The sequence below is a fragment of the Pinus tabuliformis genome, chromosome 4_1, assembly GCF_031772625.1.
Source record: "Pinus tabuliformis cultivar Carrire ecotype Pingquan chromosome 4_1, CPIR1, whole genome shotgun sequence".
In the NCBI taxonomy this organism is placed as follows: Eukaryota; Viridiplantae; Streptophyta; class Pinopsida; order Pinales; family Pinaceae; genus Pinus; species Pinus tabuliformis.
Window position 1 is genome coordinate 844,850,759 of NC_142303.1, and position 72,089 is coordinate 844,922,847.

Here is a 72,089-nt window from a genome sequence, read left to right on the forward strand (position 1 = left end):
TGGTTGCTCGTTCGTTGATGTCCTTCCTCCATCTCGCGTCCATAATATATATGGTGCTCATCGTGTCACTTGAGGGGCTTTGGCCTATTAAGCTGACCCATACAACTCGACCATGACACCCCATCATCATGTTAGCCCGCCAACATCGTGTTTCCCACCGCCCGCTATAAACTCTTCACGATCGCCCTCAACACTTACCCAAATTTTCCACTTGCCTTGTCACTTAGTTTTGTGTGTCCAAGTGTGCACTCCTCCTCGCACTTGCCAAATGCACCCGCTAAGTATTCCTCACTTGTCGTGTCGAATCACCCGGGAATGCACCCACTCAGTTTCCTACTACACGTGTCACCCAAGCACGTCTACCCGTTACGATTGTCCGTTGCACATTTTTGGGCATGCTCACCCATTTCTCCACCATTGCACATGGGCGCGCTCATCGCACTTTATTTAAGTTTGCCTGTGTTGGGTGCCCATCTCACCCGAGGACGGTGATGCCGACTCAGGTTCTTGAAAATGCCTATAACGGTAACATCACCTGGATAGCACTAACATATGTCGACCTTCATTTGTAATGCATAATGGGGGAGTTGGATGACTCACCATCAAGGTCGTTTGTATATATATGTAATATAATTGGAATTGAGTCGAGGAACTTCACATAGGAGGAATTACGAGGTATGAGGCACCAAAGTGCACCTCATGGTCAGATGATGAGGTAGGATAGTAATGTGCCATGTGGGCATCACGAAAAGGTGGCACTTTTAAACAAATAAACTTTGAAGGAGTATAATTTGTGACGAAGGAGTTTAAATTGGGAAAAACCTTATTTGTCGGAAGTGTCTCGTCGAGATGAGTACAATGGTGACATCCATTTTGAGTTTTAAAAACTTGGAGAAAGATATATATATATATATATATATATCCCCATTTCTCTAACTATCACTAGGAAGTTGGGTTTGTAAGTAACACTTCACCGAGAATAAGGTGGGGTGTTTTTACAAAGATCAACCTAACAACAACATATAATGTATGGGTTCAAAAGCATGATTATGAAAATGTTTCATTCTAATGTTGTGCATGTTATGAAACAAGGCATGTAAACAAGAATTATCCCAAGAGACTAAAGAATAATAGGGGTTGGAAAAGTAGCTAGAGGACAAATGGTGGGAAGGTGCTCAAGGAAAACATTATATTATACACAAGGAATAAGAGATCTAGGATCTGGAAGAAAAAGAAAATCAGGAAGAAGACAAAGAATATTTGTCAGAGGAAGAAAAGGACAACCAAGAAGAACACAAGTAAAGGATCCACTAAATTCAGAAACAGATGAGGAACAAGTTCCAAAAACCCCCATGAACTCTAGATCCCCCGCTGAGTTTACATGAAATAGGAATGAAAAAAAAATCTCCTGGGTTAATTGGGTATATGGACAAAGTGATAAAGACCACAAACAACACTCTTAGAAGAGAAATGCCACAAATCCACCAAAAGACACGGATTGAATCCAAGTTGGGAATAAAGGAAAAAATGTCTCGCCTAGGAAAATGAGAAGTTAAACAAGTTTATAGTACGCAGTAATGGAAATAAAATGCATTTGGATCTTGGGAGTTTTTTGGAAAAAAATTAGCTTGAAAGAAAACAAATTTGTTGTAAGACAAAGATCTCGCTTGAAGATTTCGATTGAGTCACCATGCTTAATTACAAACCCATAAGGGATATTGGTGATTCTAAAACATTGTAATAATTAAGAGCGAGATCTCAACTCTTTTTTTATAAAACACTTGCATTTGTTACATTTTTAAAAATGCATCCTGTTGAGTTGGGAATAATTGTTTGAAAAAACCAATTTGTTATTTTTTTTTATATCGATGATCCTTATCCAATGATTTTCTAAAAGAATAGTTATATTTTAATCCTATTTAATGTGTATATAAAACTTTTACTTATTTGTTATTTAGTTTCGATTTTTAATTTTAAAATTAAATTATTATTATTAGATATTTAAATATTATTTTTGTAATTATAATACATAAATTATAATTTTAAAATATTAAAAAATAATTTAAACGTAATAAATTTTATAATTATAATAATGTAAAAACAAAATATTTTAATTTCAAATAAGATACATTTTATTTCTTTTGTATTTCCTTGTGAATGCGCTAATCAAGCCTAGTTTATCACCATGGATCGAATTGTCAATTAAATTTGCATCAAGTTTATAGTGCGTTGAATTTTGACATCTTAAACAACATGAACGCATGAATGTTCTTGAATTCATCTTAAAGCAAATAGATTATGTTGCCACGCAAGAGGTGAGGGGATATATTCAATTGGAAAATTCATCAGCCTTATAAAATTGTATTAAATTTGAAAAAATATCGATGAATATAATAAAAGTCCAAAAAACATATTATATGTCAAATTTATTTTTTACACGGCTCTAACATGCTATGAAGATGTTTTATGTGTGGACATTACTTTTTTACATGCCTTTAACTTGCTAAGAAGAGGGGTGCAGAGTTGTTGCGAATAATATTTTTTTTATTTAATTATTGATGATGTAGTAAATTCGTAATTATGTAAAAAATTATATATATATTATGAAAAGAATTTTAAAATTGTTATTGTTTGGTTAAGTTTTTTTTTTATGGTCTAAGACTTCTAGACATTTGAAATGATCAAAAGCATGCCCCCTTACAGATCACCAAGAGGTCATTCTAGGTAGTGTGGATGTCTTTGAATAATAGTGATGAGTGATGAGTCAACCTGCATTCATGGATAGCAATTAGAGATAGTTGTCCTTACCAGTGGTTTGACAATTGAGTTATGATAGGTTTTTCCCATTGTTTGAATAAAAATATTATAAAAAGTAAAGTTTGATCATATTTTGAAGATTTACAATGAATAAGAGTAGTTGTACTTTTAAGAATCTCATCATCAAAGAATATTATAAGTATTTTTAAATGTGAAAGGAAAAATGTTATTTAATGGAATAAGCATGTGAGTCAAAGCATGGATTTGGGTTACACTTTTTTGAAGAAATAAGGGCACGTTTTGGTCAAAATGGATGCTTGATCGAGCAATTTTAATCGCTTGATCGAGCAATTAAGTGCTCAATTGAGTTGTTTAGGCGCTTAAAAATAAATTGATTGAGCATTTAAACAAACCCTTGATGGAGGCGTTTTCTAACCAAAGTTAAAGGCTTGATCGAAAAATATATCTCGATCCAGCGTTATTTCTGATTAAAAAACTACAACTGCAGCCTATGCAATTAATTTTTCTTAGACCGCAGGAGCAAAATTAGTTCGATAGAAGATTTATAAGTTTGACCAAAATGGTGGAACTCAATCCAACTAACCCTCAACCCCGCCAACAACCCAAAGGTTCAAACTGGGGTATGTTTCTTGTCCTTTCTGTCTCTTTTATATAATTGTTTTCTCCAAATAAAACAAATTAATTTCAAAAAAAACCTAGCAAACAAAAACTACAAAAAACAATCACGAAAACCACTAAGAAAATCCTTGAAACCCACAAAAAATAACCTAGAAAACCCCTAAAGACCAAAAACAACTTAGAAAATACCAAGAAAACCCTTGAAAAACACCAAAAAATCTATAATTTAAGTTTTAATTATTATTTTTTAATTTCATTATATACGTTATCTGCAATGGCAGTTTGTTTATTATAAATATTTTATAGGGTAAAAAATTTATTTTTAATTATTTTCCGTTTTATGGATGCAACTTGGGCAAATGACCATCTGGCATACAGAAGGGTGGGCGCGTGCAAACGAGTGAGGGTGTCCACCCGAAGACATAAGGGTCGACTTAAGGCAAGGTGAAGGGGCACACTCGAGAGCGTGCAGACATGTCGGCTGGATAACATACGTTCAGGCCAACCCAACTATGATTGAAGGAATGCGACTCTTGTAAATTCTGTGATTAACAAGGTCATATAAATAAAACAAGGGTGAAATTTGTTCAACCCATCATCCAAGTTGAGCAAGCAGTTCAAAGCAAGGGTGAACAAGGAGATTCACAAGGCAAATAAACTAAAGGCAAACTGGGTAGTGTGAGGCTTGTTCAAGCGAGACGTAGGGCTGTAAGATATCGCTGGGTGGATTTCAAATTTCTGCAATGTGGATGGGCACAAACCTCTACAGGTGGCGGCTAAAGTGTGGGCGTTGTATGAAAGGGCGCTATAGTGTAGGTGTTGCATGGTAGGCTGCTACATGAGGGAAAAGGGTGCTACAATGTGGGCGTTGCACGAAAAGCCACTATAGGCGGGCACTATAGTGCGGGTGATGCATGACAGGCCACTACAAGCAGGCAAAGGCTACTAGAGTGCAGAAATAGGCCACTATAGGCGGGTGGAGGTTGCTACAGTGTGGGTATTGCATGACAGGTCGCTATAGGCTGCACAAAGGGGGCATAGGAGTTCATAATTTGGGTAGAAGGTTGCACATACAGACAAAGGTCGGGAAGGCCTGCATGACAGGCTGCATGAACCAGTGAACTGGTGGGCAGATTGCTGCGCTACTATAAAAATAATTGTAACTTGTAAAATATTGTTGAAAGGATTTTATAAGTGATTTGGGTGAACTGTTGGGAGTTGTCCCTCCCTTTGTGTATGCTTTGTACATGTTTATTTCCATTGCACATTGAAGATGAATGAATGGAGTATAATTGTTAATAACACTACATTGTTAACACTTGAAGAAGAAAATTAACTAAGTGTTGGAGGTTAGGCATGGTTCATAAACTTGAGTAGTGAGCACTGTGATCATGTGTGGTTGGAAGTCACCACTATCGTGGCACAGTGACACAACATATCTGCAACCTTTCATTTCTCGAGTGCTTTATCAAGATTCCCCACTTAACCCCTATGACTGCTAAATGACCAGAGCCTGATAGTTGCTTCCTTCACATGACTGGTTGAGGGGGCTTTAGCCAGAATTACTTTGAAAAAGGCTACAATTATGATAGAGCTCCATGGGCCCCTTGACGAGAGCATTACTCCACCCGTCTAAAACTAAACAACAAAGAGAAATATTAGTAAGAAGTAAGACAACCATAAAATCTTCTAAGATGTTCCAAAACATATTACCTTCCCTAATGCTTGGATTTTCCTACCTTATACCCAATTCTAAACAACTAGCACAACCACATTAAAAGTATTAATGTGGTTGATATGAGCCAAAGGCTTCTTTTATATCTACCATTGATAAATATATTATTTGTATCTACCATTTCTATATACCAAGAAACACTACCATTTCTATCTACCCAAAAAACGTTATTGCATTAAAAATATTATTACTATAATTATAATTAATAATAATTATTTATTTATAATTATTATTATTTAATATTAAATGTTATTTATTATTATTTAATTTGAAATTATGTAATATAAATATGAAGCCTATGAATATGAACCCTTAGATTAATAAACTATAGGGATTGATATTATAAAGCCAAGAGAATAATAAACTGAAGGGGTTTATACTAAAACCACAAGGGATTATAAACCCAAGGGAATAACATTTAACATAAGGGATTATTACTAAAAACCATAGGGTTTATATTCTCTTAGGTTTATAGTATTAATCCCTTGGGTTTCTAATATCAATCCCTTCAGTTTACTAATGTAAGGGTTCATACTCCTAGAGTTTAATAGTAAAACCCCAAGGGATTATGAACCAAAGGCAATAATATTAAACCAAAAGATAATAAACCTAAGGGATTAATACTAAAAACCCAAGGAATTATTAATCCAAGGGAATAATATTATAAACCCAAGATATATAAACCCTAAGAGAAATATTATAAACCCTAAAATAAACATGGTTGACAATGATTGATTTTCATTTTGAGACATTGGGATTAATATTAAAACATGGTAGAGAATGGTTTACCATGGTTGAACATAGTTTACCATGGTTGATATTATAAATCGAAGAGAATAATAAACCCTAGGGATCAATACTAAAAACATAAGGGAATAAAATTAAACCCTAGGAATATGAACCCTTAGATCAATAAACCCAAGGGATTGGTATTATAAACCCAAGGGATAAAAATTATAAACCCAAGGTATATAAACCCTAAGATAAATATTGTAAACACTAAAATAAACATGGTTGAGCTTGCTTAATTTCCATATTGAGACCATCTTTGTTACAACACGGCGTTAGACTATGGTTAACCATGGCCCATTTCCATATTGAGACAATCTTTGTCACAGTGTGACATTCGACCATGGTTGGATATGGTTGACCATGATTAATATTATAAACCAAAGGGAATAATAAACCCAAGGGCTTGATATTATAAACCCAAGGGATTAATACTCAAACCCTAAGAAATTATGAACCCAACGGAATACTTTTAAACCCAAGGGACAAATATTATATACACTAAAATAAACATGCTTGAACATGGTTGATTTCCATTTTCGGACAATCCTTATCACAACGTGACATTGGACCATGGTTGACCATGGTTGATTTACATATCGAGACAATCTTTGTCACAATGTGATGTTGGTCCATGGTTGGTTTTCATATCGAGACAATCTTTGTCACAATGTGACATCCGATCATGGTTGACCATGATTTTCTATGATTTTCATATGGAGGAATTTTTTGTCACAAGGCGACATTTGACCATGGTTGACGATAACTGACCATGATTGACAATAATTGACCATGATTGACCATGGTTGGCTATGATTGACAATGATTAACCATGATTGATATTATAAACCCAGGGAATAATAAACATAAGGGATTGATATTATAAACCCAAGGTATTAATACTAAAACCCAAAGGGATTATGAACCAAAGGGAATAATACTAAACCCAAGGGATAAATTTTAAAAACTTGAGGCTATAAGCCCTAAGATAAATATTATAAACACGTGGTTTACCATGGTTTATTTTCATATTAACACAATTCTTATCACAATGTGACATTAGACCATGGTTGACCATGGTTGATTTACATATCGAGACATTCTTTGTCACAATGTGACGTTAGACCATGGTTGTCCATGGTTGATTTTCATAATGGGACGTTGGACCATAGTTGACCATGATTGATTTTCATATCGAGACAATCTTTGTCACAATGTTACATTTTAGCATCGCTGACCAAGATTGACTATGGTTGACCATGTTTCATTCTATAAAACATAGTTGACCATGGTCAACCATGGTTGACCATGATTGTCCATGATTTTCATATGGAGACAATTTTTGTCTTAATGCGATATTCGACCATGGTTGACCATTACTAACTATGATTGACCATGATTGATAATATAAACTCAAAAACCAAAGGTAATAATAAACCCTAGGGATTAATACTAAAAACCCAAGGGATTATGAACCCAACAGGATAATATTAAACCTAAGGGATAAATATTATAAACCCAATGTATATAAACCCTAAGATAAATATTATAAACATATGGTTGAGCATGTTTTATTTTCATATTGAGACAATTCTTATCACAATGCGATGTTAGACTATGATTGACCATGGTTGATTTACATATTGATCCAATCTTTGTCAGAATGCGACATAAGACCATGGTTGACCATGGTTGATTTTCATATCAAGAAAATATTTGTCACAATGCGACTTTAGACTATGGTTGACCATGGTTGATTTCCATATCAAGACAATATTTGTCACAATACCACATTGGAACTACCATGGTTGATTTTCACATCGAGATAATATTTGTCGCAATTCGACGTTCGACCATGGTTGACCATGATTGTCCATGATTTTCATATGGAGACAATTTTTATCACAATGCGACATTCGAACATGGTTGACCATAGTTGACTATGGTTGGCTATGATTGACCATGATTAACCATGATTGATATTATAAACCCAAAGGAATAATAAATCCAAGGGATCAATATTATAAACCCAAGGGATTAATACTAAAACCCAAGGGGATTATGAACTAAAGGGAATAATAATAAACCCAAGGGATTAATACTAAAAAACTAAGGGATTATAAACCCAAGGGATAAATATTATAAACCCAAGATATATAAACCCTAAGGTAAATATTACAAACCCTGAAAAAAATTGGTTGACCACAATTGGTTTTCATATTGAAAAAATCTTTGTCACAATGCAACATTGGACTATAGTTTACCATGATTGATTTTCATATTGAGATAACCTTTCTCACAATGTGACATTGGACAGTTTTTGATGATGGTTGACATATTGAGACAATGTTTGTCACAATGCAATGTTGGACCATGGTTGATGATGTTGTCACAATGTGACATTGGACCAAGAGACAATATTTTTCATAATGTGACCATGGTTGACCATGATTGACTATGGTTGACCATGGTTGATTTTCGTATTGAGACATTATTTGTTACAATGCAACGTTGGAATATGGCTGACCATTGATGACCAAGTTGTCACAATCTGACGTTTTTCCAAGAGATAATCTTTGTCACAATGTGACCATGGTTATAAAACATGGTTGATTTTTATATCGAGACAATATTTGTCACAATTCGACCTTGGAACACCGTTGACCATGTATGACCATGTTTTTCACAATCTAATGTTAGACCAAGAGATAATCTTTGTCACGATATGACCATGGTCATTGACCATGGTCATTGACCATGGTTGATTTTCATATTGAGACAATATTTATCACAATGAAACATTGGAACATGCTTAACCATGGTTAATTTTCATATTAAGACAATCCTTGTCACAATGTGACATTAGACCATGGTTTATTGTGGTTGACCATGATTGATTTTAATGTCGAGACAATCTTTGTCACAATGTGATGTTGGACCATGGTTGATTTTCATATTGAGGCAATCTTTCTCACAATGCAACATTGGACCATGGTTGACCATGGTTGACCATGATTGATTTTCATATTCAGAAAATCCAGTGATAAACCCTAGGATAAATATTATAAAACAAGGTATATAAACCCTATGATAACTATTATAAATGGTAAAAAAACATGGTTGACCATGTATGACCATGGTTGATTTTCATATTGATACAATATTTGTCACAATGTGACATTGGACTATGGTTGACCATGATTGATTTTCATATTGAGACAATCTTTGACATAATGTGATGTTGGACTATGGTTGACCATGGTAGATTTTCATATTGAGACAATATTTGTCACAATGTGACATTGGACCATGGTTGACCATGATTAAACCCTATGAATAATATTAAACCCTACTAATATGAACCCTTAGATTAATAAACCTAAGGGATCTATATTATAAACCCAAGCAATTAAGTCTAATATCCCAAGGGATTATAGACCCAATGGAAAAATATTAAACCCATGAGATTGATATTATAAACCCTAAGATAAATATTATAAATCCTAAAATAAACATTATTGACCATTTTTTATTTTCATATCAAGATAATCTTTGTCACAATCGAACATTCGACCATGGTTGACCCTGAATGATTTTCATATCAGGACAATCTTTGTCACAATGAGAAGTTGGACCATGGTTGATTTTCATATTGAGAAAATCTTTGTCATAATGTGACGTTGGACCATGGTTACAAACCAAAGGGATTTATATGAAACCTAATGATTAATATTATAAACCCTATGAATAATATTATACCCTAGGAATATGAACTCTTATATTAATAAACCCAAGGGAACAATGAACCCAAGGGATTAATACTAAAAACCCAAGGGATTAATACTAAAAACCCAAGGGATTATAAACCCAAGGGAATAATATTAAACCCAAGGGATTAATACTATAAAATCAAGGTATATAAACCCTAAGATAAATATTATAAACCCTAGAATAAACATGGTTGACCATGGTTGATTTTCATATTGATACAATATTTGTCACAATGCGACGTTGGACCATGGCTGACCATCATGGACGATGGTTGAAAATGGACGATGGTTGACCATATTGAGCCAATATTTGTCACAGTGTGACATTGAACCATATTTGACCATGATTGCCCATGGTTAATGATGGTTGACAATGGTTGATTTTCATATTAATAATTTGAAATAGTTTCCTCCCCTATGAATTCATAGATGTTAGTCACTTCTTTTTCGTTATGAAGGTCCACATCATTTGTGAATTCCAAAATCTCCACCAAAAGGTGATGTTCCTTAAAAACTTGGCAACAAGTGTATTTATAGTTTTTTTTTTTAAATATTCCCCCATGTAAGGTTTTTGGTATCCATAACAAAATCATAACAAATGTTTCAAATAAAAATTTGACAAGTGCCCATGGGAAAACATAATAGATCATATTGTATTTATTACTCCCATACTAAATTAGTCATTTTGAATTTGACTTCTTTAGGGAGAGCATTTGCAAAGTCAACTTCAACACACAACCCAATATATATTGTGTTATATATTTTAAGAGTTTTGTGAGAATAACAATCAAACTCCCTAATGTATTTAAAATGGAGGCTAGATATTCAAGTGCCTCAAACAATAAATGTGAGTTGAAAAGCTTAAGCAACATTGTTGTTGAATTTAAAGTGTTTTTAAAAGGTCCAATATTTCAATATTATATATATATGATTGATTGATTACTCAAATAAAAAAAATGAATGTGTATATAAATACACTTCTAAGAGTAATAATTTATGTCCTTTGCAATAACATGCAATCTCATTCTGATATTAACATTTTGAAATTAATATTATACATAATAAAGTATATAATATTAATGATTTATTTTTAATTATAAACATAATATATATATATGTATGGGGAAAACTTGTACATACCACAAGGGCACATTGTTCTATATAAGAGTTTGTTACATCCCTTGGATCCACTTTGATGAACCACATTGTATTATCTATATATTTAAAACATGATCACAATTGTGTTTTTTGTAAATATATTACATGGGGGATGTCACGATATGGATTGTGGCCATATACCAATCGCTCCAAAGTTGATTGGGCATATGCACCATGCTTAACTAAGAATTTGTCTTAAGTCCTTACACATTAGGAACTTTGCTTAATCTTTCTAGGTTTGCAATCTTTACCATTTCTTATATATATAATGCTTGTTAACAATTAAAAAATCTCAATCTCGTTGGGGCCGAGAAGTATTTGATAAGTAAAACAAAAGACGCTAATGTTACACAATATTTTTTCATACCTCCTGTTCACTTCTGTTTCATATCCCAAAGTGCCAAAACATTGACTACTGCATAGCATATCGATCATGATATACAGACAAAAACCTCCCTGAAGAATCAAAGGAAAACTGCCCTAAATCTAAAACCCTAAATTTTAGCATTAGCGTGTTTTTCTCCACTTCCTGCCCGTTCTCATGACAAGTTGCATCGTTATACACTAGCGTTTCCAATGTAGGTTTTCATAGGAAAACGCATGATGAACCTCTTCTAGCAGGTTTTCCTAAACTAGAGGAGAAACTTTGTACACTAGAACCTTCAAGAACATCGAGATGGATATTGGTTGTTGTTGATATGGTAGAGCTCTCCCATTTGGAACTCATCATCTTATCATCATGGGATTTCCCCTTGAGATGTGGACCTTCCTCCCTCTTTTTTGGATCCCTAAATCCCTCTCCCTTCCTATAAATTCACCCCTTTCCATCCCAAAATGGTTGGTCATTGATTGTTGCATCCCTATGTTGATATTATGCTTACATGCTACCCATTCTAGCGTGGAGAAGGAGTGCTTGAAGAGTATTTTCTTGGACTTGGACATCCACCAAAAGGAGGTCTCCAACATCAAGGAATAGGTTGTATGCTTCCCTTTTTAACGTATTAATATATACATATGATGTTCACTTTCCCTAATTTTTTAAATGTTTATGTTATTAGCTCAATACTCCTTGATTGATTAAGTAGTTTAAGTTTGATATATGCCATATATGCTCTTTTATATTGCATATTTCTTTGATCTTCCTTGCAAGTACTTGGACGTGAAGAAAAAGTAAGGAGTGAGGCCTGGAGTGAAAGATTCAAAGCCATGTCCAAGGATCGAGAGATTAGCATCAAAGCGATGTAGGTTTCTCCTTCTCTCTGCATTTGTTGAACATAAGCTAGGAAAGTGTATGTTAGTTTGTTTAGTTTGTTTCTAGACCCACTCATTGGGTTGGAGGGATCACCTGTATCTTAAAAGGGGATTTTACTTCACAACGAAATGGTGACTCTGCTAGGGAAGCTATAGCATTTTTGTCCTCCTTTCTCAACTGATCTCTTGATTAGTTTGACCATCCATCATGTTCTCAATTTGTTTGGGTTTGTATAGGTCTGCACAATCACTGGTTGCTACCTTAGAGTGCTCATTCTAGAAGTGTTGGTGAGATTTTTTTTTTTTTTTTTGCGTTATTCCTTGTTGAGTGTGCTTTTTTCTCTGATAGTCACGTTTCCAATGTGTTTTTTATTAAAACAGTCATGTTGATCCCCTATTTAATGCCACTTTGGCCATAACAACCAGACTGATCCCTGAGATTGGAAAAAAACCTAGGGTTTCTTTGTCAAAATCCAATGTGTCTAAGCCCCTCAGGTCTTGTTTTGTCTTGCATTACTAGATTTGTTTATGTTTTAATTAATTACCTCATTTTATTAGCAAATTCTTACTTCTTTGAACTGTCAAGTTTTTGAGTGCAATTGGATTGATTTTAGGGTTTATAAGTCTTTTTATTTTCACTTGCCGCTTGTGAGTGTCTTTGAGTCTTTGGTTTGTTGAATGATTAGGTCTATTCATCTGGTAAAATCACTTGAAACATTGATTTAAATTGGCTTCGGTTTGTCTTGTGCAAAGTTGTTTTTCATTTGTACTAGGTCACATTGCATTTGAAATCCATCTTTGTCATTTATGAGGAATATATTACATTGTTTGGTTTACAGGTTCTTCTGGTTTCTTTAGTTTCGAATGAACAAGAGGGAAATCCTCTAGTTCCCGAGGTGCATGAGAGCAGTTCTCTTGTTCCCATAGCGCAAGAGGGCAACTCTCACATTTCTACGACACCCCCTTCGAGTAGTTTAGTCACTTCTTTTGATTGGAGTCAACTAGCAAGATATTGTCTTCCATCTTATGTGCCTTTCCAGATTACAGTACATGCTTACACTATGGTTTTACCTAGCAAAGTCATAGACGAGGGCGTATCTCTTAGTATTCTCTCATCAACTGCTTGTGAAGAAATACTATATATATAAACATGATGGTTCTACAAGGTCTGTTGGATTTTAATCTACTCCTTCGTCATGACTATGTTTATGTCATGGGAGATCTTGTCTCTTCCCTCTTTTGAGTGATGTGTTTCCCGCATGAGGAAGCATTATGATCATCAACCATCTTACATTCATTGATCTTGAATCAACTCCCAATCAACCATCATCCCTAAATGGTTCTTATGTGCAAGAGTTATCTCCCCCACCACAGGTTAATTGCATGGCAACTTGTTACATGCCCTCATCTACTCATGATCTAGTAGACGATGTAGTACGCCATGTACTAGGGGTATTGGAGCTTGATTTTTCCATTGGATCCCTAGAAATGTATCCCTTCCAGAGTGTCGTTCTCTCGTCTGATGAGAACCTCTTGGAATCCATGGCCTATTTTGGTTTATGATCAAGATATTTGGAGTAGATTTCCTTGTCTTGTGTCAATCTCTTTAAAAAATGAAACAAGGTCCATGATGATAGTTCTTTTACTATGTCAACCTCATTAAAAAATGAAATAGGTTATGAGCATGGTTCCTTTCCTTGTGTCAAGCTCAGTAAAAAATGAAACAAGTTTTCATGAGCATGGTTCTTTTCATGTGTCAAGCTTGTTAAAAAATGAAACAAATCCCCTTCTAATACGAGTCTTTGATTAGATCTCGTAAAATCCCGGTCGAGTCTTTCACTTGATCTCATAAGTAAACCTTCATTCCATCCACCTGTTAGTAACCAGTAGTCTACTTAGGTGAATGAAATGAAGCTTGGGGGGTATGTACCTCGAATTGATTCATTATGTTGGGGGAATACAAACTTATCTCAAGGATAGTTTATCTTTGTTTCAAGCTTGTGTAAAAATGAAACTAAACCCAAGCATAGTTTGTTTCTATTTCAAGCTTATGTAAAAATGAAACCAAATCCAAGCATAGTTTTTTCTCATGTTTCAAGCTTGTGAAAAATGAAACCATATTCAAGTATCCTCACGCATAGTTTCCCATGTTTCCATATTGTGTAAAAATGAAACCATTCCTACTTTACCTTTTGTGATTTCCATCTTTAACAACTTGTTTTGTTGGATGAGCCTTGGTTTTTTCCTTCCCATAGTCACCATCTCTTTGGTCGATCATATGCTTTCACTTGGTTGTTTTACCCTTGCCTGAGGAACATCTACAATGAGTGGTCTTATTAGACAGCGTCTTGACCTTTACATGTTTTGAGCAGTTCCATCATCACCAGAACCAGTTGCTATCCTTTTATACCACTCGTTCCTCCAAGAGGAGTCCTCTTTCAGCTCTTTTCTAAATCTTGAAATATTAAAATATTGTTGATCACTTGTCTTTTCGAACTCGTAAAAGTAAATTAAAAGACGTCTACTCAACATAAGTTTAACCCTTTTCCGGACTTAAATAGACTATTGTATGAAAAAGGAATACCTTAGTTTAACATGGATAAAAGGTTCTCTTGGATATTGTTTTCTACCTTTACGGGTTCAAGAGACGATTTACGAAAAGGGACCTTTGGATTTTTCTTTTTTTGCTTATTTTTCAAACTTTCTAAACATGAAAAAGATGTCAAGTTTCACCTTTGTCGAACTCGTAAAACATAAACAACGTAAGAGTTGTCACCATGATGAACTGAGTTTCTCCTTACTAGGGTTTGTAAAAACCTACTAGGATGGATTCATCTGAAGGGTGAACTTAGATGGAAAGCATATGCTATCTCCTTCAAGATTGAGATAAAAAAGATATGGGGTACTGGCCAAAAATGGTGGAGGGGAACTGAAAGTAATAATCTCTTATATTCTGTAAAGGCATCATATTGCTCTTGAACATGATGCTCATATGTTTCTCGTGTCGGGTTTGGGACATCCTCACTTGGTCACTTGCCTTCCTGGGTTTGGGAAATCCATTTTGCCTCTCATCTGATTATAGAATTTCATCATCATGACCTTTGATCCTATGTTGAGTCAAATTTCATCAAACTCTAGAGTCGTGTCGTTGATATGTTCAAGAGAAGTCCTATTTGTAGTTCTTTACCACTTATACATTGTTTGCCTTTCTACCACAGTCTTGAATCACACTTATATACTCTACTACATCCTTTTGTTTCGTGTCAATGATGTGGGATTCATTATGGCCCTCCTTCGAGAGATAACTTCATGTTGACTTCATATCATTATCCAGGAAGATGATCTAGAAACTCCCTTCCATTACCTCAGCGCTTGCATGCCTTAATGGCAAGTTCTTTACATTCAGTGACAATTTTACACCATTGACCTTTAATCGAATGATTTCATGGGTGTTCAAATTTAGCTTCACTATTCATAGTCGTGGTTGTGCTGCTTGTACCTTGAGATCCATTATCATTATTGGTGGTTTCTCTTGCATCTGTTAATGGTTTACATAATTAACCGATAATCAGGTTGTTTTCTATCATGTTCTACTTTGACACATCTATTCGCCTGCTAGAATCCATACATAAATTGGATCGAGACGAAGCACAAGACCCTAGATTTTGTTTGATAACGTATAGGTTGCGTGGAGTTATGAGTTATTCATGATTGTATACATGTTTCCTCTAGACAGATGGTTGCGACCATACAGTGGGTCCATATTCATGATCCTTCCTATTCGGATGGTTGCGACCATAGCGAGGATCTTTGCACATGATCCCTACTTTTTGAATGGCTGCATCCATACTGTTGTTACAGGGAAAAGTGTCTATTTAGAACTGCTCTATCCCACTAAGGTGTGACAGCTACCTTAGAAACAAACAGAGAAAAGCTACTTTTGTATTTCCTTTATGAATTATAGATAGAGAGGAATAGAAAGAACCAACCTGTGTCTTGCATTAATCCTTTGATTCGATCCCTCTCTTCTTTGATAGTCTCCAGCTACCTACTCACTAGCACGCCCAGCTTCACAAAGTACCTGTAATATCACAAAAGCACAACACTATACAAAGACATGGATCTATATTCATAAACAACTTAGGATCAGATTTAAATTGACCATACAAATGTAACAAGCATCAATGATACAAAAGCATGGAGGAGAACTCAAATAGCTTTTATTGATAAACAAGAAAAGATCCAGGAGGAGTTACAACCAGCGGTTCCGACCTAGCATCAACCTCCCAGCAAATAAGCCCCTCTTCACCTCAAACAAAGCATAGATCACCCAACAATCTGATGTTTGTCTCTAGAAACCAACAACAATTCCTTACAATATGCAAAATTCCAGCCTCTGGATCTCTGGGATGAGGGATCCATATAGAGATATCAGTAAGGAGGATGAGTCAGCTTGTTATTTGATTAGTGTCTTCTCTCTGTCAGTTCTTGCTTCCACTTGGAGACTGAGGGCCTCTTACTCATCCTTGGTCGAATTCAGTGAGGCAAGTGTCACAGGAGAAGATTCTGGAAGCTTCCATTGCCTCTCCACCTCGCGGAATGACACTACCATTTGTCATTTCTCGCCCATCGCACCCCACAGAAGGGAGTTTTGAAATGCAACACACCCTCACAGTGCATTTGGGTGAGATGCAACGCACCTAGCCAGTGGAGCAGCTGCAATGATCCTGTTTTGACCAATTTTGAGTAGTTTTTCATGGAGAACTTCTGCGAGAAGCTGTAATCTGTTGACCTTGTTCCTTTAGGGGTTAGAAAAACACTTTTAGGGACTTAGGAGCCCTTGGTTTATGGACATTTCATGCTTGGAGTTGTAGGGCACAAAAATGTCTATAACAGTTGCCCCCTAAAGTATGAGGCCGTTAACCTTTTGGTGTTGGGTGAAATGCTTTATTATGAGGATCCGGAGTTCTTTCAATGCTGGGAGGAGACCTGTAATAAGATACAATACAATACATTATCTTCATAATATTTTCATGATCTAGCTGAGGCGGGCATTCCCATTCTCAGATTTATAAATTCATTTCCATGTATATAGGACAGACAACCGTCTGAGTGTAGACTGATGATTCTGATAGAGCCATCATCCTTTTGGTAGGATGATTATCTGTGCTGCAATGCTGTACATTTAATGTCTTTATTTCCCTAAATATATATCACAGCCTGGATGGATGAAACTAGATCTGGGGTCTTCAATCTCGTCCGATCTTCACTCGAAGTACAAGTCGATCCATGTGAGAAATGTTCTGAAGTCAAACATGGAAAGACATCGCTTGATTACCAGTCAATGGTGTAAACTGTTAACAAGCACGAGAGGAATCACCGATAATGATAATGAACCTCAAGGTACTACAGTACAATTCACGTGGTGTGAATAAAGGACTTGGTGTCGAACACCACGTAAAATCTTTCGGTCGAAGGCCATTGATGTAAACCTGTCGCCGGAAGTGAGAAACTTGCCCTTGAGGCATGCAAGCTTCAAAGTACTGAATGGGGTGTTCCTAGATCAACTTCTTGGATAATGAGCTGATGTCGACAAGAAGTGATCCGTCACGGGAGGGCCTTAATGAATCCCACATCAATGACATGGAACGGAGCAAATGATTTTGATGGAGGTGAAAACGATCTGGTGATATAAGGTTCAGGGTGGCGGTCATGAAAGAATGGAGTATAATGTATGGTAGTGGGTGAGACACAGGTGACTTCTCTGGATGACTTCTCTTGAACATATCGACGACACTGATGTGATGGATTGGTAGCATTAACCCCAAATGTGGATGGTATGGCGTGACCATGGTGATGTGACCGGTGAATGAAACAACCCAACCCGACTTGGACACGGAGTGGAAGTGTCATGTTCAAGAGCGACTTGCTACCAACAAAGTTTCTTTGAGTTTTCTTCCCAATTTTTCCCCAGTCATTGCTGACCAGTACCTCTTTATTTTTGTCAAGCTTGAAGAGGAAAACATATGCCTGTTCTATAATTTGCCCTTCGGGCAAACCCATCGCTATGTTTTAATGAGCCTAGCGATAGTGAAACTCGTTCTCGTCTAAAGACAAGTTTGTCGCTATTAATCTTTTTAATGAGTTTAACGACAAAGATAACTCGGTCCTTTTCAATTTTAGAGAGTCTGAGAAGGAACGTAAAGGTAACTCCAAAATTCCTTTTTTGTCATCTAATCCCTTAAGTCCGAAAAAGTATAAAACAATACAGAAGGGATGAATTTTCGATAGTTTTAACGAGCCGAACAAAAAAAGCGCTCGATCTTTTTGTGTAATAATCCCTCAGGTCCAAAAAGATTAAAATATAGAGGAGGGATAGCACTTCTTGTCCCTTTAACGAGCTGGAGAGGCCAATGGCTTGGCAATATTTTCTTATTTTACGAGTCAGTTGAAAAAAGCTTAAAGGAGACTCGTCTTTTGAGGAACGAGTGATAAAACGGGTAGCAGCTGATTCCAGGTAAGGTTTGGAATTTTCCAATCACGGCAGTGTCACAAGGATGTCTAGTGAAATCACTCTTCGCAGCTGTTCCTCAAAATGGGTAAACAATCAAATGGAGGTGAATGATCGGCCAATGAAAAAGTGGAGGTGACGGTGCAAACACGACCAAGGCTTTAATGGCTGAAGTACTACATTCACGATGGTTATTTACCGGGGAATAGTTCATTTTTTAATGAGCTTAAACGCGGGTGGAAACATTTGCTCATGTCTTATGTTTATTTTTTAACGAGCTTGAACTATGTGCTAAAACTGCTCGATGCGGTTTATTTTTTAACGAGCTTGAACCTTGCGGTAACACTGCTCAATTAATCCAGTCTTGTGATAAGAATGTCTCATATAAAAACGACAACTTTTAGAGATTTGTACCACATCCTTTCTTTATGCAAGTTAGGAAACGACCAATCCTACGAGTTTAAAGGGTTAGAGGTCCTAAAAATTTAAAAAATAAATAGTCGCTCTTCGCTTGCATTCCAAAAGGTTTGCATGCCCCCAGGTATAAAACAGATTTTCAAGGTTCCCATTCTTTAGTCCGTTAAAACATTTATTTTACCGAGAGAGGCCTATCTCTTACAGGTTACCCAAAGATTGTTCTATTCACAGTGCAAACAAAACACTTCTTCGGCGATGTCTACCGAGATAATCAAAGGTTAGCAGTGGTGCTCGCCAACTCACATAACTTTGACAAGAGAATCTTGTTCCAGTCCAACTCCCCCTTCCAATCACGGACGGGATTACAGAGGTCATATTCTCTCGCGGAAACCTACCCTATACCCGAAGTTTTCCTGCCGAAGCAGGCTAGGGTGCATGCCCCCTGGGTTTCAGTCATATCCCTCCGAATCACTTGCGCTCATCGGGAGGACGGACTGGAGATTGAGACATTTCTTGCGTGAAAAGACCATTCAGGGATGGTATATGACTATTTGCTCTGTATGATCTGGGAAATGAAAGCTGGTCCACGAGCTTGACCACTCTTCCTTCGTGCGGAAAACACATTACTCTAAAGAGTGAGGAGACAATTGCTCCCATGCAATAAATATAGTCTCGTCCAAGGAGTAGATTGTAATCCAGGGGTCCTTGAACTACCATTACGTTCATGTGAACGGTTTTCCCTCTCAATGTTATGGGCACATCGAGAAGGATCCCTAACGGTCGACTGGTTCCTTTATCAAAGCCTGTCAGATTTCTCATCTCAGGCAAAAGCGATGGCGAACCAAGCGCTTTCCAAGCAGTTGAGGAAAGGATACTCACAGAAGCCCCCTCATCTATGATGGTACCAGCCATAACCATTCTATATATTTGAACAATAATTCGGAATGGTACACTAGCTGGTAAACGGGGTCTGCCTAGTTGATTCCAGTCGAAGGAGACAACTAGGTTGCTTGGAGGTGGGATCGAATAGACGGCCGGGTACAACTCTGACGAACTTCCTTCCTGCGGTAAAGGAACGGGTAAATTGTCCCCATGTTCGTTGGAGTCTGTGCTTATGAAAATAATTTGGACAGTGTCATCCTTGTTCTCTTCAGTGATTGTATCATCTGAAGATGGAACCTCTGAAGGCAAGACCGGGTCAACTGCCGCCTCGACCTTTTGACTTTCGTCTGGTATGGATTCAGATGGTTCATCTTCAATGACAGATGCTTCGGCCGACCACCTGAGCGGGTCAGCCAGATTTTCAACTAGTGACGGACTTGGCAAGAGTTTTTTATATCCAGGAGGAAGTCGTAATGGTGAAACCGGACGATCATCCAAAACTATTTTAGCTTCATCTAAGAAGGGACAACGATGGACGACATGATCGCCTTCGCACAATTTACAAGGAAATCTATATTTTCCTTTTTGTCCTGGGGCTTCACTTTCACTAGTTGACGGTGTGTTTTCAACATGATCATCAGAGGTTGACGACACCGGGTTGTGCAAACGAGGAGACCAATCCCTTAAGATCCGAGGGATGCAAGGACAATCTCTGTGAAAGTGGTCTCCTTTGCAAATGACACATGGCGATTTAGGCCTGGTCGGTGCAGTGTGTGGATTTTCGTTAGACGACACTCGTTTGCCCCCATTCGCTTTCTGCTCCTTCTTCTTCTTCTTTTCCTTCTTCTCCTTAGGAACTTGACTTTTGGCTTTACGAGCCCCATCAAGCGAAGAGGAAGGAGGAGAGGAAGAATTAGAGGAAGTAGAAGGTTGGTGGGTAACTCTGGACTCGTCTAATTGCTGATTCGATTGTTCAGGAATAGTGGTGTTCTGAACGACAGAGGTTGAGAAGAGCCATACAGGCAAACCAATTGTCAGTCCTGGAAGCGACAATGTGGCCATATGGGGTGCACCAACATCTCCCCAAGAGGAGAAGGGACTAGGATTTCCTCCAAGGGGAATTCCTTGGTTGGTGGACTCCATTTTCTCAACCCAAGATCAACGTAGGAAAGGGGTAATGAATATTCCGTTTAAAATAAATTTTAGACGCTTTGACACAACTTGTTTTTTCAGTTTTCAAGAGTTGAGAAAAAACAAAAGATGACTCTAGTCGCCTTCGATTTTTAATGAGCCTGAAGTGACAAGTGCTCAGATGGACCTTTTCCGTTAAGGAGTCTGAAAAGGAACGAAAGGGACTGCTCTGGAGGTCTAGGTAGAGGGAGTACCAAACCAATTGCAAAACTGCAGAATACTTTTTACGGTACGGCAGTCAATCTTCCCGAATGTTATGTTCAGTGCAATGCGATCGATAGGGCGGCAGACACGGCTTCCTATGGATAAAGGATTTAAGCCTATAGGGGTCTCCCAAAATATACTCGACAGTACGTGGGAGCACAAGTCCGTACTGGCACTTATCGTCTCAAAGTGGAGGAATCACCCAACCATCAGTGAGGACAACAGTTACTAGGCTTTACGACGCCGGAATATGTCTCTAGCCTAGACCTCTAAATGTTGTGCATTAAGTTCCAAAGCATTGTTAGATTCATTGAATTTATTTTAAGTTGATCTTGTTTATGAAGTTTGCCTTTCGGGTTCACCACGAGATGTAGATGTAATTCCTAAAATGCAATCTAAAGATGATAACCAAACTTTTTATCTCTTTTGTGCAATGAAAATCCTAGCTACTAGGGAAAAGAAAGACAAAATCTTTTCATAAAGAGAAAAGAGCACACTGTAAATGCACTTTCCTAAATCAATCCAAACAGACTGTCTATATGAAAATGCACATGCATGTATTTTTTTTTTACTTTCTTAGTATTGATGCTAAAAAGAAAGTTGATGTACAAATCTGAATTTCTTTTCAAGCGACAAATATAAACAAGCTCTTTTTTGAAATCAAAAATAGAGATGATTACGACACCTTATGATTTTGAAATGAACACTCGTTCTTGACACTAGAAAATTACAAATTCAGACCAAAGGCAATAGTAACAGGATAATCGACCATCAACAACAATCAAACTTTCTCCTATGATCGAAATCGACACCTGCGACAGATTCAAATCAAAGGACGACAGTACGACTATGCTACTTTTGCAAAGGAAAACAGTAAATGACTCAACAAACACACAAAAACATCTACAGTTCTTTTGTACAAAGGAGGCGGAATAATAACAAGGAAAAGGGGTTTCAAACAGACATATACTGATCATAGGCAACAAAATTGAGGGATAGAACTGGAAAGAATGAAGCACATGAACCACAGCTACACAGAGGTAGTCTGATCAACGCACCTGTAACACAGAGAATCTGAAATGCAGCGCAGGTTGTCCCTTCGGGAAGTGCGTTGAAATTCAAAATCTCTGAACATTACCTACGCTGGGCCAGAAACGAGACTCTGTCCGGGTTCTGGGTCACAGTTTGTAGTTCAGTCCTTGGTTTTTGGCCAAGTAAAAAGCAATCAGTAATGCAACAATCAGGGGTAGATCTAAGGAGGATCTAAGAGCTATCACAAGGGCAATCAGATAGTTTGTGAATCAGCTGTTTAAATCATAAACAGATCCAGTGAATGGGTTGAAGCAGCAGTTATCTACTTTGAATTTGTTATGGCAAATGCAGTTCGAATGCTACTTATAAGTTTATGAAACAAACAACAAAGAATGATAAACAAACAAACTAATTATTTCCCTAGCGGAGTCGCCATTTTGTTACAGGGAAAAGTGTCTATTTAGAACTGCTCTATCCCACTAAGGTGTGACAGCTACCTTAGAAACAAACAGAGAAAAGCTACTTTTGTATTTCCTTTATGAATTATAGATAGAGAGGAATAGAAAGAACCAACATGTGTCTTGCGCTAATCCTTTGATTCGATCCCTCTCTTCTTTGATAGTCTCCAGCTACCTGCTCACTAGCACGCCCTGCTTCACAAAGTACCTGTAAGATCACAGAAGCACAACACTATACAAAGACATGGATCTATATTCATAAACAACTTAGGATCAGATTTAAATTGACCATACAAATGTAACAAGCATCAATGATACAAAAGCATGGAGGAGAACTCAAATAGCTTTTATTGATAAACAAGAAAAGATCCAGGAGGAGTTACAACCAGCGGTTCCGACCCAGCATCAACCTCCCAGCAAAGAAGCCCCTCTTTACCTCAAACAAAGCATAGATCACCCAACAATCTAATGTTTGTCTCTAGAAACCAACAACAATTCCTTACAATATGCAAAATTCCAGCCTCTGGATCTCTGGGATGAGGGATCCATATATAGATATCTGTAAGGAGGATGAGTCAGCTTGTGATTTGATTAGTGTCTTCTCTCTGTAAGTTCTTGCTTCCACTTGGAGACTGAGGGCCTCTTACTCATCCTTGGTCGAATTCAGTGAGGCAAGTGTCACATGAGAAGATTCTGGAAGCTTCCATTGCCTCTCCACCTCGCAGAATGACACTGCCATTTGTCATTTCTCACCCATCGCACCCCACAAAAGGGAGTTTTGAAATGCAACGCACCCTCACAGTGCATTTGGGTGAGATGCAACGCACCTAGCCAGTGGAGCAGCTGCAATGATCCTATTTTGACCAATTTTGAGTAGTTTTTCATGGAGAACTTCTGGTAGAAGCTGTAATCTGTTGACCTTGTTCCTTTAGGGGTTAGAACAACACTTTTAGGGACTTAGGAGCCCTTGGTTTATGGACATTTCATGCTTGGAGTTGTAGGGCACAAAAATGTCTATAACAACTATGGATTCATGTATTGTTAGATTCCTATTCATGTATCATTAGGCATGATCATAATAGATGTCAGATATGTATATGTATGTGTATATGCTTGATTTTCAGATCTCTTAACAGTTTTGTTCATGTCCTTATATTGACTTGTAAAGCATCTCAGCTACCACTCCATGTTCTGACTTCATGCTTTAGGGGGAATCATATACATAATATTTTTTCATACCTCATGTTCACTCCCTGTTACATATCCTGAAGTGCCAAAACATTGACAATTGTGGAGCATATCCATCATGATATACAGACCAAAACCTCCTTGAGTAATCAAAGGAAAACTGCCCTAAATAAATTTTGAAGAAGGTAATCTAAAACCCTAAATTTTAGAATCATCACGTTTTTCTCCACTAACTGTTCATGCTGATGGCAGGTTGCACAGTTATACACTAGCACTGTCAACATGGGTTTTCATAGAAAAACCCGCGTTGAAGCTCTTCTGGTAGGTTTTTCAAACTAGAGGAGAAGCTTCGTACACTAGACCCTTCGGGAACAACGAGCTGGATATTGGTTGTTGTTGATATGGTCAAGCTCTCCCATTTGGACCTCTTGATCTTATCATCATGGGCTTTCCCCTCGAGATGTGGACCTTCCTCCCTCTTTTATATATCCCTAAATCCCTCTCTCTTCCTATAAATTTACTCCCTTCCATCCCCAAATGGTTGGTCATTGATTGTTGCATTCCTAGGATGAGATTATGCTTACATGCTATCCATTCTAGCTTGGAGAAGGAGTGCTTGAATAATCATTGGTTGGACTTGGACATCCACCAAAAAGAGGTATCCAATATCAAGGCATTAGTTGTATGCTTCCCCTTTTAGCTTATTAATATATACATCTGATGTTCACTTTCCATAATTGTGTAAATGTTTATGCTATTAGCTCAATACTCCTTGATTTATTAAGTAGTTTATGTTTGATGTATGCCATATATGCTCTTGTATCTTGCATAGTTATTTGATCTTCCTTGCAGGTAATCGGACGTGAAGAACAAGGAGCGAGGCCTGGAGTGAAAGATTCAAATACATCTCCAAGGATCGAGCAATTAGCATTAGAGAGAGGTAGGTTTCTCCTTCTCTGCATTTGTTGAACATAAGCTAGGAGAGTGTACGTTAATTTGTTTAGTTTGTTGCCAGACCCACTCATTGGACTAGAGAGATCACCTTTGTTCGTAGAAGGGATTCGCCTTCACAAGAACTAACCAAAACTATGTAACACATTAAAAACAAACATTATGTAAAAATAATACTACAAAGGGTCCGCTAAAACATCAAACAATGAAATACAATGCTTCAATAATTTTGTTTGGATTGTTACTTAACAAGGGAGGCTGCATGGCATCTAGTCCCTTCCTTGAGCAGGAAGTGGGGCTTGAGCGTTGAACTAGTCATAAGCTGACTAGCTAGCTATAAAGAACGATAAGCAACCAGCCAACGAAGCAGCTTCTATACCTCGTACAACTCTCCTAGCTAGTACAAGTAGGTCCTATAGCTCAGACAAGTACGGGTGAGGGTCTCACAGCACAGAACCATAACGATCATGAGGAGTGGATCAAATTCCATGAGGAGTACAAGGCCTTAATCTAACAATAGAAGAACAACCAACTAAACCCTTCACGAATGGTCCCTTGCAAATACCATGCTTTAGTGGCAACCATGCACCTATGTAAAAACCAGTTGATCTAGCACCAGTCTGATATGATCCAATCAATTCAAGCAGAACCAGTAGATTAAGCGGTTGATTCAGTAGATTATTCAGTTGACTAAGCATCAGTAATCACCACCTATATCAGTTTACATAGTCGACTAAGCAGCTTAAGAGCCAGTTGGATAACCACCAGTAGTAGCATAAGTATGAGCAGCTCTATACCTAGATTCATATCCTGCACCAACAACAGTGGTTTAAATATACCCACCAGCATAAGCATATACATTAGCCGAACCAGTTGTTTACCTTGTTGAACCAGTTGACCCAGCAGTGGTTTAAGCAGGTGAACCAGCAGCGGCATAGGTAGCGTAGGCATAAGAAGCTAGGGCTAAGGCAATAGAGCCAGTTGTTTTTCCAGTAGCAGAGGTGGTTTAAGTCGATCCAGATGCAGGAGTAGCAGTGAGTGTAGGCAGTTCCTGTCCCTAAGATCCAGAGCTAGTTTACTTCGTTGCTCAACAAGCAAAAGCAGCATCATCAAAGGAAGAAGCAGATCCAGTAGCATATCCTGTTAGAAACCCAAAAGCATAGGTGGTTTATATATATATAAGCAGTGTACGATTTAGCGGTGTGGACGAGCAGCATGTGAATTGCTCTCCTCTGATGAGTAATAAATGACTCGGTGGTTAGTAGCATGAGAGTGAACCAACGGTGTAATGGGTGAATCCTGGTGATTGGGTAAGCAAGAGGATCCATTCTGACTCTACTAAAAATTTTATTGCAGTGGATTTTACACCCATCTGTACTATTGAGTTGGCAAAGATCGTTGACTACGCTGATGAATTTGAAAGGCGTGGGGTAAAACTTCTTGGGCTCTCATGTGATGATGTTGCAACACATCAAGCTTGGGTGAAAGACATCGAAGCCTTAGTGGTTAGTCAATTCTAACTCATGTATCTTTCTCTTCTATTCTGGTAATGATGATCTGGAATTGAAAATGATATATATGATAATGATGATCTGGAATTGAAAATGATGTATCTATATGGTGGTCATTTGTGATTTTGACAGAATGGGAAAAAAGTGAGGTATCCCATAGTGGGGGATCCAGAGAGGGAGATTCTCCTGCAGCTGAACATGTTGGATCCTAATGAGAAAGATGCCAAGGGGACTCCATTGCCCTCCAGAGCCCTTCATATTATTGGTCCAGATAAAAGGGTGTGTGAAAATTAACCTATTATCTATCTATTTCATATTCATATTCATGTTTTGAGTATTAATGTTTCAATGGCGGTGACATGTTTTGAAGCAGTTGAAGTTGAGTTTCCTGTACCCGGGCACAACAGGAAGAAATTTTGATGAAGTGCTATGTGTATTGGATTCTCTTCAATTGGCAGCTAAGCATCCTATGCCACCCCTGCAAATTGGAAAGTGGGTGAACATGTGATGATATCAGCCTCTGTCAAAAACGAGGTGGCAAAACAGAAGTTCCCACAGGGATATGAGACGATCAGCCTCCCATCTGGCAAAGATTATGTTCGGCTTGTACATGTTTGAAGTGGCAGTTTCCTTCGTTTTTTCTTTCACTAGTTTAGTGCTCTTACCAGATGTAATATCTCATCTTTTAGTAATATAAGCAGAGTGTAAATAGTTAATTTGATTATTTTTTTCCCATGGGTGTGAAACTTGTGAATCCGTGTTCATATTGTACATAAATTGAAGTTGAATGTCTATGTTGCAAAAGACACTATGGATTTTAATATTGCTTACAATCAATGTTTATATATGTTGTAATAGGAGATATATTATTATTATAATTTTGTATCTAATTCAATTATCGTTATAGCTCTAGCTTTGTAGATTTTATAATAGTCTAGTGGGCTTCTCACACTGAGAAAGGTATAAACTTATTCTACAAAGTCCAGGCCTGTAACTACACTGTCTTCACCGAACTTGTTGCAGTTAGCTATGCGTTCTTAGCGAAGGCGAAGAAACGAGCTTGGTAAATCGTCTCGTGGCTATATCTACGTAAAAGGGTTCATCGAGCAGAATACCCGACCTGTGTCCGCGAAAATTTTGTTCCATCACCTCTATAGTAGTGGCCACCTCAAATTATCATGTTTTTCCAGAGCATAACACCTGTGCACATAATTTATTCGCTGCATGTTTTTCTAGAGCATAACACTTGTGCACATAAATCATTGGTTGCATGCACGGATAGTGTAACATGTCAAATCCACTTTAACTCCATGATTGCTATGCCCAGGTATCGGCTTCAGCAAGACCAACGAGTTGTTCGTCGCATTTCCATTATCGCCTTCGTTGTAAGTTGTCCGTCGCATTGCCATTATCGCCTTCGTTGTAAGCAACCCAATCTGCTTATCTCCTTATGAACTAAGGAGAGCCGGAACAAAGCTTATTGTGGTGCTCTGAGTTCAATCAACATCATTATCATCGAATATGGAGGCCGAGGGCCACAACTCTGCCTTCAGGTTGCTCGCAGGTCTCAGCTTATCATGGAATATGCAGGCCGAGGGCACAACTCTGCCTTCAGGTTGCTCGTAGGTCTCAGCTGAAGAGAATTAACTTATTTATGATTCTCTCGGGTCTGAAATGAAGGGTCCTTCTCCCCTCGCTTCCGCAATATGTATGATGTTGCGGCTGTAACTGAATGCAGGGTTGCGGTGTCTCAGCGATCGACTTCAAGGGTGGGCTCTCCCTCTTCAAAGTGTGTTGGGGCGAACGCTTACTTCATATTAGGGAACACAGTAGAGCCAGTGATAAGAAGGTAAGGTGCCGCCAGGACCTGGTGGAGGTCTTTTGGTCTTTCACTAAATGGGAGGAGCTCCATCGTATGAAATAAGGAACTATGCTGGCAGTGTATGCGTATCCATAGCTCCATGAGGAACTATATTGTTTCGAAGACATCCAAGAAAAGGTAGCGCCAATACTTACTCGCTTAATTGGAACAATTTCTTTTAAACTTGAATTAGTTTTGTTTTAGGGTTGTCTCTCCTCTTATTCAGTTGCTAATTCAGGCCTAACACTGGCATTACCTGAACCTTGGGGCTTTCATATGCGAGTCTGCAAATTACCATTTTTCACCATTTGGAAGCTCATAAGGATCTCACCTCAAGAGCACTGGAGGAATCATGGCATAACGTAGACTGAAAATGTACAGAATTCAGAATTCACATTCATTAACTTCTAGGCAATGAATATAGTCTACTCACATTCACATTAGTTATCTTCTAGGCAATGAATATAGTGTACTCAAAGGTATTCAAATGTTATCCTGTATGTTGTATGTTTTCATTGTGATCCTGTATGTTTTCATGCATTGTAATTTCTTGTAACACAACAATCTTTGCAAGAAGAAATAGAAGCATTTTTTTCAAAATTGCAGAAATAGAAGCTTTCTTGCTTGAAAGCATAAATGAAATTCAAACCCTAAGCTTCCCTTTGAATTAACGCTTTGAACAAAACATTTGTGTTGGTTGAAGTTTGTGCTATATCTAATAGCTATAGCATATTGTGATCCAGGTGTCATGTTCACAGAGCGGACAGAATAGTCACCAAACAAATAGAATGAACAAAATGAACAAAATAGTGGTGTGCCTGTGTGTTGTCTGTCAACATATAGTGCCTGTCAGCGTATAGCTTATTCCAATTAAGTTGAACATAAACATAAATTGTTCCAAACCGGAGTATTCTTGAAAGAAGGAACAAAATGAACAAAAGATCAGGGGTCATGTTCACAGAGCGAACAAAATAGTTTTCGTAGAGGCATAGTTCGAACAAAAGAACCGTCATACGCCACTATAGAGAGGAGCGATAAGAGAGGCGTTCTAGAAGTCACAGACGCAGAGGCAGAGGAACTCGCAGAGGCAGAGGTCGAATAGGTTCTTGCTCATGTTCCACTCGCAGAGGCACAGGTTCTTTCATCATTCCAGAACTCGCAGAGGCAGAGGGCAGAGATGTTCTTGCTCATGTTCCACTTGCAGAGGCACAAGTTCTTTCATCATTTTTTCATCTTAACAGATGCTTTTGCTTTCATTTTAAGCCTAAGGCAGGCAAGTAAAGCCATTTTCTCTAGGGACAAATTTAAAGATAGAAAATTATCTTGAAGTTTAAAAACATTGGCGAATCTTACTAGTCCCTAATATGCAAACTATAAAATATTTATTGATATATTTGTAAAATTATTCAAATTTGTAATGATTTTATATAGCCTCTATATAATGCTGGTGATTTTTAAGGCAAAATAATTTTATATTGTAAAATTTGGGCGAATCATTTTTAGAAAAAAATGGAAGTTGGCGAATATTTTTTTTGGAAAAATCACAGAAAATTTGTCCACCTGCAAATATTAGCCACTAAATTTTTCCATGGTTGCTCTCATGCAAAGTGCAAACTACAATTTTGACACACAGGGAAATTTTGACACAACAGGGCAAGCATGGTTTGACACGACATGGATGACCTGTCTCAAAACTTATACTAATACCCAGTAGCGGTTGTTTATGAGCTAGCATTTACTGTTATCAACTAATGTAAGCATTAGTTCACCGGTTTCAAAATGCCAAGCAACCGGTTTTAAAATGCAGAGCAAACAAATAAATATATGATATGGTTTTGCCTCCCTGCGTCGAGAAGAAGCCAAATAAGACTGCAAAATAGAACGCAGTGTAAAATATGTAGTGTTGACCTAAAACCTTTGCCTAAAAACAATTGAACTAATACTAACTCCAAAATTTCGATTACTATAGTCCAATGCCATAACCAGATAGCATGGTAGTGAGTAATAAGATTTGTCACGTCATAAAATAAGTTATAAAATAAAACTTCTACCCATCTTAAAATTTCATAACATTCCGGTATGTTTTGGGCTTTTAAATCAAACTTGTAATAAAGCGTGGGCCCTACTTTCCCATCCACATATAAACCAATTATGATTTTGAGGAACAAATGACCGCTTCCGGGGGCATTCACAACAGTTTTTGGAAAGTACCACGATTTTTGGTTAATTGTCATGGAGCAAGGTGCCATCGGACACCACCGGATCTGGGCATGAGAGTTATGAATTGTTGATTGTTTCCTGCACCTATACGAAATATAAATTCCACTTTTGGAGATTATTATTATATTATTTCCACAAGAATCTTTAAACTCTTTGAGACATGCTTGGTGATAAAAGCAGCACATGTTTTAACCATATATTGGATGAATTATTAAAAGCCCCAATTTCATCTCAATAAATTAAATATATTTATACTTATTTAAAAGTGATTATGCCGAAAGAAAAAGTGAAGTACGACCGAGATGCAACACAAATTTTTTAATTATTTAAATGATAAAAGTTTTAACAAATTAAGTCAAATTTGATAGAAGCAACTGCATCATTGAAATCTTTCAAGAAGTTCTAAGCGGTCTTGTAATGAGTTATATATGCAACTACATACATAAGTCCTTTGTATTTAACCTGAAGTTGAAATAAAAAAGTCAATATTCACTCATCCCATGAAGTTGAAATACGGAAACCTTTGACTTCGACTAATGATATGTTGTGCAACCCTGCGAAGTATTTCCCTATCCTTCCTCCAACCAACCCAAGTCTTAGCATATCTATTCAACAAATTTCTCAAGAATCTAATGTATTAATTTCACATGAATCTAATCTCCAAATTTAACAAAGTGACGTGACAATTTGACTTTAAACCAAATATAATCATAGTCTAAAAAAAAATACATCTTTGTAATTACCATAAACATTACAAATATAAAAAAACGATAAAGGTTAAAATGATTTATTTAAAGAAGGTTTCTATAATAAAAACAATTAGTCATTTGATGCGGAGCCAATGAGAAATCCAAAAGGTAAAAAGACGCTGGAGTTTAGAGCGGCTTCAATATCCAGTTAAGGATAAGAAAGACTCAGCCGTCATATTAGACAAATAATTCCATATTTGATGCGAGGAAAATCCAATGGGAAGATCCTGAAAATGATGTCACATACTCATTCCTATAATTTTGTATTTATTAAATAAATGGATAAAAAAAATTCCTAGTAAAAATAAAAATATAAAATGTTATTTTTTATGGGCATAAAGTAGGTGGTGATAGGGCGTTTTGTTAAGCCATTACGTGGTGGAAATGTCACTAGTTTGGAACTCCTTACACAAAAGTCCAGCCACTCTAATGGTTGGTGTGGTCAAGGTCAGGTGTGATCCTCCAATGATTTTGACTACTTAGATACACATTAACCTATTTATTATGCTTTTTGTTTTTCCGTTCAAATCCAACAGGTTGTGGAGGTTTTTTTCTGTGAAAATACTACAAGATTTGTTGGAATCACAAGTTTAAGTTGTGAACTCTCCACAATCTAAATGCCCCAAGAGTTTTTTAGAGTGTTGAATCTATATGCACAGTGAAAAAATGATTTCAAACAACAAAGATCTAAATTTTACCTATAAAATCTCCCCTTTTAAAACACATAATGTTTAGACAACACCCTTAAATATTGTTGGGTGGCAATTAATCAAACCACAAGTCAATAGTACTAGTCATCTCAACACTCAGATAAACTAGAAAACTAAAAAATATAAAATCTCAACAATCATGTAAACTAGAAATTACTCAAACCACACCTTAATTATGCCTTTCATCTCAAACTCACTTAAATAGTGCACAAAAAACACAAAATGTATAAAATATCTTGTTGGCCGGATAAATCGTTCTTGCGAACAAGGCCGATCTCCCTAGTATCAAAAGATATCTAGCAACAAACAGGACAAGAAAATCTACCTTTCTCTAAACACATTGTGATTCATTAATAAAAACTAAAGAGGTGTTTTAGACCCTACCTTAAGTCCAACGCTAGTTTGCAGTAGTCATCCTTCAACTATCTGAAAGAGTTTCATTTTGAGAACCTACAATCACAAACAAGCACACATTAAAAACACCTACATAGCTAATATAATAAATCATATTCATCATGGTGATCAAGGAATCCATGAAATAAACCATAAAACACAGCTTATTGAGAAAAATAAACTTGATTGTATTAACTTTGAAAATAGAAGAACTTTACAACTTTTGGTGCCTTGATGTTGTACAAGCTCCTCCCAGGGTCCGAAACAGGAATCTCCTCTACTTTGACAAGCCTCACACTCTTCCAAATGAGATCAACAAGGTATGTAATCTTTCCTCACAAAATCTCAATTAGGAAGACTAAGTTCCAACATTATTTCACCTCAAAAATATTCAGCTTTCGACCTCCCAAGTAACCAGCGCAATGCTTCATTTTATAGTGCAAAGGAAGGAGGTTATAGGTCCACCTATGAAGGAATAGAGTCCTCCTTCAAAGGGATAAGCTCCTCACATCAAGGGGTTAGCTCCCTAAGGTATGGGATGCATGAACCTTAAAGGAGCGAACTTGCCACCTCAAGATTCCTTCTAGACGCTTCCAGAAATGACTCAAACTGAGTTTTTAAGAATGTAATTGCACCTTTTTTATTTTTACAGGGGTCCACACCCATTACACAGAGACAGAGTAGTTAGGTGTGTAGGGGACATGACCATTAGGTGCGGGACCGTAGGTAATGCTAAGAGAAAGTGCGGAACCAGAGTTTTAGAGACTTTTAAGGGCTTTCTCTTATTTTCAAGGCTTGACATGAAGAACTAAGGTTTAAAAATTGCAAAGGAGGAAAGTATGAGTGGTGATAGACTCACACAGATTGCAGAATGTCATGGTGACAATATTTTGTGCAACAGATTTCCCCCTAAAGTGCGAAGTCTGTAATAAATGAGGATAGCATTTGTCATCTAAGAAGAGTGAAGTACTTTATCATTTCAAGGACCATTTTGTGGACACCCCAGTTGGAACCTGTAAAAAAATTCAATGAAAAATATATATATGTGAACATATCATCACTGAGGTAGGCATTCCCATACTCAGATCAAAATTGACTAGAAAGCTAACTAAACTACTGTGATACAGGAATGATTTTGTAATATATCACGAGTATAGACATATGTAGACACAGTATGAACGCAACCATCTGTTTATGAATAGTCCACTTTATAATGAATAACAAAATTCCTCACAGCCTGGATGGTCGAAACTAGATCCAGGGTTTTGATTTCTACTTCCCGAACTAGTATGATTCTATCCATGTGAATGAATGTGTCGAAGTCGAACATGGTAGAAACCACTTGATTACCAGTCAATGATGTGAACTGTTAACAAGTGTGAGAGAAACCACCAATAATGTCAATGACTCTCAAAGTACTCAGTACAATCCATGAAATGTGAATAGATAAGCTGATGCCGAACATGTCATAGAATTCTTTGATCGAAGGTCAATGATGCAACCTGTTGTCGAAGGCGAGAAATCTTCCATTAGGGCATGCAGATTCCAAGGTACTGACGATTTCTAGATCATATTTCTGGATAATGAGTTGAAGTTGATAGAAAGCGATCTGTCGTAAGCAAGCCCACAACACGAAATCATAGATCAAGTTTTGAAGAAATATATTTGGCAAGGACTAACTCAGGGATGGTCAAAATGGATGACAGATATTTTGCAGATGAATGGTTTATTTGAACTGACCTCTTGAACACATAATGACACTACAGATGGTTTGGTGACAATTGACCCAAAGCTAATACTCTGAAACCCGTTGAAGACTTTCAATATGGTTTGCTTAACTGTTAGGTAAAGGATTTCCCAACCCAGGTGAACAAAAAGTGTCGTGTTCAAGAGTGGTTAAATGCTTTTCTAAAACACGAAGTATAACAAACAGGTTCATTTTTCTCTCTTTTCCCCCACCATTTCTGACAAGTACCTCTTTATTTTTGACAAGCTTGAGGAGGATAACATTTGCTTGGTTATAAGCTTATCCTTCGGATGAGTCCAATTTAGTTTAAAATTCGAACCCTAAGAAGGAGTGGTTTGTTCCTGTTTAAAATTGAACAGGTCCTTTACTGTTTAATTTTAACGAGTCCAGCATAGGAAAAACGCGGTTTTTTTCAATTTTAGGGAGTTAGAAGAAAAACTTAAGAAAACTCCATGGATGTCCTTTTTCGTAAATTTGTGTCTCCCAAGCCCAAAAAAGTATAAAATAATACTTGAGAGAACCGCTTGACCATTACGATCAATGAGTACTTTTCATAATTAGTGGCCCTAATCCGAAAAAGTAAAAAAATGATCAAAGACATGTCGTTTTATAACCAATATCGAACTTGAAATGACAAAAGTCCGGCAATCTTTTCATGTTTATATAGTCAGAAAAGAGTTGTAAGTGAATCGTCCTTTTAATTATGTTATACCACTCGTCCTAGAGGAACAAGTGGTATAAAGGGTAGCAATTGGTTCCGGCAATGGAGGAATCGCTCAAAACATGTAATGGTTATGAGGTTGGATAATAAAACCACTCATAGCTGCGGTCCCTTAGGAAGGGTAAACAACCAAGTGAAAGCATATGATCAGCCAAAGAGATGGGGGCGATGGAATGAAAACAACCAAGGCTCATCTAACATAATTTAGCGGATAAAAACGGCAATCACGAGATGTAAATTGGGTATAGGTTCATTTTTACACAAGCTTGAACCATAGAGAACTCTGCTTGAATTCGGTTTCATGTTTACGCAAGCTTGAAACAAAAAATTGTGCTTGTTATAAGTTCGCATGCCCCCAACATAATGATGCAAAACGAGGTACATGCCCCCCAAGCTTCATTGCATTCAACGAGGTGGATGGAATGAAGGTTCACTTTCGAGATCTTGGAGAGACTCGAGTTGGAAAGGGAGTTGTTTCATTTTTTAATGAGGTTGACACAGGAAATGAACTATACTCAAACCCTTGTTTCATTTTTTAACGAGCTTGACACAAGACAAGGAACTATGCTCATGACTCCTTGTTTCATTTTTTAAATGAGCTTGACACAAGACCAGGAACTATGCTCGAGACTTCTAGTTTCATTTTTTAACGAGGTTGATACAAGAAGAAACTATCCTCGTTGACTTCTTGTTTCATTTTTTAACGAGCTTGACACAAGACCGGGAACCATGCTCATGACTCCTTGTTTCATTTTTTAATGAGGTTGAGAAGGAACAAACTATCCTCACTAACTTCTTGTTTCATTTTTTAACGAGCTTGACACAAGACCAGGAACTATGCTCATGACTCCTTGTTTCATTTTTTAACGAGGTTGAGACAGGAACAAACTATCCTCACGATAGGTTAGGAATCAGAAAACAACTGTACTGCCTGATATGCAATTTCAAAGGGATTCAAAGGCATCGCGCCATCAAATGAATCCACCTTGGAATCGGAAGGTACGATCCAAGGATCATCAAAAGCAATTGTGTTCGATGAAATCATATGAATAGATGCAATAGAAGGCGATACGTTAGGAGGAGGGAAGGAAAAAGTTCCTAGTAAACCAGAATCTTTAATCAATCCTACCCCAACATCCTTGTAAGGGATAGTTGTTTTACTAACATGCTGAATGCTATCAGTAGAGGCTGGGTCAGATGAGAAATAACTCAGCTGGTCTATTGTAACGATCTTTCTGTTATGAGGAAACTTAACAAGCCGAAAGACCGATGAAACAATAGCAGTCATAGCATAAGACCAACTGTGACCCAAAAGAAGGTTGTAATCTAGAGGGGCATCAACCACTTCCACATCTAGATTTACAGTTTTTCCTTCTACCCCTATAAGTAAATCTTCCAAAATACCAAAACCCTCGGCCATCAAAAGCCTTTAGAATTGTCGGAGACTGATTGAGTGTAGGAAAACCAAGCGATTTCCAACACTGGATCAACATAATACACATAGAAGCTCCCTCATCAATCACAGTCCTAAAGCAAGGTTTGTTTTTGACTGAAACTGGAATCTGGAAAGCCATTTGATGAGGAAGGTGGGGTGTACTATTCTCTAAATCGAAGATTATTAGGTTCGAATCCTGAAGATCAACAACTCCTATAGCTGACAATAGTAATTTACGTTGTGCTGGGCATGATTGCAGCACTTCCAAAGCCGACATTGCTGAAGGGGCAATGGCTAAGTCTTCAACAATGTTATGATTCTGAGCAGATTTCGCATATGGATTGAAAGCTGATTTCCGAAATATACATTTAGCAGGCAGTTTGGTTACTAAGTCTGGGTTGGGCTTCTCAATTTATAGTGGAGCAGACCTAAGAGGAGGTGTAGTTGATGGGTTTAAATTAGAAGATTCTGTTTCTTTACCATCAATAGGATTTTTACTACTATAATCTTGCAATCGTGTCGCAATCCTGACATGAGACATCATCATAATGGGTTTTTCCAAGGTATTCGAGGAAGAAGCAACCGCTTTATTATCTTGAATAGGAGAGGGATCCTTCAAGACAACAGGCATTTGAGAACCTTTAACGAATTTTGAAAACTCCGCACGATATGGGCATTCTTTAGTAAAATGATCCTTGTTGCAGATGAAACAAGGATAGCGAGGTTTTCATTTTTCATCAATAGATTCATTTTTATTTGTTTTATCTTTTGAATTTTGATTGTTTTGGTTCTTCCCCTTCTCTTTACTACCAGATTTGGTCGTAGATGAATTTACGACATGGACGTCGGCAGAAACTTCAGCGAAAGAATCTCCTTTCGGGGAATCAGGTAAAGTTATTGTAGGAGAAGAATTCTTTGAAGATTTCTTCTTGCTTTTAATACTAACTGAACCAATCATACCATCAACAGCATGAGACCCTGAAGGAGTTGTAGTTTTCGGAAGATTAGGGATTTTTTCGTGTAAAGTACCTGACTGCGTATAGACGAGGTCAAGGTACTGAGCCTGAGCAATGACTTGCTCTTCAGTGACAACTCCTGCCTTAGCTACATCCTCAATGATTTTAGGTAACAATGATTTAACGAACCATTCTGCTAAAATTTGATCCGGAATGAAAACTTTCACTAAACGCCTTCTACGTCGCCATTCATGAATATGATCAGAAATATATGTGGACGTGGATTGTTTTAGTGAAGTTAACAATTCCGTGCCATTGTCGTATCTGACAGGAAACTGAAAATGAGTTAAGAAAGAAGTGGCTAACTGACTGAAATTATAAAAAGAGCCTCGTGGTAACTCAATGTACCATTTGGCGGCAAGACCAATCAGAGTTCGTTGAAAAAGATGTAATCGAATTGAATCATCAACAATTGAATTAGATGCACACCAGAGGTGATAAGTCATAACATGATTTGACGGATCCTCACCTGACTTACCCTCGAATTTTGGGATATCACTGGGCAACTTATTAGGCATTGGCAGCCAGTACAGAAGATAGTAAATCGGATCGTTTGTAAGGCGTGACAAATCAGGTAAATCCAAAGTTTCAATAAATGGTAACTGACGGTTAGGTTCACGAAAACCTTGTGTAATGAGACCAGCTTCAGGAGGAGGATATCTAGGATAACTTGGAATCAGATTTGCATTAGGAATGTTATAACCTTTCGGAAAACCAGGATTAACTGGATCAAACTGGGGTTGTTGCGGCTATTGATAAGTATAGCCAGGGTACGGTTGATACTGATAAGCTGGATTTTGTACAGTAGGACTGGATTGATACTGTCCCTGGTACGGTTGACTCATGGCAATTGTACTTGGACTAGCTTGTCCTGCAGGCATCTGGACCGAAGTCTGAACCGTAGGTCCTGGCTGGGGCACAAAAACTTGAGGAGTTGACATTGATGCAGGGATAGTAGAAATCGGAGCTACAGATACTCCAGAAACAGGTGTGGTAGATTGAACAGAAAATGCAGCAGTTCGAGGCGGAGTTTGTCGTGAGCTAGGCCCAAGCGACTAAACTAAACCAGGTGCAGAGGTTTGAACCATAGGTTGGACAGGTTGCTGGGTTGGACCAGAAACTAAAGGTTTTCCAGCTTGATAAGGTAACTTCGCATTAGGTTGCAAAATCTGTTGAGTTTGAGATGGATTCCACACCATATTCATTCTGGGACCCATAAAAGGTTGTACATATGGAGTACCATAACCTGGTTGAACGTAGAGCTGATAATTAAGTGGTACTTTTCCAGCTCCTTGTAAAAATCACTGACCAGAAGGCGGTTGGAAACCTTGAGTTGGGTACTGACCTTGAGGTTGATAACCCTGAGGCATGTAATGATTCTGGGGTTGATAAGCATCCTGAAGAATATGGGGTTGACCTTGGGGTATGTACTGTCTTGAAGGTTGAAAACCTTGAGGTAGCCCTCCAAGTGGAAACAGACTACCTTGGGTTGCCTCCCAGGCGATAACTGACTACCTTGAGGTTTCCCCCCAGGCCGTAACTGACTACCTTGCCCCCTAGGCGGTATCTGACTACCTTACCCCCCAGGAGGTAACTGACTACCTTGAGGTTGAGGGTTTGGAATACTACCAAACATCATAAAAATCTGTTCTACGTTCAACATTTTAGTTCCATTATTACGAGGTGATAATTGATGTTCAGTCAGTCGAGGAGTTGCTCCTGAAAAAATACCAGAAAGTGATTGGTACCCCAAAGGAACAGTAGGACCACCATATAAAAATGTTTCCGGTGATTGGGAAAACATGGATGACTGTCTTGACATGATTGATCAAGGATACTAATCTTTGGGTGTAGGATGAAAATAATCGCATGCAAACAAAGAAAATTTCAATAAAATCACCTAAAGTCTCTAAAGAAACAAACAAGTGAATCACACGCCTAAAAAATCTAAGAGTTAAAACCACACACAAACAGTAACTTTCCGTACTAAAAACCCTAGTTGGTGATGAAATCCAATGTTGTAGAATTTAATACAGAAAGAGTGGTTGGAACAGGTACCCCGACAACCTGCTTAATGAAACAGACTAGCACAAGTTTCTTCACATAACCATCTCGAGTGAAAAGAACCCCCTAGAAAGTCCAAGTGAGTCTAGTCGATGTTTGCTCTAGGTACAGTGAGACCCATCCTTCACCGTCACCTTAGGAAAGAATATTAAGATTATGGTCACTAAGGTTACCAACAGTAACAAATACAACTGGGGGAACAGTCTACGATCTGATCTATGTGCAAGGGCAGAGTAACAAAGATCAATCCACTTGAAGGCTCCTCGACATGATCAATCAGAGGTTTACCAACAAGTGACCCTAGGCTCCTTGACAATGGTTAATCTGAGGTTTACAATTTTTAATACACGCAAATCTTCTATCTTTCCCAATGAAACAGACCCGATTGTCTCAAAGGTTCGGGCATGATCTCGTGATTGACTCCTTTAAGAGGAGCTTCCCAGATTATATCAATTACAATTGGATTTATTGCCTACTGCAAGATATAGCTACTTATTTGTTTTAACTATCTTGGAGAGTTAATTACTCCCTACTCCAAGACACTAGCCTAAGCTATATTGGTGATAAGAGCCCTACAAATAATAAAAAATTGCTAGATCAATTTTAATTAAGAGTTACTTTTATGGGTTGTTTCTTAAGTCAATAGGTATGGAAATGAAACTTTGATGGTGTGAAGACTCGACTCCAAAAATACTAAAAATGCACCTAAAATGATAAACAATTCATTTTTTCCTTCAATGAATTTCTAGCTAAAAGAAAGGGTTGAGAATGCAATTCTTTTAAGAAACAAATCTTTCTTTCAACATAGAAATGAAAAGAAAATACTTTTGTCTTTTTCAGTAAGAACTCAAAACGAGACTACTCATTAAAGCTCACAAAAAATTCCTTTTCTTTCTCATCACTCAAAAACTACAAAAACAATTTTCTTTCAAAAGAGATTCTACAATTTCTAGAAAACACTCAAAACTATGAAAGACTAATCTTGAGATCTAAAAACTTGTAAAAATCTAATATATGAAAGCTTCAAATATTTTTGAGGACGTTTTACTTAGTTATTCAATAAACTAAGGATTAATTCATTCAGAAAAACAAATCAATCAAAAAACATCCAAATGTGTTTTCTTTTATAAAAATGAAATTCAAAACTTATAAGCAAGTTCGTTCAAAGCTTTGCAAAGAGAAAATGAAATATATTTCTCACCAAGGGCAGATTTCACAAACCAGTCAAACTCATCAAGAAGACAAAAGAGAGCAGGGTAATCTAAGGTTTCTTAGGCTTCTAATCTCTGAGTCACTACAAAGACCAAGTGCAAACAAATCCAGGCATGCAAAACTTCTAGAAAATCATCTAAAACAAAAATGCCAATGGAACTTACTTGCAAGAGATTTTGACAGAACACATGCAGATCTGGGTTGACACTAACAGTTGTAAATAAAAAACTAAACTTAACTGGATGCAAACATTTTAAGTTTTTCAAAAATTTTGACAGGGTTCGCAGGCTTCCAGAAGAATCAGATGCGATACCGCTCTGTGTACTAAAGGAAAAGTGCGGAGAGGTCTGCATTGTCTATAAACAGAAAGTGCGGTTCCCTGTAAACTTAGGAAAAAACAAAAAATAATCCAGATCCTAAAAACTACCCAATCCCACACACATCAAGCAAAAACCAAAAACAAGAACAAGTTTCTCAAGTCAAAGAAAAAGGAAAACCAAAAACCAAATTCAGTCCCCAGTGGAGTCGCCAATTTGTTGGCCGGATAAATCGTTCTTGCAGAAAAGGCTGATCTCCCTAGTATCAAAAGATATCTAGCAACAAATAGGACAAACAAATCTACCTTTCTCTAAATATATTGTGATTCATTAATAAAAACTAAAGAGGTGTTTTAGACCCTACCTTAAGTCCAACGCTAGTTTGTAGCAGCCATCCTTCAACTGTCTGAAAGAGTTTCCTTTTGAGAACCTGCAATCACAAATTTGTTGGCCGGCTAAATCATTCTTGCAGACAAGGCCGATCTCCCTAGTATCAAAAGATATCTAGCAACAAACAGGACAAGCAAATCTACCTTTCTCTAAACATATTGTGATTCATTAATAAAAACTAAAGAGGTGTTTTAGACCCTACCTTAAGTCCAACGCTAGTTTGTAGCAGCCATCCTTCAACAGCCTGAAAGAGTTTCCTTTTTAGAACCTGCAATCACAAACAAGCACACAACAAATAACACCTGCATAGCTAATATAATAAATCATATTCATCATGGTGATCAAGGAATCCATGAAATAAACCATAAAACACAGCTTATTGAGAAAAATAAACTTGATTGTATTAACTTTGAAAATAGAAGAACTTTACAACCTTTGGTGCCTTGATGTTGTACAAGCTCTTCCCAGGGTCCAAAATAGGAATCTCCTCTACTTTTACAAGCCTCACACTCTTCCAAATGAGATCAACAAGGTATGTAATCTTTCCTCACAAAAGCTCAATTAGGAAGACTAAGTTCCAGCAGCATTTCACCTCAAAAATATTCAGCTTTCAACTTCCCAAATAACCAGCCCAATGCTTCATTTTATAGTGCAAAGGAAGGAGGTTACAAGTCCACCTATGAAGGGATAGAGTGCTCCTTCAAAGGGATAAGCTCCTCACATCAAGGGGTTAGCTCCTTAAGGTATATGATGCATGAACCTTAAAGGAGCAAACTTGCCACCTCAAGATTCCTTCTAGAAGCTTCCAGAAATGACTCAAAGTGAGTTTTTAAGAATGTACTTGCGCCTTTTTGAATTTTACAGGGGTCCGCACCCATTACGCAGAGACAGAGCAGTCAGGTGCACAGGGGACATGACCATTAGGTGCGGGACCACAGATAATGCTAAGAGAAAGTGCGGAACCAGAGTTTTAGAGACTTTTAAGGGCTTTCTCTTATTTTCAAGGCTTGACATGAAGAATTGAATTTTAAGACTTGCAAAGGAGGAAAGTATGAGTGGTGATAGACTCACACAGATTGCAGAATGTCATGGTGACAATATTTTGTGCAACAGATTGCCCCTAAAGTGTGAAGTCTGTAATAAATGAGGATATCATTTGTCATCTAAGAAGAGTGAAGTACTTTATCATTTCAAGGATCATTCTGTGGACACCCCAGTTGGAACCTGTAAAAACATTCAATGAAAAATATATATATGTGAGCATATCATCGCTGAGGTAGGCATTCCCATACTCAAATCGAAACTGACTAGAAATCTAACTAAAGTGCTTTGATACAGGAATGATTTTGTAATACATCACGAGTATAGACATATGTAGACACAATATGGACACAACCATCTGTTTATGAATAGTCCACTGTATAATGAATGACAAAATTCCTCGCAACCTGGATGGTGGAAACTAGATCCAGGGTCTTGATTTCTACTTCCCGAACTAGTACGATTCTATTCATGTGAATGAATGCGTCGAAGTCGAACATGGTATAAACCACTTGATTACCAGTCAATGATGTGAACTGTTAACAAGTGTGAGAGAAACCACTAGAGTTTCCTTTTGAGAACCTGCAATCACAAACAAGCACACATCAAATAACACCTGCATAGCTAATATAATAAATCATATTCATCATGGTGATCAAGGAATCCATCAAATAAACCATAAAACACAACTTATTGAGAAAAATAAACTTGATTGTATTAACTTTGAAAATAGAAGAAATTTACAACCTTTGGTGCCTTGATGTTGTACAAGTTCCTCCTAGGGTCCGAAACAGGAATCTCCTCTACTTTGACAAGCCTCACACTCTTCCAAATGAGATCAACAAGGTATGTAATCTTTCCTCACAAAAGCTCAATTAGGAAAAGTAAGTTCCAGCAGCATTTCACCTCAAAAATATTCAGCTTTCAACCTTCCAAGTAACCAACCCAATGCTTCATTTTATAGTGCAAAGGAAGGAGGTTACAAGTCCACCTATGAAGGGATAGGGTCCTCCTTCAAAGGGATAAGCTCCTCACATCAAAGGGTTAGCTCCTTAAGTATGGGATGCATGAACCTTAAAGGAGTGAACTTGCCACTCCAAGATTCTTTCTAGAAGCTTCCATAAATGACTCAAAGTGAGTTTTTAAGAATGTACTTGCACCTTTTTTACTTTTACAGGGGTCCGCACCCACTACACAAAGATAGAGCAGTCAGGTGTGCAGGGGACATGACCATTAGGTATGGGACCGCAGGTAATGCTAAGAAAAAGTGCAGAACCAAAGTTTTAAAGACTTTTAAGGACTTTCTCTTATTTTCAATGCTTGACATGAAGAACTGAGGTTTAATACTTGCAAAGGAGGAAAATATGAGTGGTGATAGACTCACACAGATTGCAAAATGTCATGGTGACAATATTTTGTGCAACATATCTTTAAAATAGTATACATATATATGTGCAATGTTTGACACATTGGTAGAGTTTGTTGTGCTTTCCGCGTTTTGTCGGGACTTCAAATACTCTCTTGGAAGATAAGTAATATTTATCCATCATTGAGTTGTCATATGACGTGCCATTAACACCATCCCTATGACTCAACATCCTTTTTCTCCTTGTTCTTTATGCCCAAACCTAAGTCGTGACAAAATGCCCCCATTACAAATTCTGCAGTCACCAAAGGTTTAGTTTAGTCAACCTTCATTCTCTCCATCAATACATCGGCTAAATAAATATCCAATTTCACCCACAATGTACACCCTCTATTCATTATCAGGCACTTGTCTAACACTTCGTTTGTCCAAAGTTCACTTATCACAATTCTATATTCGCCGCTAATCTAATTTGCAACTAGTTTTTGCATACAACAATTATGGGATCCATGGTCTCATGCTCTCGGTGGACAGACACGATGAGTCTTGAGGCTATCAGGGCTGTCCACGTTAACGGCTAGTTAGACGAGTTATCAGCACCAGTTAGCATCAAGCGAGTGCTGCAAAACTACCTGTCACAGCCCTATCCTAGCGATAGTATTTCAATTGCACATAAGCAGGTGCTGCACCACTACACTTTTTCTTTTTGCCAATACTAGAGTGTATGGACCACACCAAAATCCAACACTTAACCAATTTTCCAATTCTTTAAGTGTTAAAAATCACGCAGCGAAATAACATTAATATTCATCATTTTCATTATCAGTATGGAGCGAAAATCAACATTCATACAAGTATACACAATTATACATGGGAGGGTCAACTCCCGTAAAGTATGCATGTATCAGTAATATAACAGTAATGTACAATAATATACAATTACAAGTTTTACAATAGTCTTATGTTTCCAATTACCTTGGCTTGCATAATCCACCAAAGTGCCATGTCACAACCTCACAACTGCCAGTTGCTTGTTGCCTACAGAAACATGAGGAAACCCCAAGTATCCTTGCCTTAGACAAATTATAAAAAATCACTATCACTTTGGTCGTTTAGCCCTGCCCATTGTGTCGTGCAGCCTATCTCGCCCTGTCATGTAGTAGTGCCTGTCATTCAAAACCCCTGGTCGGGTCGCCATGCTATGCCCTCGGGTAGGGTCGCCAGGTCATGTTGTCCAGGTTAGGTCACCCACAGTCGTGCAAACCTGCCTCCATGTTCCACACCTGCGCCTCCCAAAACTTTCACCTCTACCCACCGGTTCTGTAACTCATTCGCCCGTCCAATCTTCTGCCCGCCAATTCACTCATCCTCCTTATGCCTCCCAAACACTTAAACTTCATATCAAGTTCTTTGTGTTTCTTTCTCGTTGGCTCTTGGTTTGAATGCCTCCACCACACGGCAATATATACGTGCGCCCTCGTGTACGGAGGGGTGTCAGTGTCCAAGCCGACCTACCCAACATCATCGCACCTTTAAACTTCATGTTGGCTCATCCTCATACTTCGACCCACCCTCACAAGTTGGCCCATTGAGTCCACCCAGTCACCTGCCCATATAAGCTATGTCCGCACACTTCCATACTTAGTCATTTTTTCGAAAATCGTTCAACTCATGTTGGTCACCCGTCACGTTCTCCCAACTGACCATCGCTGCATAAAACTGAAAGGCCAACTCGTCGCACATAACTACTCTGCACGACTTGTCGCACACAACCAAAACGTGTTCGCACAACTCATCGTAGATAACTACTCCTCATGACTCGTCGCATCAAACTGAGAATGTTTCCCCATTGTCACACATAACTGAGTTCAGGCGCCCATCACACATGGGCACGCCTAGCTCAGCTCGTGGGTGTGACATACTCCCCCACTCTAAAGAATGTTGTCATCCTCGACAACTCCATCATATATCGTTACAAAGTGTTGCTAGCTCCAACATCTCCAAAATGTCCATGATGTCCACCTCTGCTTCGTCATCACATAAATCGCAAAGGTTCATGACTCCATGAATGGGAAAATCTCCTCAATCTAGGATCATTAATCACATCCGTCGCAATCTCCACATGCTGCCCCACTGTGGAAGGTTGGTCCCTCCAACTCAAGCTACATGCTATCACTGCAACATATATCGTGTCGACCCCATCATGTATCGTCATCATGTGAACTATTGCCTTGATACTCTAACTCAACTCAAACATATCTCTGTACACTTCCGGACCCCATGATTTGAACTAGTCGGATGGCCAATCCAACAGTCACGCTCAAACCATGAGAATGCACTCCCTATGCTATCGTCAATCATTTCTCTCAGCATCTCATCACAACATCAACTCGATCAAGAATCCATCCCATCTCTATCAAAGTGTAAATTAAGTTATGCCTAGGTCCATGAAGTAGTCTCCATCTCATTTGCAACATGCTTCCCATGATGTTGGTGTCGATGTGCTGCATATCAATCAGTCACATCTATCTAGGCATAATCATCCATATGTGTGAGGTTCATCTCCTCAAAATGAAGAGCTCCTCCCATCAAAACAGTGCTCAATGTACCATATCCAAGTCCATGAAGTAAACTCTACCTCATCTGGGATATGCTATACATCAAACCTGTCAAAGGGGAAATTCTACACCTACCTCATCATCCATGTGTGACCCATCATCATAAACCAATCATCCACCTTGTCTATCAAAGTGCACAAGTCTCATAAATTCAACCCATGCCCAAGTGCTATCACCAAGGCATCGCCATCATTGCAACTCCATCAAATCAAAAGTGTTTCGTCTTGATCACATCCATCAAGTCACTCCCTTTGAACACACCCCATAAATGTGCTCAAATGTATGCATCCCACACTGCATTAAAGTCAGGTACACCATTGACCTCAGATCCCCAATGAATCAACTATCTCAATTCATCATGAGCTCCATGAATCATCTCCATCAACATCAAACATCTCGGCAAGCATACATGTCTTGGTCTCAAATGTGACTACGCGATGCCTTTGCACTCCATGTGGTATAATTACTCTCATAGTGTACTCACAAATCCAACTAGTCCATGGAATTGTTGTACATAAGTGCACAACATCCCCATCACTCGTCTATAAAGAGTATCCATGTCGCATCGGCAAGTTCATCCACATAACATCCTTGCCTTAGCACTCCTCATTAAATGTCCATAAGTGACATCTCTATAAGTGCTCTTGCATAATGGCTGCCATGCTCCATCTATCCAACTCGATGTCCATGACTCAAGCTGCCCATGTTGTCTAACTAAGTAGACTCATCACAACATTTGTCATCTCATAGTTACGATGGCAATCTCCTTGGCTCTAGGATGACTAAGGCTCGTAAACCTTCCCATGCATATTTGAAATTTCTCTATGTTCACTACTATTGGAAATGCAATCAACAAATATTACAGTTGCATCCCAGGCCCTGAGCATTTCTCTAAAACTACTTATGCTTAAATATGTGTGGAGATGGATTTTAACTAGGGTTTTCCTGTCGATATTGTGATAGCCTTCGTTATATTTTTCTTATGAATGCCATGTAAACATTTCATGTATTTTGATGTTTCAAATTAAAAAAAGAAATGGGCTAAGTAAGGGACACAGATTTCTAGGGACTGAGGAAGGTTACTTGCTTCGGATGTCCAGGTTTACTTGCTACAGGAAAAATATGAATTACATTGATAGCCTGGAAGTCTTTTTGGCGAGCTTTAATGGCTGGATGCTTCTCTAAATTTATGGGGTTGAAACAAAAGTATGCATACGATGCTTACCTTGGAGGAATTGACAAGCACAAAAAAGAAAAAAATTAATGGAGTTGTGGGTTGCACAAACAGGTGGGAAAATGAGGAGGTCAACAACTGCAGGAGAATGCTAACTTGAGGAGAAAGGGGAGAACAAAAAATGATACTAAGAACAAAAAGCACGCATATTACAAAGAGGAGATAAAAAAATAAGGAAGAGAGCATGCTTAGGAGATCACCATGAATACATGAAACCAAAAACAAAATATTGGGGTTCAGAGAGAACAACATGATTGGGAAAAGAAGCAAAATAACACCCCCATGAGCAAGCTTGATAGGAAACAACACATTTTTTTGAAAAGTAGAGGAAACAACACCGAAAAAGATAAGAAGATAATCTTGTGCCTAGTTCGGCATTGAAACATTTGAAGACATCTACAACAACAAAGAGAGGTTCTATGCATGTTACAACTCACAGAGAAGTTACTAATATTTCAGTTGAGCAACATGATTACGAGAGGAATTTTCTACAGGTGAGGGTTTGGGGTTGGAGGGCAGAGATGGTATTTTCTAGAGGCCCGTGACAACCTAGGGTAGAAATTTAACCCTTGGATTCCTGGTAAGGGAAATTCTAGAGTCCTCCTTTGCTTGTTTCATCTAGTTTTGGCAATCGGTGGGTGGAATCATTGTGTTATATGTTTTAAGGGTATATGTGAAGCCTCCGAATCCCTTGGAGTTTGTTGGTTGTGGAACAGCTGTAGGGTGGAGGCAACAGGCCTCTGGTCTCCCTACATCAGATTGATTGTTGATTAGTTGAAGGGTAGAGGTAGATATTCAACCAATAGTTGGTATTCAATCCCTTTTGCAAATCCTCTTTGTCTCTGGAATATGACTCGAAGGTGACAACTGCAAGTGAGGACTATTTATAACTCGTTTATGGTTAGATGGAGAATTGTTGTCCCTAGCTCAGTTGCCCAAATTATTTCCAAGATAAATGTTTTATATGTACTCCTTGTCATTAAGTTATTGCACTATTAGATTAACCTTGTATCCATTGCATGAATGGCTCATGGTTCTCCTCTAATGAAAAGAAATTAAGTTCTCATACTCGTGAGGACTGTGGTTATTACTTTAATGTCCTTTATGTAGGAATGACATACATATAAACATCTATGTGAGTGTTGTGCACTCTAGTTAATATGTCATTAAGTTGTTGATGCAATAAAATGTTAGGCACTGATGTATATAAAATAACATTAACCTCATTGATCTTCGTTCTTGAATAATGCATTGAATCCTTGATAATCATAAGACATAATAGGCATGTACAAGAGTTATTTGACATCATTGTGAAACTAGTAATTTAGGGGCATAACTGACATATAGAGGTGTATAGTCCTCATTCTCAGGAATGTGAGAATGCCTGAAAGTTTAATGCAGTAAGTAAAATTCAAATGGTGAATACCTATATATATATATATATATATATATATATATATATATATATATATATATATGATGATGATGATGGTTAACGTCCACTGAGACCAAATAATGATCTATCGGACCTAAAAAGACAAATTTTTTATTTTGATTTAAGATTTTATTCCTATTCTCAAAAATCTTGGAGAGAAGCCTCCCGAGTTCACTATAGTTTTGGCATTGTAAAAGGTTAGGAAGGTCAGTATTGTGACAAAGGTTGTGAAATTGAGATCTAATGTGGTTGTATGCAGGGCACTCTAAGAGGAAGTGGTTTTCATCCTCAATGCTCCTATTCTCACAAATATGGCAGATCCTTTCTATCCATGGCGTTTTAGGGACTACCCAACAGCCAGTTTCACTATGGAGCTCATGAGAATTCGTTCTAATCTTTGCTATATTAATATTTTTCTTTGAGCTAGTTAAAATAGAGAGATACTTTTGAGATATATATATATATATAGACATGAAAATGTAGTCAAACTAAGTACTAAAATGGTTATAGTATGGGCTTAATGCCAAAAATACACATGGGTGTGGACCGATACACATTCAAACCTTTTGCGTAAATGGTGGAATGCATATAGACAATAAGATGTGTAATAATAATATTCCAACAATGTTGTATTAGCCCCAAGCTTGTGCTGGGCACATTGGATCTGTTCTCGGGTGTACAGGAAAAGTCGTGTGTGTGGGTGCGACCTATAATGTCGAAGTGGTCCCATAAGGGTTCACTAGTTGTGAGCCTATGCTGAGAGGTTTGACCTATGCACAAGTGAAAACTCTCTTATTCATATGTTTCTAGACATATAAGTCGATATAACTCGTAATATGTGTGTGTAAATATATCATGTAATACAAATGCATGATGGGTAAAGGTCGGTCGATCCATTGGTTGTGCTAAATTTGTATGTGTTGAATCGGTTGGTCAGGTTGTATACCCATGCAACCTCATAACATATCTATGAGCGGAGAAAACTAGATCACTATCGTATAACGTATTGCAATGGTACGTGATACCATAAACAACTGCATGTCACACACTAAATGGAAGGTCGTAACCTTAAGGGATAGGCTGGCAACCCATATAAAAACCATCGTAACCAAAGGCAAAGGCCATACCCCAAAAAACATCAACAATATGTAAGATAAATTGACGGTCATGGCCAAAAGTGCAACCCCCCTTTGATGTCAGTGGGAGAAGAGGGGGTAGCGTTATTTGATACGAAACATAGGATTATGAGATGGGCAAAGGACCATTCGGTGGAAGCTTGGAACCTTGAGCTAGAATGCCAATAGCAGAAACACCGTCCACCCCCGCATTGATGTCACTAGGGGGGATAGCACTATCATGGAACATTGTCGATCTCCATGGCACATTGTGGGCCATCGATGCCATAGGTCGATATTTAATTAAAAGTACTATGTTGTATGAATGAATGTCACGTCGGGCTTAAAGCCTATCAGTTGGTGGATTAATGTGATCCCTCGAGTGACAAGGGTCCACAATGGTTTTAGACCGTTGGATGGCGGGGTTTCCATATCATATGGGACCATTTCTATAGTAGTAATGTCATGGGGATAGAACTAGCATATGTGGATTGTGGTTTGTAATGCATAATGGGGGCGTTGGATGACTCGCCATCAAGGTCGTTTGTATATATATGTAATATAATTGGAATTGAGTTAACGAACTTCAAATGGGAGGAATTATGAGGTATGTGGCAACAATGTGCACCTCCTGGTTAGATGACGAGGTAGGATAGTAATGTGCCATGTGAGCACCATAGGGGTGCCATGTGGCAGAAAAGGAAGGTGACATTTTTAAACAAATAAAACTTTGAAGGAGTATAATTTGTTATCCAAGATTCTAAATTGGGAAAAACCTTATATCATTGGAAGAATCTCACCGAGATGAGTACAATGGTGATATTCATTTTGAGTTTCGAAAAGTTGGAGAAAGGTAAAAAAAAGAAGGTATTACCTGATTTCTCTAACTTCCATTGGGAAGTTGGGTTAGTAAGTAACACTTCACTGAGGGTAAGGTGGGGTATTTTTACAAAGATCAACCTAACAACACCAGATTATGTATGTATGGCTTCAGAAGCTTGATTATGAAAATGTTTCATTCTTATGTTGCGCATGTTATGAAACAAGACATGTAAACAAGAATTGTCCCAAGAGACTAGAATAATGGAGGTCAGAAAAGCACCGAGAGGCCCAAATGGTGTAAGGTGCTCAGACACTATACATAAGGAAGAAGAGATCTAGGATATGGATAAAGAAAAGTAAAATAAGCAAGAAGACAAAGAAGATTTGTCAAAGGAATAAAAGGACAACCAAGAAGAAACACAAGTCAAAGAGGATCAACTGAATTCAAAAACAAAGGAGGAACAAGTTTAACAAACCCCCATGAAATCTGGATCCTCCACTGGGTTTACTGGAAATAAGACTAAAACAAAATCTCCTGGGCTAATAGGGTATATGGACAAAGTGATAAAGACAACAAACAACACTCTTAGAAGAGAAATGCCACAGATGCACCAAAAGAAACAGATTGGATCCAAGTTGGGTATAAGGTCAAAAACATCTCGCCAAAAAAACGAGAAATTAGACAAAGTCTACACTAAGTAGTAATGGAAACCATATGCATTTGGATCTTGGAAGTTTTTTGGAAAATATTTAGCTAAAAAAGGAACAAAATTTTTGTATCACAAAAAATCTCACTTGAAAGTTTCAATTGTGTCACTATACTCAATTACAAACCCACAAGGGATACTAGTGATTCTAAAGCATTATAATAGTAGATAATCGAATCCAAACTCTTTTTTAATAAAACACTCATATGTGTTCATTTTTTAAAAATGCATCACATTGAGTTGGAAACAATTGTTTGAAATATTCTTTTTATATTGATGATCCTTGTCAAATGGTTTTCTTAAAAAATTAGTTGTTTTAATCCTATATAGAGAGTTTTTTAAATATATAAATAAAATATTTTATATATTTAAAATTTTAATTTTAAAATTAAATTATTATTATTATAATATATTTAAATATAAATTTTTAATAATAATATATAAATTATAATTTTAAAATATTAAAAAAATAATTTTAAAGTAATGAAATTTATAATTATATTAATGTAAAAAAAATGTTTTAATTTCAAATATGATACATTTATTTCTTATGTATTTCCTTCCTAATGTTCTAATCAAACCTAGTTTATCGAATTCTCAATTAAATTTGCATTAACCTTATGAATTGTGTTGAATTTTGACATTTTAAACAACCTAGAATGTATGAATGTTCTTGAATTCATCTCAAAGCAAATTGATTATCTTGCCATGTAAGAGGTGAGAGATATATTTTAAAAAGAAAATTTACCAACTTTATTAAATTGTATTAAATTTGAAAATATATTAATAGATATAATACTAACGTAACCATATTAATATAAATATTGTTAATATACAATAAATATATATTAATTTTTTTTTTATTAATGACTAAAAATAAATAATAGTAATATATATTACTCATAAATAAATAATGGAATAATAAAAAATAATTAATTGAATAATTTTTAATAATAATAATATATATTTAATAATAATAATTTATATTATTAAATAGTAATATTTGATGAGCCCCAATTTTTGGTATAATTTGGGCTCATTTGGCCTACTTGTTTTGCTCAAACCATTCACTTTTTACTGCTTATGCATGCATTTCTTAGTTTATTCGTGTTGTTTGTAGGAAGAAGGGTAGACACTTTATCTACGTGACTAATGCATTATGATTTCAGGTTTTTGCATTAAAAGGGAGAAAAGACCACGTGAAAAGGAGACAAGGAGACAATGAGGTGGCACTGCTGGTTTTTAGGAGAGGATGTCCACAATCTTGGGACCCTCCTCGTGATTCTCACCATAGCTCCGAGCTCCAATCCATCTCCCCACCGAGCTTAGAAGCAACCAGATGTTCTACAGGAACAACAGTTATAACTGTTCTACAGGAACAACAATTATGACTGTCCTACAGGATCAGCAAGTTAAACTTCAGTTGGACAGCCGAGCTCCTAAAATCAAGGACACTTGTTGGATGATCGTTTTGCATAAGTATGGAGGCTGTAGCCTTTGATAGGTTGTTGAAACTTTCGCATTACTATTGTAATTTTTGAGCACAGCTCGATGTAGTTCTTTTTGTAAGCCAATTTGGCATGACATCAGATTATGAATAAAGAAGGCAGATTTTGATCTAGTTCTGAGTTTTCTCAAGGAGCTATAGCTCTCAGGTTAGGGCCCAACCTGAGAGCAATAGATCTCCTCAGTGTTGTAATGTGTTTGCATTTCGTTCCAGCACTTTGAGTTTGTTTATTTTCACATGCAATTCGAATTCACAGTTTGGTAATTTAGTCGTTTTTCATGAGCATAGATAGGACTAGTTTATGGTTGAATTGCTTTCGGTTGTTTAGTTAGATTAGCAGGTTGATAATACATTGGAGCTCCAAAAAAAAAGGTTGAGAAAGTCTCCACTGCCATCTCTGCTTGGAGATTGGAGTGCAGCCTATACTAGCCACAAAAATACGCAGTTCTTCACTTTATACGCTGCAACATAGTCTCGTTTATGATAGAACTTTCCAGGCACTTCACTTTTGCACCATACACCTTCATCACTGCTTCATGCACATTCCTCTACACGCTTTATCTTGCTGTTCATTGAGTTCAGGTAGCTTAGGTTAATGAATTTTCATCTTGGTGACAGTCATAATCCATTTGTTTCATTTACACTGCTATTCAGCGTTCTATTACCTCCTTCTTCGTCTTGATCACGCATACAACCACATTCTTGACCTCTGTTCTGCTCTGTTATCTCCCAAACTCCTCCACTCCTCACGTAACTTCATTCTTTAGACATTTCGTTGCTACAACCTTCCATCCATAAAACTGCTTCATACACTCGTTCCCCATCCTACTTCTCCACTCCCGAGCCATCACCAGCCCTATTCCTACCTTACACACCTTCCCCTACCATTCCATCACTCCATCACTTCAAACATCCACGGTAGGTCATCCTGTAGCAATTTGTAGACTTCCTGTAGAAACCCCTACGTTTCCTGTAGAATCCCCTGCAGACATCCTGTAGGAGGCCACTCACTTGGTTGCTGAGCCTCTGAACATGAGGAACCTCTGTGGACTGATGCTAAGGATCTCTGGGAACCTCTCCTAGCCTCCCCAACCTTTCCCAAGCTTTCCTTCCTTCCGCATCACATCTGCACAACCAAACCCTAATAAGCACAAAATCACAATCACTCCATCCACTTAAGGAAAAATACAAAAACATGTCTTTTAAGATGCAAGTAGATTAGATTCATGCATTTTCACTTATTAGAAGTAATGGCATCATTGGTAGAAGTCTCCTTCACATTCTTTGCATCATAGAGGTTAGACTAGTTAAATTAGGGTTTCCTAGGGTTTCCATGTTTTGATTTGCTTTCAGTTCATTTTTGCCAAGTAGATTAGTCTTCTTTGAGCTAGCTTTCGTCCATCATTGATAAAGCTTCTTCTGTGAGCCTATAGAAGTTGGCTTGAGCCCTAGCGGACTTGTGCTAGCTGGCCAAGTGACAGCTGCGACAAGAGCTAGTACTTGTGCATACAGCACTGTCGCTTCCAAGTTTGTACGAACTACCGGATTGATAAAATTAAGAGACAGGAAGCCCCAGGAGTTGTAGCATTATTGCTACAATACTGGAGCTCACCATCTTTTTGGCGCCGCTGCCGGGGAAGCGTCAGAGTATTAGTAATTGTTGCTTTTCTTCTACTTTCTTACTCTTACCTTCTGCTAGTAGTTTACTTCATTTCCATTCTGCAAAAGTAGCATAGACATTTCCTGCTTTCATAGATTAGCATTTCCCGCTTTCATAGATTAGCATTTCCTGCTTTCATAGATTAGCATTTCCTTTCTACAAGCGTAGACTAGCATCTCCATTCCTGCAATTTCATTTGAGCAAAGTAGATTAGTTCTTTCCTGCTTTCAGTTAATTTTGCATCTTTCATAGTTAGTTGTAGATCAATATGTCTCAGTTTTGCAGGTACCAAAAGAAAAGAAAAGCAAAAGCAAGCAAAAGGAAAAAGAAAGTCTTTTCCATTTCATGCCTCGTAGGAACCGAGATAGATCAGGAAAATTCCTACCAAACACCCCCACCACATCACTGAGTCACCCTTCTCTCTTCTTTGGTGACAGTGACCCAGAGGAACCTATAGGTGAACAACCTGAGATATCCAAAGACCCTATAGTAGAAGAAGAGTTAGAGACTACTCCATTTGAAGCTATGTCTGATAATAGAAGAGAAGATGAGAGAATAGAAGGTGCCTTCCCCATCCGAGAGACCAATGGAGAGATGAAAATGAAAAACATTAGCCCCTCCGCCTTACCTCACTTCCATGGGTTGACCACTGAAGATCCAGATACCTTCCTGTTTGAGTTTGCTGTCCTTTGTAGAACCTATGACTATACTGAAGATGAGCAAAAGTTGAAACTTTTCCCTTCCACTCTCAAGGATGCAGCACTACGCTGGTTCATGGGTTTACCGAGGAATAGTATCACTACTTGGGCTCAGATGCAGCAAGCTTTCAACACCAAGTACCGGGATTACTGTAGGTCCAAGGAAACAAAGGGGGAAATCTTTCGGATGTCCATGGGAAATGATGAGTCCTTAGAGGATTATGAGGAGAGGTTCCAAGTAAGCTATAAGCGGGCCAGGTGCACACTTGACCCTGAATCCCTCAAGTTGGTCCTACTCCGAGGAGTCCCTGAGGACCTCTTAGATACCCTTCACATGTTAGCTGGGGGGGACATTTACCAACTGCCTTATGAGGACATCAAGACTGTGTTTAGAAACCACTCCAGGGCAGCTCGGAAACGATTTAGAGGAAACCACCTCTCAACTAGTGTCCCTTTCTCCTAACATGAGCTTGCAAACCAATTAGAAGATCTTAAGAGTGAGGTGAGACAAACCATTGCCATGCAGCTTGATACATTCAGGATTCAGCAAAAGAAAGAAGAGGCTGAGAGAGCCTTGGCTGTCTTCTGTCCTAGGTGCACAAGGAGGCACCCTAAGAACGAATGTCCTTTGCATTCGGTTGAAGTGTGTTTCGTTTGTGAGGAGGACCATCCCACAAATCAGTGTCCAACCTTACCTGGGTTTAAAGCCATGTACCAAGGGACCGAAGCTCCCACAGAGCCTCTCTATTACCTCAACCAAAGGAGGCCACAAGGATCTAGACCTTATCAACAGGGGATGCAAGGGGCATCTCAAGCTTATTACAACCCCAACCAATCAACTCCTATGCCTTCCTGGGGTCCCCCTGCTCATCCTTCATGGTCCATGCCTCCTCCATGGTCTTATCCACCTCAGTACCCCACTCAACCTACTTCTCATCCATATCACTCACATACCCAGCCGCAGCCTCAATGGAATGCACCTCAGTTGGGGTGGAGGCCCCAATACAACACTCCTCCTGCCATTTTGCCTCCACCACCAGTGCAACCTCAACCATTACCTCCTGCTCCTCCAAGGCAACCTCAAATGCCTGCTCAACCGAACCCGAACCCCAACAATAGACAGACCCAGCAGGTATACACTGGGGAAACCTCATGCCCTACCTATGCTGTGGAGATCCAGGAGATCAACCTTCGATCTGGAAAGACTCTTCCAGATCGCCAGCCTCCTCCCCCAGAGGATGAGGAAGACCATCAGGAGAGTGAACCAAAGCCTATTCCACCCTTTCCTGAGAGACTAACAACCACCACACAACCTAACCCAGAAGAAGATGAGCTTTTGGGTGAGCTCAAGCAGTTGTGTGTAAAAATCCCACTTCTCCAAGCCATCAAGGATGTGCCCATATATAACAAGCTGATTAAGGAGAAGTGTTTCAAACACCCAGGCAGACAGAAGAAAGATGCTTCAACTATCAATGTCATAGGACAACTGTCTGACCTTATGCTAGGACAAGTCATCTGCCCAAAGTACCTAGATCCTGGAAGTCCTGTAGTAGATGTTCACATCAATGGCACCATTATCCCCCACACCTTGATTGATCTGGGGGCGGCCATCAATGTGATGACCAAGGATACCATGCTTAAACTCAATCTTCAGGGTTCCTTGAGGAAGACCTCGACAGTACTGCAATTAGCAGATCGCTCCACCGTGACTCCCGAAGGGATTGTGGAGGATGTCTTGGTCTCGATTGATTCTTGGGAATACCCTGCAGACTTCCTGGTTCTGCAACCAAAGGCCAAGCTTACTGGATGTCCTCTCATTTTGGGAAGGCCTTGGTTAGCTACTGCGGATGCTTACATAAGTTGTCGGGCAGGAAACATGACCATCAAAAATGGTCCCATGTCCAAGAAGCTAGTCCTATACCCTTCTGCCCAACCTTCTTTAGAGCATGATTTACCACTCTCGTTGGAAGAAGGAGAAGAATACGAGGTGTACTCAGCACCTCTGTGCACCTTAGATACCACTAGAAAAGACCCTCCAACCGAGGATGACTTGATCGAGACCTTGATCCAGAATCCACCTACCAGTGCACTACCCTTAGAAAAATTGGTGGAGGATGCCCAAGCTAGCACCTTAGTGGATCTTTGTACAACCAACCCTGTCACTCCCAGAGTTAAGAATGTGGAGTTCGGCCCTGAGAGAGCATTGAAAATCAGCTCCTCCCTATCTCCTTCCCAGGAAAAGGAGCTGTGTAGTCTGTTGGCCAACCACCTAGATGCTTTTGCTTGGAGCTACAAGGAAATGAAAGGAGTCCATCCTTCGGTCTGTACCCATCATATATACATCAAAGAGGATTGTAAACCGGTTAGGCAACCTCAGAGGAGAATGAATCCAGCCCTTAAAGACATTGTCAAGGAAGAATTGCAAAAACTGTTGGATGACGGATTCATCTACCCCATCTCAGATAGTGAATGGGTGTCTCCTCTAGTGTTGGTTCCCAAGAAGAATGGGAAGTGGAGAATCTGTGTGGATTACCGTGAGCTGAACAAAGCCACCAAGAAAGACCATTTCCCTCTACCTTTCATAGATCAAGTGTTGGATGGACTAGCAGGAAAGAAGTTCTTCTCTTTCCTGGATGGGTTTAGCGGGTACAATCAAGTCCAAATCAGCCCGGAAGACCAAGATAAGACCACCTTCACTTGTCCTTGGGGTACCTTTGCCTACCGAGTCCTTCCCTTTGGGCTATGCAATGCTCCTGCTACCTTTCAGAGAGCTGTCTTGAGCATCTTCTCGGAGCTGGTCCATGATGCAGTGGAAATATACATGGATGACTTTACTCCTTATGGGGCCAACTTCCAGGAAGCATTGTCCAACCTGGGAAAAGTCCTAGCCAAATGCATTGAGATGAACTTGTCCCTTAGTCCTGAAAAATGTGAATTCCTAATGACTGAGGGGACTGTGCTAGGCCATACCATTTCTTCCCAAGGATTGCAGGTGGATCCTAACAAAATTGCTCTCATCAAGAGGGTTCCACCTCCTCAAAAGGTAAGGGATGTCCGGAGTTTCTTGGGATTAGCAGGATACTACCGAAGATTCATTAAAGATTTCAGCAAGTTAGCCTCGCCATTGTTTGGTTTGTTGGCAAAAGATGTGGAGTTTAAATGGACTGACGATTGTCAGAGGGCTTTAAATGAGTTGAAGGACAAGTTGGTGTCAGCCCCAATCCTGAGAGGTCCAAACTGGGCCCTACCTTTCCACATCCACACTGATGCCTCGAACAAAGCCATAGGTGCAGCTTTAGGACAAGTTGAGCAGAAACTTCCATATGCCATTTACTTTGTTAGCAAAAACTTGTCCAAAGCTGAGCTGAATTACACTGTAACCGAGAAAGAATTCTTGGCTGTGGTCCATGCATTGAACAAGTTCCGACATTATATTACCGGTTACCAGACCTTTGTACATACTGACCATGCTGCTATTAGATATTTGATGAATAAACCAGATGTGAATGCTCGTATTATTAGATGGTTACTTTTATTGCAGCAGTTTGATCTAACCATTGTTGATAAACCAGGTAGAGAAAATGTTGTTGCTGACTTTTTATCTAGATTGGATTTGTCTACAGATGAGGATGGAACAGTGGACGATCAGATGCCTGATGAACATCTGTTTGCTATTTCAGTACTCTCTCCATGGTTTGCTGATATAGCAAACTATCTTGTTTCAGCACAGTTCCCTCCACACCTATCTTCAAAAGAGAAGAGCAGAATCATCAGAAAAAGTGCCTCATTTACTTGGATCGGGGGCAACCTGTTCAAGCTTGGCCCCGATCAGATCTTAAGGCGTTGTGTAAGGGAGGAGGAAGTCTTTGATATCCTCCTCACTTGTCATGATGGGCCTTGTGGAGGGCATTTTGCAGCAAAGAGAACTGCCTTCAAGATCCTGCAGGCAGGCTACTATTGGCCCACACTTCATCAAGATGTCAGAAGATATGTCAGTTAGTGTGACCAATGCCAAAGAATGGGGAAACCGACCCAAAGGGATGAGATGCCTCTCCAACCTCAAGTGACTCTTGAGCCATTTGAGAAGTGGGGCATGGACTTTGTGGGCCCAATCAACCCCTCTTCGAGGCAAAGGACTTACATCATTGTGTGTACTGACTATTTGACAAAGTGGGCAGAGACCAAAGCAATCAAAGCAACAACAAAAGAAAAGGTGGCCGAGTTCTTAAGAGAGAACATCTTCTATAAGTTTGGCTATCCAAGAGAGCTGGTCACCGATCAAGGGAGCCAGTTCACATCCAACTTGGTTGAAGACTTACTGGCTCATCACAAGATCAAGCATAGGACTTCCACTCCCTATCATCCTCAAGCAAATGGGCAGGTGGAAGTCACCAATAGAGCATTAGAAGGGATCTTGACCAAAGTGGTGAGCAGCAGCAGAAAAGATTGGGTAGATCGCCTGGTTGAGGCCACATGGGCCTACAACACCACTTGGAAGACCACCACCGGTTTCACACCATATGAGCTGGTCTATGGGAAGAAAGCTTTGCTGTCCATTGAGTTTGAGTATAACACTTTGAGGATGGCAGCTCAGCTGGACCTAGATCTCAGCCATGCACAACAAGAAAGGCTGCTGCAGCTGAATGGCCTGGATGAGCACCGCATGCAGGCCCTCCTTCACTCAGAAGTCGTTCAACTTCAGAGGAAGGTGTGGCATGACCAACATCTCCATGACAAGCAATTTCATCCGGGAGATTGGGCTTTGTTGTATGATTCCAGATACAAAGATTTCAAGGGGAAGTTGAGAACCAGATGGCTAGGACCATATACAGTGGAGAAGTGCCATGACAATGGATCTGTCCTCATTCGAACCATTGATGAGGAAGCCATTCCCATGCTTGTCAATGGGCATCGATTGAAGATCTACAGGAGACCTCTCTCAAGACAAGAGTTTATCAAAACTATGGAGAAATCTGTATTGGTCATAGAGAAGGATTCTGCCTCTGCCTCTGGCACACCCTGAAAGAAGATCTGAAAAAAAAAAAAAAAAAAAAAAAAAAAAAAAAGATCCTTGGGTGAAAACCTCTCTGAGGCGCCCAAGGCAGGTAGTAGGGGTGAAAACCTCATTGAGGCGCTCCTATTGCTTTTTAAAAAAAAAAAAAAAAGAGAGAAAAGGTTGAAAAAGATCCTTGAGTGAAAACCTCTCTGAGGCGCTCAGGGCAGGTAGCAAGGGTGAAAACCCTTTGGGGCGCCCCTGTTATCTTTTCAAAAAAAAAAAAAGAAGAAGAAAAAAAATAATAAGCACAATATGAAAATTGCATGCAGGTTGCAGATGTTCTATGGAGGAGAAGAAGCCTCTTCAATCACAGCCAAGGGTCCTTATCATGCTGTCAAGGAACCTCATCAGTACCTTCTCCAAGAGCACCCATGTTTTTCAAGGTATGTGCAAATCTATCATGGTTTGAATCTTCTACAGGAAGCTGCTGTCTTTCTACAGGAAGGCACAGTCTTTCTACAGGAGGGCGCAGTCTTTCTACAGGAAGGCGCGGATTTTCTATAGGAAAGTGCAGACTTTCTACAGGAAGGCCGAACTTTCTACAGGAAGCTCTGTGTTCTATAGGAAACTTCCTGTAGAAGTTTGGAACGGCCAAAAATTTGTTTCAAACGAAGATCTAGCGGCTGAGGAATGGGTTGGATGCATGCATGCCACTGATTGGCACCCCTGAACATTGCTGTAACCTTGCTCCACCATCCTCGTCGCCATGCAACCAAGATGCCTGTACCAGCAAACCAGATCAATGAGTTCTCGTGGTAAAGCCATTTGTCAAAGAAAAACAAGCACCGAGAGCTCATACCATATCCATGTCGAGCATCAGAAGCTCCGGGAGCGTGATCAGAAGATTCCATCCATTGTCGTGCAGCATGCACCCAAGGAGGCGAGACTGTTACAAGGCACCCCGCGGGAATCCTGTAACAGTCAAACCTGCATGAGTGGATACCGTTCACAGCACCGCCCTCTGCAAGCAAAACACGGGCGCAGGCAACCAGAGCATCCACTCCATCGCCAGCATCCTGTAACCATGAGCCTCCGGAACTGTGTAAGCCGCATGCAGCAGGTAGATCCGCTCCCCGTCGTCCAAAAACTGAAAAATCGTGTGCAGCTGCGCGCAGGTAAGTGTCTCAACCCTTCCTTCCACCAAATCGCATGAGTATTACTTTGATTTGTTTTGCAGGGTGTAGAAATGAATGGTTGAGCGGCCGTATGGCCAGTTGACTGGCCACGTCGGCTAGTTATGGTATAGTCAGATGCTTGGGTGGCAGCCACGACAAAGAAAATATGCAGCACGCACGTGAGGATAGTCTCGTCAACCGAGAAACGAGTTTAACCGAAAAGGGCGGCGGCAGATCTGTGGGAATGAATGCGGCAGCGAGTGAATATGCAGGTGAATGATGGGTGATGTCGCCCAACGGTCCGGTGAGGACAACTCACCCCCTGCGCCACGAGCTGCGCCGATTCAAAATCTAATCGGCTAGATTATGCGCATGTATTCATCAACCTCCACTTCAAAACTCGAGTGGCTCTTCTGATTTCCTCTAAACGTTGATACGCCGAGCTTTCGGCTACCAGAACGCCGGTGAAACACATCTCGACCGCTGGCCAACTACAGTCCTCCCCGAAGTTTGCACACTGCTCCTACAGGAACAGTTTCTACAGGAACGCAGTCCTTCAGGAAGCAGTCTCTACAAGAACGCAGTTCTACAGGAAGGTGAATTCCTCACGTAAGAAAAGGTGGCAGAAAAAAGGTAACCCTGAAACTCCTTTCGCAATTGGCTTTCAAAGGTGGAAAGATCATTATTCACAGTCTGGTCATAAAAATATCGGATTGCTGTGCCTATACTATCGCTTCTACAGGATAGCAGTATAATTAGACTGTGTTTTGTGAATTGTATGCATGCTCTGCCTAAAATAGACCGAATCTCCTTTGCATTTGTCACCTTTAGTCAAAACCCCCGTGTTCATCATGCCGGGTGGGTTTATCAGGCGGGAACCCACAGATTCCACCAAATTAAGGAGAAACCCGGTAGTGGTAGAGCTCTTCACCAGAGCACAATGGATGCCTTTTTGTGATAAGCTGCAGGGCTACGATGATGAAGTAGCCGAGGAATTCTTGCAGGCTTTGAAGCCTAAATCCCAGACACTGGCCACAGTAAGCTTCAGAGGTCTAAGCCTCAAACTCACCCCAGAACATATCAGTCGGATCACAGAACTTCCTATGGGTCTGCCGTGGGATAAAGAAGAGTGGAAGAAGAGCCAGCAAGCAAAAAAAGAATTCTTTCCACCTGATGAAGAATTCTCGGAGGATAAAAACGGGGTGAGAAGAACAAGCCTATCACCACCTTGGAATGAAGTCAGTTTGCAGATCATGAAATATATTACTTGTGAAGGCCGGTTCAGCATCGTGTATGCATATCACTTTCGGTTACTCACTGAGTTGAGGCACCGAATTGACCTTCCTGTAGAGCAAAAACTGAGCATCCCTTATTATCTCCTACAGTCCCTAATGGAGTGTGCTACAAAGCTAAGAGAGGGCATACCTGATCAGATAGCCCACCATGGGTTAATAAAGCTGCTTGTGGAAGATGCACTGCACTCATATAAAGTTCCCCTCTCCTGGGAGTCATTTAGGAATCTAACACGAGATGGGGACATAAAAATGCTAGTTGAATATAGTGGCTCCTCCAGCAATGAAGACAAGGAAGCAGTGGCTGAGGAAAAGAAGGACCAAGAAAAAGATGGCACACCTATCCTGTCAGCAAGGGAAAAGAGGATGAAAGGCAGAATGGACAAAACAGAGGTGGCCCACGTCAGCCCAAGTACCTCCACAGCACCTGCACCCAAAGCAAAAAGCAAAACTCAAGCAGGCAAGCAAGCGGAAGTGGAGACACCTGTGTCTACAGGAAAGCAAAAACAGGCTTCTACAGGAAGCCCGAAAACACAAACTCAGGCTTCTACAGGAAGCCCAAAAATCATTGAAGAATAGGCTTCTACAGGAAGCCCGAAAACAAAGACAAAGGCTTCTATAGGAAGCCCGAAGATTAGTGAGAAACAGGCTTCTACAGGAAGCCCCAAAACGAAAAAAAAGGCTTCTACAGGAAGCCCAAAAGCAAAGACCAAGGCTTCTACAGGAAGCCGGAAAATCGTTGGAGAACAGGCTTCTATGGGAAGCCCAAAAACAGAGACAAAGGCTTCTACAGGAAGCCCGAAAGTGCAACCACAGGCTTCTACAGGAAGCCCAAAATTGGAGAAAGGGGCTTCCACCAGAGGCCCGAAAGTGCAACCACAGGCTTCTACAGGAAGCCCAAAATTGGAGAAAGGGGCTTCCACCAGAGGCCCGAAAGTCATTGAGAAACAACCTCCTACAGAGAGTCTGAAGACAGAGAAAGAATCTTCTACAGGAGGCCCCGAAGTGGGCAAAGCAGGGTCTTCCACAGGAAGCCCGAAATCTGAAAAGGAGGGGCCCTCTACAAGGAGCTCTGAGAGAACAAAACGCAAGAAAGAGAAGGCTGACATTCTCGAAAAGGAGGCAGCAGTGGCACTGGCTGCCCTCAGCACACCTCCAAAACCGAAGGAGAAAAGGGAGAGGGAGACCCCTCTACCATCTGAAGCTAGGAGAAGCAAGAGGCTGACCACGGGCAAGCCACAGCCCCCACCCAGCAGCCAAACCACTTCAGGGGACGTCCCTACTTCACCTAGTGCAAGAACCCCTTCTAAAACATCAGCCACCCCCGAAAAGGGGAGCCCAAAAATAACTTTCTGGACACGAGAGATAGGCCAGTCGCCTTCCGAAGCCCGGCTCAAGGAAATAGGAAAGGGGAAGGAAGCATCACCTTCGTCACCACCAGGGGCAGCAAAGGCAGAGCCGCCAAAAACGGGAAAGGAAGAAGCACCACCCTTGGCAGAAAATGCAGAACCACCAAAATCAGGGGAGGAAAAGCGTGCTCCGGGCTCTAGTTCTCGGCCAAAGACGAGGAGCTAGGGCAAAGTTGCTCAAGGATGAGAAAATAGTTTAGCTGGGGGGTGATGATGAGCCCCAATTTTTGGTATAATTTGGGCTCATTTGGCCTACTTGTTTTGCTCAAACCATTCACTTTTTACTGCTTATGCATGCATTTCTTAGTTTATTCGTGTTGTTTGTAGGAAGAAGGGTAGACACTTTATCTACGTGACTAATGCATTATGATTTCAGGTTTTTGCATTAAAAGGGAGAAAAGACCACGTGAAAAGGAGACAAGGAGACAATGAGGTGGCACTGTTGGTTTTTAGGAGAGGATGTCCACAGTCTTGGGACCCTCCTCGTGATTCCCACCATAGCTCCGAGCTCCAATCCATCTCCCCACCGAGCTTAGAAGCAGCCAGCTTCTACAGGAACGACAGTTATAACTGTTCTACAGGAACAACAATTATGACTGTCCTACAGGATCAGCAAGTTAAACTTCAGTTGGACAGCCGAGCTCCTAAAATCAAGGACACTTGTTGGATGATCGTTTTGCATAAGTATGGAGGCCGTTGCCTTTGATAGGTTGTTGAAACTTTCGCATTACTATTGTAATTTTTGAGCACAGCTCGGTGTAGTTCTTTTTGTAAGCCAATTTGGCATGACATCAGATTGTGAATAAAGAAGGAAGATTTTGATCTAGTTCTGAGTTTTCTCAAGGAGCTATAGCTCTTAGGTTAGGGCCCAAACTGAGAGCAATAGATCTCCTCAGTGTTGTAATGTGTTTGCATTTCGTTCCAGCACTTTGAGTTTGTTTATTTTCACATGCAATTCGAATTCACAGTTTGGTAATTTAGTCGTTTTTCATGAGCATAGATAGGACTAGTTTATGGTTGAATTGCTTTCGGTTGTTTAGTTAGATTAGCAGTTTGATAATACATTGGAGCTCCAGCAAAAAAGGTTGAGAAAGTCTCCACTGCCATCTCTGCTTGGAGATTGGAGTGCAGCCTATACCAGCCACAAAAATACGCAGTTCTTCACTTTATACGCTGCAACATAGTCTTGTTTAGGATAGAACTTTCCATGCACTTCACTTTTGCACCATACACCTTCATCACTGCTTCATGCACATTCCTCTACACGCTTTATCTTGCTGTTCATTGAGTTCAGGTAGCTTAGGTTAATGAATTTTCATCTTGGTGACAGTCATAATCCATTTGTTTCATTTACACTACTATTCAGCGTTCTATTACCTCCTTCTTCGTCTTGATCACGCATACAACCACATTCTTGACCTCTGTTCCGCTCTGTTATCTCCCAAACTCCTCCACTCCTCATGTAACTTCATTCTTTAGACATTTCGTTGCTACAACCTTCCATCCATCAACCCGCTTCATACACTCGTTCCCCATCCTACTTCTCCACTCCTGAGCCATCACCAGCCTTATTCCTACCTTACACACCTTCCCCTACCATTCCATCACTCCTCCATCACTTCAAACACCCACGGTAGGTCATCCTGTAGCAATTTGTAGACTTCCTGTAGAAACCCCTACGTTTCCTGTAGAATCCCCTGCAGACATCCTGTAGGAGGCCACTCACTCGGTTGCTGAGCCTCTGAACGTGAGGAACCTCTGTGGACTGATGCTAAGGATCTCTGGGAACCTCTCCTAGCCTCCCCAACCTTTTCCAAGCTTTCCTTCCTTCCGCATCACATCTGCACAACCAAACCCTAATAAGCACAAAATCACAATCACTCCATCCACTTAAAGAAAAATACAAAAACATGTCTTTTAAGATGCAAGTAGATTAGATTCATGCATTTTCACTTATTAGAAGTAATGGCATCATTGGTAGAAGTCTCCTTCACATTCTTTGCATCATAGAGGTTAGACTAGTTAAATTAGGGTTTCCTAAGGTTTCCATGTTTTGATTTGCTTTCAGTTCATTTTTGCCAAGTAGATTAGTCTTCTTTGAGCTAGCTTTCGTCCATCATTGATAAAGCTTCTTCTGTGAGCCTATAGAAGTTGGCTTGAGCCCTAGCGGACTTGTGCCAGCTGACCAAGTGACAGCTGCGACAAGAGCTAGTACTTGTGCATACAGCACCGTCGCTTCCAAGTTAGTACGAACTACCGGATTGATAAAATTAAGAGACAGGAAGCCCCAGGAATTGTAACATTATTGCTACAATACTGGAGCTCACCAATATTTATTAAATCATAATATTTGTTTATAATAATTTATATTGGTTTTATTAAATAATAATAATTATTATTATTTAATAATATACAATTATATTGATAAATAATAGTAATATAATATATATTATTATTAAATAAATAATTTATAATAGTAATAATATTTATTTTATAATAATAATCTATATTATTAAATAATCTATAATAGTAATAATATTTATTTTATAATAATAATTTATATTATTAAATAACAATAGTTATTAATAATAATTTATATTGATTTTATTTAAAAAATAATATTAAATAATAATAATAATATTTATTTAATAATAATTTCTATTATCAAATGAAAATATTTAATAAATTATAATATTTAAATTATAATATTTATTTAAATAATAATATATAGTATTTAATAATAATAATAATAATTGAATTGAGGCTTCTGTGATCCATATCAAATTTTTGAGAGATTCTTCGGCGTAAATTATATGAAATTTCATTTGTCGACGCGTTTCGAACCAACCAGTGTGGTTCATCATCAAGACAAGTTGAAGAATCAGATCCAGCTTTGCATATTAAATACTCAGAGCAGAACATCCAACAGCTATATTTCTGGACCAAGCAACAACTAAATTTGACCAAGAGACGGTTGGTTGGACATGATTAAAGGGAGGACCTATATTTTAATAATTAAGGTAATTCAAATAAATATCAAATATTTTAATAAGATTTTAACTAACTAACAATTTGATATTTATTTGAATTACCTTAATTATTAAAATATAGGTCCTGCCTTTAATCCTGTCCAACCAACCATCTCTTGGTCAAATTTAGCCGTTGCTTGGTCCAGAAATATAGCCATTGGATGTTCTGCTCTGAGTATTTAATATGCAAAGGTGGATCTGATTCTTCAACTTGTCTTGATGATGAACCACACTGGTTGGTTCGAAACGCGTCGACAAATGAAATTTCATGTGATTTACGCCGAAGAATCTCTCAATAATAATAATAATAATAATATTTAAAATAAATATATAAATAATACTTTTTATTTATAATGTTAATAATAATAATGTCATAATAGTATTAATAATATGATATTATTATTAGAAATATGTATTAATATTAGTAGTAATAATAATATTAATAATAAATAAATGTAAATTATAGGATAATTATGATGATGATGATGGTAAAACATCCACTCAAACCAAATTTTGGTCTATCCGACCTAAAGAAACAAATTATTTAGTTTGATTTAAGATTTTATTCCTATGCTCAAAAAGTTTGGAGAGAAGCCTCCCGAGCTCACTATAATTTTGACATCGTAAAAGGCTAGGAAGGTCAGTATTGCGACAAAGATTATGAAACTGAGATCTAATGTGGTTGTATGTGGGGCACTCTAAGAGGAAGTGGTTTTCATCCTTGATGTTCCTATTCTCACAGAGATGGCAAATCCTTTCCATCCATGGTGTTTTAGGAACTACCCAACGACCTGTTTCACTATGGAGCTCATGAGAGTTCATTCTAATCTTTGCTATATTAATTTTCTTCTTTGAGCTAGTTAAAATAGAGAGATACTTTTGATCTTTTAGGGTGGGGTTGATGACCTTCTTATAATAACTTAATTTTCTTTTAGTTGCTAAATCTTCCTCACACCACATTTTTTCTTTGAACTTAAAAGTAACAATATTTTTAATGTTATTAATGTTTTGCAATGCATCATTCTCGTTGACCTTCCAATAGTTTAACCAGGCCCTCGTGTCTTTATACCACCCCCGTTTGAGCCTCGGGTGGTTTTCGCTGGAATTTAAAGCTAGCTTAGGAAGTCTATGCTCTCCTATGTTATTGAGTTTGTGCTTGTACAACAGAAACCTAATCATAGCTAGGCTCTCGATAGGGGAAAGACATACTTCTATAAGGAGAATAGGATAGGGTGTATTGCTTTTAATTTTCAGGTTATACGTTATATAACGCTTCTGGATTTGCTCAATCTTTCTCCAGGATTCTCTAGAGATGCTGCAACCCCAAACTTCACATCCATATAAGATAACAGGAGTGACTAAAGTTTCAAAGAGGAACTCCTTTTTATCCCACATTACGAGGTTTGCCGTTTTACAATTATTTTCAAGACCAAAATAAGCTTTCCACCCTCCATTAATCTTTTTCTCAATGCTATAGTTCCAGTTGAGCTTGTGATGAATATCAATTTCAAAGAACTTGTAAGAATACACTTCCTCCAAGTTATTATTGTCATACATAAAATTAGCATAAGTGTCCTTCTTGGATTTGATAATCATAACTTTTTTTTTGTCAGTGTTAACAGTCATACCCATGGTAGAGCAGAAATCCTTAAGAAGCCTAAGTTGCTTATCAAGATCAGATGGGCACCTTGCGAGAAGAACAATATCATCAACATAGAGAAGAAGGATGACGACTATCCTAGCTAAGATCATGCCAGCACATCCTGCTTCCTCTAAATAACCTTCGAGCTAGTCGATGTAAATGCCAAATAGGGTAGGGGAGAGGGGGCAACCTTGTTTAACTCCGAGCCTCACCCGAGATACACTGCACATGGTTTAGCGTTTCCATCGAATGGGTTTGTCGTGCCCGTTGCACCTACCATTGGCTAGTCATTCACCATGGGCACACTTGCTTTCAGGCTCGTGTCGCCCCACTGCAACCTCCGTCTTCGTTCTACCACAACTTGCCACCACAGCGACTCACTGTGTCAACCTGTGGGCACCCTTACACTGGGTCGCCCTGGTCACGAGTTCGTGTACTCGAACTCCGTCACGTTCTCGTTTAGTCCTGTCGGATATTTTGCTACCTGGGCGGTGTGGCGGCATGCGGCTCGTCCACTTGGCTCGCCCGACCTGCGTCTAGCTCTACCCGACCTTCGACCGATCTTTGCGCTACGATATTTAACTCTACCTGACCAGTGGGCTCATCTATTGTTCCATCGCTTGGATAGCTCGCCCATGACTTATGAGCTCCTTTGCGATGGTCGTTGGATGATCTGCGTTATATTCTTGCCACCAAGGCTCTGTCTATATATACGATGGCCCAACCTTTGGAAGGGGCTTCGACATAGTCAAGTCGACCTTCACTTTGTTGTTTCTCCATGTTTTCATTGTCGGCCATGGTGTGGGGCACCCACACACGAAACCTCCCACCCATATAAGTTCGCCAAGTATTTTGACACTTAGTCATCTTTTCACAAAGACTTGCGCGTCGCACCCCAGCTCATTTGGCCAACTCGTCGCACCATTTGGGCACATCCACGACTCGTCGTTCCAACCGCCCATCTCGCCACTTGCTTGTCGTGCGCCCTCATCGGTTAAATGTGCTCGGTGGGCGTGCTTGACTCACCAACCTGCACCAACAGCTCATAGGCATTCCACCCTGGGTCGCGACTCTGTAAGCCATAGTTCAAGCCTGGAGGATCACAGACAACTTGACAAACAAAAGAATATATTATTAATAATAATTAATATTAATAATAATAATAAATTAAGGAAAAAAACAATATAAATATCAAAAAAATAAATTTTATTATATTTATAGGAAAATTATTTTTACAATAAAAAGTAAAGGAAATGAAGAAATCATAAATTAGCACATGATCGACAACTGTTGACAATCGCTAACAATGGTTGACTATAGTCGACAAAGGTCCTTTTTTTTCTTCATATTTTGACAATCTTTGTCACAATGTGACAACAAAAATTGACAAACAATTTAAAACGTTAAAACACCAATGGCAACAACATGGAATTTAAGGACATTGAAGAAACAAAAAATAAAAAATATTGAGACATATTTTAGTTCTCGCGACAACAACGAATTCCATAATGAAATCCAACTTTTAACACTACACCATAACATAATTATTCTATGCTAGCCTCTTCCAAAACACACTCATACTGTTGACAAAAGGAACACCAATTTAATTTAATAGGACAATGATCATGATACTTCAGGCTTTCTAGCCAGTCCCTTCTTGTTTTCCTTCTCGATTCTCTTTGGTGAAAATGATACAAGGTTTGAACATCTGATTTCATTTCATGCAAGACATGAATATGCTCATCAACAAAACTAGGATGGAAGCCATGTCTCCTATCAATCCTTGTGTGAATATAGACAACAAAATTTATGGTTTCTGCAATAGTTGTTATTTCTTAAATGTAATACAAACCGTCATTGTTCTCCACATCTGTATTTCATTGACAAAAATATAGGACTGAAATTAGTACATACACACACAAACATATATACATAAACAAAAATGTTGATATATGTTTTTGGTTCTGTTGTGTTTAATCCAGAGAAAATTTATTAGGCAATAATCTAAAAGGATTCAAAACAAAGATAAGGGAAATCATAAACAGGTATAATTTAACAAATAAAACAACAATATAACCAAAAACATAATTATTTACCCATCCAATTTCTTCCAAATGGCCAATTTACTTACTTTAACAATCAACAAATATATTCAAATGATCAACAAGCAGAACAAATAACTTATCAATGTGCATACAAATAATTTTAAGAAACAACAACAATTATAGAGAACTAATCATCTTTTTGTGAAAGACATGCTACAAGACTAAGCTTTACTCAAGGAAAATACCTGGAAGACGATATCGACTCCAATCGTTCTTCCTCTTTGTTTCTAAGTGTAACATATGCACTGTCTTTCATTTTCGCATAATGTTGAAAGAAAAGGGAGTGAAATCTGCAAACCATCTATCGAATTTGAACTCTTGATATAGTTGTAAACATCAAACCCTACCTCTCTCTATCTCCAATATTCATAGTGGCTCGTTGCAAAGTCATCCCATACGATTTGTGAATTGTCGAAGCCTATGCCATTTTCAATGACATTTGTCTAAGATTCCCCCTAAAAACAGGTGCAATCGGCACAACGTTTGGGTAGTTTTTATCAAAGGGAGCACCACAATACTTTTGAAAAATAACTGTAGCGAAGTGTGGAAGTTGTGACGGCTTTGTACCAGGTGCATAGAAAATATCTTCAATATATCCAAGTGCACCATTAACCAACCTAGCCTCAACCATCAAATTACACGTTAACATCACTTTCTATCCATGACATAGAAGCACTTCACACTCCAACATAGCATTAGCATTGTCACCAAATTCTATTTTTCTAATGCATTCTGCAACACAACTAGCAATAGGAAAATTTAATGATTTAAGCATCCTTCGATTGTGCAAATTGACAATATTATTTGTTATGAAACCAGCTCAAAAAAAGATAGAAAATATAAATGAACGCCTTATAATTCAGCCTCTTCGAGGGGGCAACCTCCTTTACATTACACAAATGAACAATTCTTGGATGATAAAAATTACAAGAACTCCTTTCTATATGTAGGAGTCTAAG

The 72,089-nt window shown here is 38.8% G+C and overlaps 1 pseudogene; it reads left to right on the forward strand.

The window, feature by feature from the left end:
- The first annotated feature begins 2,261 nt into the window (after positions 1-2,261).
- LOC149178860 (putative 1-Cys peroxiredoxin) lies at positions 2,262-27,062 on the forward strand (annotated as a pseudogene).
- The last annotated feature ends 45,027 nt before the right edge of the window (positions 27,063-72,089 follow it).